The sequence below is a fragment of the Hevea brasiliensis genome, chromosome 7, assembly GCF_030052815.1.
Source record: "Hevea brasiliensis isolate MT/VB/25A 57/8 chromosome 7, ASM3005281v1, whole genome shotgun sequence".
Classification (NCBI taxonomy): Eukaryota; Viridiplantae; Streptophyta; class Magnoliopsida; order Malpighiales; family Euphorbiaceae; genus Hevea; species Hevea brasiliensis.
Genome location: NC_079499.1, coordinates 50,154,723 through 50,215,670, shown reverse-complemented (window position 1 = coordinate 50,215,670; position 60,948 = coordinate 50,154,723). Strand labels below are relative to the sequence as shown.

Sequence of the window (60,948 nt, the reverse complement as noted above, 5' to 3'; positions counted from 1 at the left end):
ATATTTTATGTATTATATTTTATTTACTTAATTGGACAAGTTGATCAAAAATTATCTTTGAAGACGAAATGACCAAAATGCCCTCCGTTTAGAGCTAAAATTGTCTGTACTAATCGAAAAAATTTTCTAAGCATTTTCTTGGCATTCTAATGCCATAGAAACCTCAATGACTCTTCTCTGGAGTCCCAAAAATTATTTTATAAATTTTCTCCCTGGTTTAGGGCTCCTAGTTGCGAGGATCGCAACTTCCCATTGGGTTACTCATCGTTAGGGCACTAGCTTATTTAACTTGGTTGTATTTTATTTCTAAAATTTTTTCTAAATTTTTCTTATTAATATTTGAGTTAATTATGGCTCCTCACTTTAGTTTAAATATTTTTCTAGACATTCTAGCTATCCAGACCGACACCGGTCACCAGAACAGTAGAATGTATGGAATTGCTACAGTGAGGGTATTACACGATCATTAATATCTCCTCCCCAATCACTGTCACTATATCCAACCAATCTGAAATTGTTAGAAGCAGAATAAAACAAACCATACTCCATTGTACCTTTCAAATAGTGCAAGATTCTTTTAGCAACTATCATGCGCATGGTAGTTGGTGCCTCCATATATCGACTGATGAGACCAACTCCATAAAGAATATCTAGCCTGGTACATGTTAAATACCTTAGATATCCAACAAACTTCCTATATAAGGTTGGATGCACCTTTTCACCATCATCATATCGAGACAACTTTGTTCCGCATTCAACAGGAGTAGAAACTGATTGGCAATTCTCCATGTTGAACTCCTTTAGAATCTTTTCTGCATAAGCCTTTTGAGAAATAAAAATGCCATTAGCAGATTGTTGTACTTCAATTCCAAGATAATATGACATGAGCCCAATATCAATCATATCAAATTCTTCAGCCATCTCCTTCTTGAATTCTTCAAACATCAATGGACTATTTCTAGTAAAGATCAAATCATCAACATACAACCAAACAATCAGCAAATTACCATTTTCCTTTACCTTAACATAAAGGCCATATTCATGAGGACACTTTGTGAACCCTTTCTTCTAAAAATAATCATCTATGTTTTAACCCATACAATGCCTTCTTCAACTTTAAAACTTTATTCTCTTGCCCTTTCACAACATAGCCAAATGGTTGCTCTACATACACTTCTTCTTCCAAGTGCCCATTCAGAAATGCTGATTTTATGTCCATTTGAAAAATTCTCCACTCTTGTTAAGCTGCTAATACCATGATCAATCGAATAGTTTCCAACCTAGCAACAGGTGTGAACACTTCATCATAATCAATGCCAGGCTTTTGATTGAATCCTCTTGCCACAAGATGAGCTTTGAACTTCTTCACCTCACCTTTATCATTCTTCTTTACTTTGTAAATCCATTTTACTCCAACAGGCTGCTTTCCTTCTGGAATATTTGTCAACTCCCATGTGCCATTTTTTTGAATTGCATTCATTTCTTCATCCATTACAATTCTCCATTGTTCTTCTTGCATTGCTTCCTCAAAATCTATGGGCTCTACATCTGTAAAAAGACAATAAAGAGCTGAATCATGAATTTCTTCAATTTTTGCATAAATATCTTACAGACCCTTCATCTTTCCAGGCCTTTCGGAGGAGCTTTGAGGAGTTAAATCATTACAAACTTGAACTGGAGTGCCTAGAGGTGTGAAAATCTGCTCATCAGCTCTGCTTTGATCTGAATGATTATCAAACAAAGGAAGAAAACTATAATCATTAGTTTAATTCTCCCATCTCCAGAAATCATCTTCATCAAACTTGACATCCCTGCTAATAATTGTCTTCTTGCTCCTTAGATTGTAAAGTTTGTAGCCTTTGGACTTTGAGTCACGCCCGGTAAACACAAGCTTCTCACTCTCATCATCCAATTTAGTTCTCATCTCATCTGCAACATGAGAATAAGCTATACTGCCAACCACTTTTAGGTGAGAAATAGTTGGCTTCCATCCACTCCATGCTTCTTATGGAGTAGCATTCTGTAGACTTTTTGAAGGGCTACAATTAGATAGATACACAGCACAAGCAGTAGCTTTAGCCCAGAATTCTTTAGGCATATGTTTGCTCTTCAACATAATTCGAGCCATGTCAAGAATTATTCTGTTTTTGCGCTCCACAACTCCATTCTGCTGAGATGACCTTGGAACTGTCAAGAAACAATGAATTCCATGGGATTCACAAAACTCATTAAACTAACTTGAAGTAAATTCTCCTCCTCGATCAGTTCTCAAGGCTTTAATGAAATAGCCACTTTCTTTCTCCACTAGTGCTTTGAATTTCTTGAATGATTCAAAGGCTTCTGATTTCTCCTTCAAAAAATACACCCATGTTTTGCGACTATAATCATCATTGAACAACAAGAAGTATCTGTTCTTGCCAAAAGAAGCTGGATTGATGGGACCACATATATCTGCATGTACTAACTGAAGTGGGTTTTATGCTCTTAAAAATAATTCTTTTGGAAAGCTATGCCTGAATTGCTTCCCATATATGCATCCTTGACAAAACTGATGTGGATGATCAATAAATGGAAGTCCACGCACCATCCTTGTAACACCCCAAACCTCCGAGCTCTGAATAGTACCATTTTTGGTCTGTGACCTGTACTATTCAAAGACACCTTGAGGACCAAAAATAAAATGAAAATTTATTGAGATAGACACAATAAAAATTCAAGTGACCCAAATATATAAGGACTCATCGGGTATATTGAAAAAGAGGGACTATGACCCGATGAGGGGCATTTTGGTCAATTCACCTCAAGAATTAATTTTTGACTAAAATGTCAATTAGATAAAATAAAAAATAATTTATTGAATTATGAAGAAATTATAAGAAAAATAAATATAAAGTGAAAAGAAAAATAAAAGAAATGAAAACCTAGAATTTAAATTCCATTGTTGACCTAATTAAAATTTAAAGGACTAATGGGCTTTGGACAACTCATTATATGAATTAAATAAAATCAAAATTTGGAGATAAGTATGAAAAGAAATAAACCCTCTTCCTCCCCCATTCAAGTGCAGCCCCACCCCCCTTCTCCCTCTCTCTTTCTCCCTTTCTTTTTCTTCCTTCTTCCTCCATTGACACTCGTTCTCCAAACTCAATGCCTTACTTTTCTTTCATGGGTTTTCCCATCTAACTTGTAGTAAACACCAAATTAAACCTTGATTGAGAGATTGAAACAAGAAGAACAAGAATTTGGGAGAAATTGGAAGTTGGGAAAAATCATCAAGAGGTAAGTTTTTTTTTATGCTTAATTAGTTATACTAGCTTTGAATTAAGTTAACTTATAATGAAATTTCATGAGAAATTGAAAGGAATCATGCGTGGAACCTAAACTAGAGTTTTGGCCAATTTGGGGAAAATTAGGGTTTTGATGTATTTTAGTTAAATTGATGATGAATTCAAGTTTAATTGAAGTAGTTTACATGATTGGGTTAGTGAGATTGCATGGGATTTGCATAAATTAAAAAATGAAATATTAGGGTTCATGAGAAATTAGAGCTTTTGTGTTGTATTATGCAATTGAGGGTTATAAAACCTAATTATGGTCATTTTAGGTTCCTTTAGCTTGAATTGACACAGGGTTAATTAATGGAAGTAATGAAATGGTAGGATTGGGGAAAAGTGCAAACTATGGATTTGAAAAATTGGGGGTTTTTGTGCTATGAGTGCTATGGATATATTAATGCTAAATTATGGTCATTTTGGGTGAGTTAAATGTGAATTGATGTTGGTTAGTGGGAGTAATTGAAGGAAGTAACAATTGAACCATAAGGCAGAAATTGTGCACACTGAGTCCAGTGTGTTTGGCAACTCATAAGTTGAGCTACATAACTCCAATTGGTGTGAAACCAATTGAAAATGAAACTTAAGACATAGGGCTAGAATTTTCATGAAGATACTCTACCCAGAAAATGATCATAAAATGCCCTAAATGAACCTTGAAACTGGAAGTGAAATTCTGGTCCTGACAGAGTTGGACCATGTGAACAGTAAACTTTGAATTGTCATAACTCATTCTAGAAAAATTCAATTTAGGTGATTCTTAAACCAATAGAAACCTAAAACATAGTAGAACATTTCATGTGAAGAACTTGAATCCTAATTATGAACTTAACCCTACCAAATTGCTAGCCAAAGTTAAGTCAATGAATCTGCTAGAACATGAACAGTCACGTGAACAGTAATTTTTGCATGGCCATAACTTTCTCTAAAAAACTCCGATTTAGGTAATTCTTAAACTGATGGAAACTTAAAACATAGTATAACATTTCATATGAAGAATATAAGGCCAAATTATGAACTTAACCCAACCAAATTCCTGAACAAATTTGAGTTAATGAATCTGCCAGAACCTAAGCCTGCAGAATTTGAACCACGCAAACAGTAAATTTTACATTGTCATAAATCTCTCTAGAAAACTCCAAATTAAGTGATTCTTAAACCAATGGAAACCTAAAATATAGTATAACATTTCATATGAAGAACTTAAGGTCAAATTATGGACTTAACTCGATCAAATTGCTGGGCAAAGTTAAGTCACCAAATCTGCTAGAATCTATCCATGTGAACAGTAAAATTTATTTGACTATAACTTAGGCTGAAAAACTCCAATTGAGGTGATTCAAAAAGGAAAATAAAGACAAGACCTGGTGGGACAAATTTCATGAAGAATATCTCACCAAATTATGATTGGAACTAGGTAAAAATTTGGTTCAAAGATTTGAACACCAAGTTGTCCAAAGTTCCAAACTCTTTGAAATTTGCCAATCTAACTTAGGGAGGTATTAGACATTTATGAAATGAGTTTTTGGTAATAGTTAAGATGAATTTTGAGACATTCTACTTGTGTATTTTTAGTAGAAAAAGAGATTGGGACAGACAAGGAGAAGTAAGTAAAGATAAAGGAGTTCATTGAAGGTTTGTGCACAACTAACCTTTTTTTTTTGTTTTTAAACTTGTAAATTGTTTGGAATGAGTTTATTTGAATAAGTTTACTTTGAATGAAATATAGTTTTTCTCTTGCATTTGAGAAATTTGGGTGTTACCACCTCTATATGGATTTTATGATAAATTGAATGTGTTTATTAGTTTGCAAATGTGATTGTTGAGTGGGAAACTTAGGAAAATTGTTTTGAAATCACAGTTAGCATGACAGTCCCTTTCGGATCTCCCCAGCAATAATAGCTACTTGGGGTTTGATATTTGATTATGATTATATCTCCCATTAATAACGGTTAGTGGGGTGAGACTAGATGAGTGCTCATTAGCTAGCTAGCCCTTCCCTCGTTAATAAAGGTTAGTGAGGTTGAGATTGCTTTGTTGGGGTATACAACACGGCATTGATCGTAAAATTTGGTGTCATGGCCTAAACTGTGTGTTGATGCTGGCAACACTTATGCTTTGTGAATTGTGAATTTTGAAGTATGATTTCTCATTCGAAATGTGATTTTAATAAATGATTCTTATGGACTGAGAAAGTTTTGTGATGCTATCATATTTATGCAACTATATGATTTCTTGTCTTTTGATAAGTTATGTTTTACCTTAAGTTTTAAAGTTATTAGTTGTGCACCACTAAGTGATATACTCAGCGATAGCTTATTTATGTTGTCGCAAGTAAGGGAAAGGAGAAGGCGACTGAGTGAGAGACTTGGAAGCAGCAGTTTGTATTGACTGTGGGTATATATAGTAGGTATACCCCTGTAATTTCCTTTTGATATATTTTATAACTATGTGTATGGATGTACGGACATTGAGCAGTTTGTATTAAAAAGCATTACATATTTACATATTTACATAATATTAAAAAGCATTTTGAGTTGTACATATTTACACTTCATTTTGAGACTTATGAAAAATGTAACTTTTATAATATTAAGTTTATTTCCTCAAATGAATGTTTACTTGAAATATAATAGAATTTATTATGCTTGTGAAATGGGTAGGAGCAAAATCTTTTACTTGGTTTACTATGATTTCAACAGGTTATATAATTGAGTTTTGCTAAAGTTTTAACTATCCCCATGCAGTTTCCGCAAAAGAATTGATAAGATGAAAAGCTATGTTTTATTTAAAATCTCTTGTAGCATATTTAATGGGTTATCTGTGGGTGTAGCTCGATAATTCATTAGGTATGCTACGAGAACATGTTATGCCTTATAAGGGATAAGAAGTGACAATCCTCTTCTTTGCCAGCAGCTTCAAACTATCAAAATTCAAGTGGCCCATTATCAAATGCCAAAGCTAAGAAGAATCTGACGTGCAGGCCTTCAAACACTTCACACAATCTGACTGGATCTGCAGAGAAAACATTCTGTTCTTGGCCATTCTCACTTTAGCAATTAGATTGCCTTTTTTGTCTCATATCATAAGTGCATGATTCTTCATATTTATCTCATATCCTTTCTTCAGAAGCTAACCCAAACTCAAAATATTTGACTTCAATGCTGGCACATAATACACCTGGGAAATGAACTGATGTGCCCCATTTTTTGTTTGAATAAGAATGTCACCTCTCCTTTCAATGGCTACTTTGGTATTATCACCAAAAGAAATGTTACTTTTCACAAATTCATTAAAAGTGACAAATAAATTCTTCTTCCCTATCATATGATTGTTTGCACCTGAATCCAAGAACCATGCGTTTTGATCTTTTTCTTCTCCTGCATTATATGTTAATAATAAAGCAGATTCTTTAGCTCCTTCATCCTTTGTACAATACGCCCTTTCATCTTTGATAGCTGTAGGTGCATTTGTACATTCGAAAGCATAATGACCCATCTTCTCACAATTGTAACACTACATATTAGCTTTTGATCCACCTCTTCTGTTCCAATTGCCTCTGCCATGTCCTCTTGTACCTTACTTTTGATCTGCGTTTTTAAAGTTTGATGAACCCTTATCAAACCTTCCTCTTCCATGACCACGATAATTACTATGACCTCGACCATGTCCTTGGCCTCATCCTCATCTTCTTCCTTCTTTGACAAATTCACTCCCATTATCTTTTTCTTTCAATGAGAGCTTTGACATAAGAGCTTGAGGTTGTGGCTCCTTCTCATTCATCCCTTCCTCACGAGCTTGCAAAGAACCCATGAGTTGATCAATCGTCATAGTCTCTATGTCTTTTGATTCCTCAATAGCAACAACAATATACTAAAATTTTTCATTGAGTGACCGCAAAATCTTTTCCACCACACGAGCATCTTCTAGCTTTTCCCCATATCTCCTCATTTGATTCACCATAGTCAACACTCTAGTGAAATAATCTAAAACTTATTCTAAAAGTTTCATCTTGAGAGATTCAAACTCACCTCTAAGGTCTAGAGTCGAACCTTTATCACCCTATCAACTCCTTTAAGAGAATTCTGCAAAATCTTCCATGCTTGCTTTGCGGTTGTTGCAATCGAAATCTTCTCGAACATGCCTTCATCCAAACACATATGAATCAACATTAATGCTTGCTTATCCTTCTTTCGAGCTTTTTGCAAAGTATCCTTTTCTGCTTGAGACAAGGCTCCTTCATCTTTAGGCTGCTCAAAACCTTTTTCAACAATCTCCCATGCATCCTGCGAACCCAGCAATGCTTTCATTCTAATACACCAATTCTCATAATTCTCTTTGGTGAGTTTTGGAAATTAGAAGGGGAACATGCTTGTGTTTATCATCTTTTCTCAAGAGAAGCTCTGATACCACTTTGTTGGGAGAAGAAAAATATCGTAAATTGGAAACTTCTCTATATTTTTTAAAAATCAAAACATGCAAGGCTATTTAAAATAGAAATATGACTTATCCTAATCTAGATACATTGAACTTGAACATCTAGATAAACTCAACACATAATAGCAATTAATTCAAGTTTATCTAGCAATTAATTCAAGTTTATCTTCCAACATATAGACATTACAATGGAATTCGGAAGCCTACTATCTTGGGAGTTAGGGAACACATTTTTGTTGGTTCTGTTTCATCACTGGCCTGGTTTATGTCAGCTCAGGAAACGAGTTTTGTCACCTTGGGACAGCGTGTTCTGGCAAACCCTTTGAAAGTTCGAATGCATTATGGCCATCCAGTTGTCTTTGATGGGTTTTAGTTCTTGACTTGTGGTGGCATCAATAAAGCTTCCAAGGTGATTAACATTAGTAAAGACACTTTTGCTGGCTTCAATTGCACTTTGCGAGGAGGCAATGTCACACACCATGAATACATACAAGTTGGTAAGGGAAGGGATGTTGGGTTAAATCAAATTTCCATGTTTGAAGCTAAGGTTGTTAGTGGAAATGGCGAGCAAGGTCTTAGTAGAGATGTCTATAGATTGGGTCATAGATTGGATTTCTTCAGGATGCTATCCTTCTTTTATACTACTGTGGGATTCCATTTCAACACAATGATGGTCATTCTGACAGTATATGCATTTCTATGGGGCCGACTCTATTTGGCTCTCAGTGGTGTTGAGGCTTCTACTATGGCCAGTAGCAGCAGTAACAATAAAGCACTTGGTGCTATTTTGAATCAGCAGTTCATCGTCCAACTTGGTCTTTTCACTGCTCTTCCAATGATAGTAGAGAACTCTCTTGAGCTTGGATTCCTTCAAGCTCTCTGGGATTTCTTAATGACGCAACTTTAGCTCTCATCTATTTTCTACACATTCTCTATGGGAACTAAAACTCACTTCTTTGGTCGAACTATCCTTCATGGAGGTGCGAAATATCGGGTAACTGGTCATGGTTTTGTTGTGCAACATAAGGGTTTTGCAGAGAATTATAGTCTCTATGCTCATAGCCATTTTGTGAAGGTAATTGAGCTTGGCTTGATACTTACAATTTATGCCTCACACAGCAGTATAGCCAAGGATGTTAGTAGTATGCCCTAGAGCATATTATTTAGTACGTATCTTGTACATATTTTATTAATAAAAGGCAATTTCACTTTTCCGCTTGCATAATGTATTTATGTGTAATAGAAAAGGTCCATTGATTTTTTATTAGAAATTCTATTCATAAGTTGTTAAGAATATGAGTGATAGTATTTCTAGCACAAAGTATCATAAATTAGTTCACAATCGAGGATACTTCACACAGGACATGACTTATCCAGAAAGATTGTATTCATGTTTGTTCCCAAGGTTTTTATATGAGATATAAATAAGATGGAATGGTGAGTCTCATGCCATATAACAAACATGATAGGCACTTATACATGATAAGTAGGCCGAACCAGTGACGCATATGACAAGCACATGGAGTTTACTCTTGTCAATGCATTGTCATATATCATATCAGTGCATATAATCTTTAAATCTGAGATAACACAATTATCTTGTATATAAGTGGTTTGAGTTTGATACTGCTTTCATACTTATACTGTGTATGGGTATATGGGCATGTGTTGGCTCCTACTAGTTATATATGGAGATAGGTGTTGATCAAGATGGAATCTGTTACCCTAAATAAATAGGGATAAAATCCTATGTTCATTTAATTATTCTTGATGTTTCAAGCTCCTAGCTAGGACAGACAGATTTACTCAGAAAAGAGTTTTTGACAACAAAATCTAATTAATCAAGAACTGGAATTAAAAGAGAACATAATATTCATAGCACATGGGGTTTGACATTAACCATGACTCCAGCTCAAATTGGGATTTTGTAACAGAGAGATTCTAGTGCATGGTAACATATGATTATAGGTTCATTTAAAGGTATTCCTTATTACTGATTGGGTGGCCATGGCACGCTATGCTAGGTGTCAACCATGGTCTATGAGATGCCTAAAATGATTTAGAGAAATCATTCATAGTATGAAAGAGTTCTGATGATATTAAGAGTTGATATCATATCTCATTGCCAATTAATGATGAGCCTAGTGAGTCACACACATACACAAGTTAATCACCAAGTTAAATGTGATTTAATTAATTAATTAAAGAGTTTAATTGATTAATTAAATAGGTTTGGTTTGCAATAAGATTGCAAAGTCCCTAGCATGGCTTGAAACCAAATATAGATTATTGAATGTATAGTATAAGTTAAATTTATATTTAAAGTATTTAAATAGGAATTTAATTGTGAGAAATTAATTAATGGAGATTATTTAATTGATTTATATTTGATATAAATTGATTAGAAGAGGAGAAATAATGATTTTGGATTGAGAACTCAAAATTACAACAAAAGGGTAATTTGGTCATTTCACATGGTGACATGTGGCACCATGAGATGGTGACACATGGCACCATGTAAGCTTACCATTTGTCTTCCTATCATGTAAGATGATCAAAGTCAAGATCAATTCTAGCTTTAATACTTGGCTTAAAGTGATTAAGTTAATTAAAAATAAAACACAATGTGGTGGTGACATGTGGCAAAGGGTTTAAGTGATTACTTGACGTAATTATAAAAGGAACAAGAAAAGAAGAAACAAATAACACTCTCTCTTGTCACAAGTGTGGCAGCACCTTTTCTCTCCCTCTCCTCTTCTTGCTATCTCATCAATTCAACGAGAATAACCCAAATTCCTTTAAATTAAAATTACTAGAAATTGTTTCTAGTGTCCTATACACACATATAACCTCTCTAAAGGGAAAAAAAAAAAAAAAAAAAAAAAAAAAAAAAAAAAAACTCAATTATAATTGGCTAGCAAGGCTTAAGAAGCTGATTTGGGGGCTGCCCATTGGTGATCTTGGTGTGGACAAGCTAGAGGGACAATACTTGGGGTCTTAGGTGCTTTCTAAAGGTGCCAATTGTATCCATAGTGCATCAAAGAGGTTAGTGCTCAAACTCCTCTTTTAAACTAGGGTTTAAATGAATTAATTTGTTAATTCACAATTTTGAATGGAAAACATAGATCCTAATACATATTAAAAGTGTTTTAATATGCAATTGAGCATTGAAATTAATTAGGCACACAAGAGATGTGGCATGATGCATGTAACCCTAGAAGAAAATTTTTGAAATTCAATGCTCTAATGAACTAATCACCATGCTTCCACTCCATCAATTGGTATCAGAGCCACTATATTTGCCATTAGGATTGAATATGAGATTTAATTGTGTGATTGGATCAAATTTGAATTGATCTAAAGCTGTTTGGGTGCCATATGTGTGGCGGCATGCATGTTGGATTCATCAATCGTGGCGACATCAATGGTACCTCAATGGTGCGCATGGTTATGGGCTCAATTATGTGATTGTTGTAAATTTTAAGATCCATAATCAGTCCTATAACTAATTAAATTGTTTAATTAGGAATTTTAATCACATAATTAATTTTTTAAAAATTATTTTCAAGGTATTAAATTTGGAAAGAGTTTCTAAATTTAAATTTGTTTGAATGAGATTCAAATCTGAATTTTTTTGTTGAATATGTGATATTCAATTTAATTTTCTAGTATGTATATTTTATTTAATTGTTAAATGGTAATATGCACGATGGATGATTATGGAAAATAAAAGACCAATGTGATTGGATTTATTTCTTTTATTTTTCTTTGGGTTGTAAAATAATTAATTTTATTTTAGTGGCATGTATTATAAGTGTTGTAATAATTTGGGTTGTAATTTCATTTATTTGAGAACTTTAAAGTCTATATTCTTGTAAATTCGCCTTGGTATGCTAAGGATTATAATGTAATTGGATTGCAAGAAGATCAAGGAGGTCAAGAGCATTGGTTGGACCAATGGGAGGAAATCAAGATCAATTGTTGATTATGTACTCCTTCAGCAACTCTTGTAAAATGAAAGAATGAAATACACCTAGAAATGCCCTGATTCAATTCTTAGTGGCTCAGAATTGAATCCCTTAGAAAGTCCATGATCATACCATATTAATTGTTTATCCATGTCTGCATGAGATGTATGGAAATGTATGCAAGTATATGATATATGCATGCTAATTAGATAATGTGCAAAGTGAGATCATAATAGTAATTAAACCGACCATTAAATCTTCCAAACAAATAATTAAGTTGGAAATGGTATAATTAAAGTAATTATATCATGGGCCCTCCATTGAGGCAATTATTTTAAGAAATTTTAAATACTTGCATGTGATGCATTTAATTTAAGAGATTTTCTTAAAGATAATTGTTAAGCATAAGATGTTGTAAATATGTAAATAGTTGATGGCCAATAATGGATGTGCCTAAGGACATTAAAATTATTTGCATGTTTACTGGCTTAATGGGATCAACTTAACTAATGCAAGATAAATCAATAATGGATGTGCTTGAGATTTTGAGCATTAGGGGCTAAATAAATGATTGAACCTCACATGAGATGTGATGGGCAAAGAGTTGCTCACTTATAGTTTATTGTAATTCCAATAATGGATGTGCCTAAGGATGATCAATAAGACTATAAGAATTCAATCACCCACTAGAAATTCATCCAACTAGGATTTCTATTTTCTACTTTGGAAGTGTAGGATTCGCCAAGTTAATGGGAGGACCAATTTGAATAAAAGAACATAATTATTTTGGTTAATTACTTGATACATTTACTAATTAATCTAGTTATTTTCCGCAGTTAATAAGCACACAACAACCATCACCATCCAATATCCTTGCGAGCATACTTGACCACAATAGGTTGACAGGACCTAATCTTTTTGATTGGCTAAGAAATTTAAAACTTGTCCTGAACCTAGAACGTATTGAATATGTTCTAGACTCAAAGGTTCCTGGTCACTTACCTCCAGAGGCCACTAAAGAGGTTTGGACAAGTGGAAGGAACATGATATGAGAGCCAAATGTTACATGCTTGCTTATATGAGTAGTGAGTTACAAAAGTAGCATGAAAATATGCAAAGTACAAGTGAGATCCTCCTTCACCTGTAAGAGTTGTATGGTGAACATAGCAGGAATGCTAGGTATGAGATATCTAGGTAGCTATTCCGAATGAGGATTTCTGAGGGACAGAATGTTGAGGATCAAGTCCACAAGATGATTTGGCTTATAAAGCAGCTGGAACATCTTGACTTTAATATGGATTTCCAACTGCAGACGGATTTGATCCTTCAGTCCCTACCTGAGTCATTTGGGAATTTTATGACAAATTTCCATATGACTAAGCAGGAATACACCTTGGCTCGCTTACTTAACATGCTGGTTATTGCCCAAAAGAATATGTCAGGCAATAAAGGAAATGAAGTAGCTTTGATTGCACCTCTTATACTGGAAAGTCCAACAAGAAGAAGGGCAATAAGAAAAAGAAACCTCAAGTTCCAAGACCTTCCAAGAAGATAGCCAAACAGAAAACAAAGACCAAAGCTGACAAAGGCAAGGGAAAGTGTTTCCACTGCCAGAAGGATGGGCACTAAAATAGGAACTACCCAGAGTATAGCAAGTAGTAGCAGCTTACAGTAACGAGATATTAGACTCCGGGTTGGCAATGGCTCAACTATTGAAACTTTAGCCATAGGATCTAAATCTTTATACATGTGTGGACATGTTTGTATTTAAATAAGGTTTTGCATGTACCTGATGCTTTTAAGAACATCATTTCTATATCTAGTTTGACTAGAGATAGTTATGAATTTTAGTTCATAAATGATGTTTGCAATATTTATTTTGGAAATAAAAATATTGGTTTGGGTTATATGCATGATAGATTTTATTATTTAGATAATAATGTTAAATACAAATCTAATACAAGCAATCTAAATGAATGTATTGCCTTGATGAAAATCAACTCAAGTTCAAACTATATTTGGCACTTAAGATTAGGTCATGTTGCAGAAGATAAGATTGCAAAGCTGGAGAAAATGGGGATTTTATCCTCATTGGGTTCTGAACCTACTCCAACTTGTGAATCCTACCTTCAAGACAAAATGACTAAATCACCTTTTGTTGGACAAGGGCTAAGAGCTGAAAGTATTTTAGAATTGATACATAGTGATGTATGTGGTCCATTTAAGAAAATGGCTAGAGGCATTTTTCTTTACTTTATTACCTTTACTGATTATAAATCAAGGTTTGGGTATTTGTATTTAGTGAAATACAAACATGAATCCTTTGAAAAGTTCAAAGAATTTAATTTTGAAGTAGAAAATCAAATAGGAAAAAGTATTAAAACTCTTCGATCAGATCGTGGAGGTGAATACTTAAGTACTGAATTTGATGAATACTTGAAATAGCATGGCATTGTTTCCCAGCTGACTCCTCCAGGAACGCCACAGCTGAATGGTGTATCTAAAAGGAGAAATCGTACCCTATTAGATATGGTACGCAGTATAATGAGCTATACTGATATGCCAATCTCCTTTTAGGGATTTGCATTAGAATTAGCTTTGCATATTCTGAATAGGATTCCATCAAAATTAGTTTCTTCCATACCTTATGAGATATGGCATGGAAGAAAACTGAGTCTTAAGCATGTTAAGATTTAGGGTTGTCTAGCTTATATTAAAAAGTTGAACACTGATAAATTGGAAACCAGATCAGGAAAAGGTCGATTTGTTGGATATCCAAAAGAAAGTTTTGAATATTATTTTTATTTGCCTACATCACAAAAGGTTGTGGTAAGCAAAGATGCCATATTTCTTGAACAATAGTTCATTAAAGAAGGTGGCAAAGGAAGGCAAGTAGAGTTAGAATTAGAGAATTTTGACCAACCAATAGATCAAATGGATATAGATCCATCTAGTCAACCTACACCTATTAATGAAACATCTACAGTAATTCCTTGCAGATCGACCAGGATATCTCACCCACCAGTGAGATATGGTTTTCTTAATGAAGATGAACAAGAGTTGTTTACTCATAAAGAAGTAGATCATGGAGATGATCGCCTTACCTATGAAGAAGCTATATCAGATATAGACTCTTCAAAATGGATTGAAACTATGAAATCCGAAATTGATTCCATGCATAAGAACCAAGTTTGGGAACTTGTTGACCCACCTGAAGGTATTGTATCTATATGGAATAAATGGGTTTTCAAAAAGAAAATTGGTTCTAATGGAAAGGTAGAGACCTATAAAACAAGGCTAGTAGCGAAAGGGTTTTGCCAAAGGCAAGGAATCGACTATGAGGAGACTTTCTTGCCTGTTGCCATGTTTAAATCAATTAGGATCCTATTAGCAATAGCTGCATACTATGATTATAAGATTTGACAGATGGATGTCAAAACAGTTTTTCTCAATGGATACATTGATGAAAATATTTTCATGGAACAACCTAGGGGTTTTGAATCCCAAGATGGTTCCAAGGTATGCAAGCTAAAGTGATCCATTTATGGGTTGAAACAAGCTTCGAGGAGTTGAAACATCCATTTTAATGAAGCCATTAAGTCATTTAGTTTTATAAAAAATGTGGATGAACCATGTGTATATAAGAAGGTTAGTGATAGTGCTATCACTTTCCTTGTCTTATATGTGAATGACATTCTGTTGATAGGTAATGACATAGGTATGTTGACAACTGTCAAGGTATGGTTGTCAAATACATTCTCCATGAAAGACTTAGGGGAGGCAACCTATATTATTGGAATTTGCATCTATAGAGATAGAGCGAAAAGAATAATTGGTTTATCTCAAACTTTATACTTGGAAAAGGTGTTAAAGAGATTTAACATGCTTGATTCTAAGAGAGAATTGTTACCAGTAAGACATGGTATCCACCTTTCTAAAGAAATGTCTCCAAAGACACCTGAAGAAAGAGATAAAATGGTCAGGATTCCATATGCTTTAGCTATTGGAAGTTTGATGTATGCAATGATGTGTACTAGGCAGAATATCGCATATGCTATTAGTTTGACTAGCAGTGTAACACCCCTATGTTCGGTAGTGCGTTCTACTGTTCTGGTGACCAGTGTTGTCCGGACAACTAAGATGCCTAGAACTACACTTCGTTATGAGTGAGGAGACATAGAATAATAAAATACAAGAAAAGAAAATACAAGAAAAACAAAGGAAAAATAATAGCAAAGAAATGTAACCAAGTTAAGCGAGCCGAGAACCCTAGCGATGGTGATCAGAGGAAGTCACGGCGTGGACCGTTGACTAATACTCGGATCATGGGAACCCTGAAAAATATTTTTAGGACTCAAATAAATATTTATTGAAGTATAAATATCATTAGAAATATCAAAGAAAAATTAAATAATTAGTACAAAGAAAAGTAAGAAATCGAAAAACGGACAAAACCCGGTGTTACCGAAAAATCAGGAATGCAACCCGAACAGGGGCATTGTGGTCATTTGACACCCCGAGTTGTCTTTTGACCTAAATGTCCATTAAAAATAAATAATATTACACTTAGAAAATATAATGAAAAATTAAATTTGGGGTACCTAATGTAAATAGCCAAAAGTGGAGAGTAAATGGAGTAATTAACACATTTAACATATAATATTAATTAAATAAAGTTAGTGGAGAGTTAGTGGGAATTATCTACACCTAATTGGACAGCCACATCACTCAACATCTTCATCTTCCTCAATTCATTCACTATTGCCGAAAATCCAAAAGCTTTCAAACCTCCCATGGCCGCCCCATTTGCATGACTTCTTACACCCATTTCAAGCTACACTTTCTTTACTTGTCTTCATTAAAGTTTATCCCCACATCACAAGGAAGAGTTTGATAGCAATTTCAAGAAGTTTTGGTGAAGATTTAAGAAGTCTCATCCATAGGTAAGTTTGAGTTTTTGATTGTTGCCTTGTTAAAGTTTGTAAGGATGTTATGGATGTTTGATTTATGAAGAAATTTTTGAGGTTTGATGTTGAATGGGAATGTGTACTTTTGGCAGCCATGGAAACACCTTGAAGGCAGTTTATTTATGCTTGTAAGTAGTGAATTAAATGATTGATTAAATGTATATTGTGTAGGAAATTGTTTGGGTGAGGTATACTTAGTATATGTAAATGTAAAATGAAATTTAAAGCTTGGAAATTAATGGAATGTAAATGTACCATTGTGGCAGTTTGTTAGCTCTTGAAGAATGCTGGAATTCATGCTTGGTTTATGGAATAATGATGTTAATTTGTGATAGGGGTTATGGCAGTTTGAGTGCATGTATGATGGTGTGAAGTTGGACATGTAAATGAGCATGAATTGATGATTGAATTGTTGTAAATTGAGTTGGACAAATTATGCACTTGTTGGTGCACATTGAATGTAATTGTATGCCAAAATGACCTATAATATGTTGTAAATTATGTTTAGGTTGTGGTACAACCAGAATTGGTTTGAATGTTAAGTTTGGTGAGTATTAAAAGTGATGCTTGATGTGTATGCAAGAATTGCAATAAGGCAGTTTGAGTTTTAGGCCTATAACTTTAATTGTGTGGCTCCAATTGGTATGAGACCAATTGGATGTGAAACTAGGCACAAAATGTGCCAACTTTCATGAAGAAAACTTGCCAAAGTTCTGCTTCCAATATAGCTTGAAAAATGACCAAATCCTAATTAAGTGCAATTGAGGCCTAAAAATTGACCATTTGGGCAGCAGTTAGTGTTTAGGCTATAACTCACTCAAAACAGGTCCAATTGACCTGAAATTTTGACCATGAATAGTTAAGACCCATATCTACAAGTCTTATGAAGACACCAAAGCCCAGAAATGACCATAAGCAAGTCAAACAGCTTGCACAAGTTCGGGTCCAAAAACTGGCCAAACCAAAATTGACCTAAAATGACCTAAAATGACCAATTTTAGTGCAATTGGACCAGCAATAGTAAAATGACCATAACTTGGTCTACATAACTCGGAATGACCTGAAATTTTGCCCCGCATGCAATAAGACATAGATCTACAAGTTTGTAGTTTTGACCGAAACCCGAAAACCGAGGAAACTAGGTCGTCCGGCTAGGTTAAACTAGTATCCCGGAATCCAGCAAATTGCAAGAAAATGCAGTATACACGGAAATGAACTTGGTAACATGTACCAACCCTAAAATACTATCGAATGTGACATATTAATAACATTAAAACCTAATTTACCTAGAATGCATCGAGGGTCGACATATTAGGTTGACTAAGCAAATATTAGAATTTAGTGAATTAATTATCAAGCATTATCGTTAGAGACAGTTTAAATGAGTACTGAAATACTTCAAATTGTGTTTCTCAGTTAGCAAAGACTCAGGGAAAAGGAAGAAAACACTAAGTCAAGACCAGGAGACAGTTATCAGAGGTTTGTGCACAACAGTTATTTCTTTTGAATTTTTCAATTGAAATAAATTATGACTATTTGTATATTATTATTTTCAATTATGAAAATATGTTTGAATGGATACTTATTGCTTGAAAAGCATTGTAAATAGTTTGAAACTGTGGAAAAATTGATTTAGTGTGATTTGTGAAAATTTGAAGTTAATTATGAATTGTGTTGCCATTTTGTGAATGAATTTATGACTTTAGAAATTTATTGGATTCTCACGAGTCATTTGAATAAACTATTTGGAATTGATTTTGTGTTCACACTTAGCATGACAGTATCATATCATTCCTTCTCCATTTATGGGGTTGTGATCATTTATTTTCCTTCTCCATTTATGGAGTCGTGATCGTTTATTTTTCTTCCTCTCTGGTTTACCAGTTGAGGTGATCGGATGAGTACTCATTATATAGCTAGCTCCCTTCCTCATTGATTTCGATTAGTGGGGTCGTGATTGCTTTGTCGTAGTGTACAACGCGGCATTGATTGGAAATTTGAGTCATGGCTTAAGTTGTGTATGAATTGGCAACACTGTGTTCGTAAATTATTTGACTAAATTGTGTTATTATGAGCTTTGATAATTTGTGAAATGGAGTTTAAATTCTTATTGACATTCACTGTCTTTTGAATTTAACTACGTTTTGATTACTGAGATTTATTGTGATATTGTGTTAAATTCCTTATGACATTCATTGTCTTGAATTTAACTATGGTTTTACGTATCTATCATTTATATGATTTATGAACTGTGATTTAAAGTTGTATTTGGTTAATGTTGTGCACCACTGAGACATTGTCTCAGCGATAGCTTTTCATTGCTGTCGCAGGTAGACAGACGGACAGGGTAACAGACTAGTCTGCTAGTACATCCAGCGAGAGATTATCGGGTATAATGAGTATACCACATTTTGTATTTTGTACTATAATGTATATACAATGTATGTATATATTGTTTTTGGTTTTGAGCAGTTGTAAATTAAAATTATACATTGAAGTTGTAAAGTAAATTATGAGTTATTTTGACTTGTAAAAATTGTATTATATTTCTTGTATCTCAGTCTTTAAAAAATTACTGTGGATTTGAGTTGAGAAATATGTTGAAGTTGAGATTTGGAAATATATTAAAGTGCTTTTTACAGGTTTTCTGAAGAACTGTTTTATTCAAAATACAAATGGCACTCTGCCAAAATTTTTACAGAAATTCCAAATAATTTAAATGTGTTAGTTCTATCACTTCAGTTCAAAAAGGTTTTTAACACCTGTAAATAGTGCTCACCACTGTAAAAGAAGTAAGAAAAGTTTTAAAATCCCTTGTAGTGTATTTAATGGGTTATCAGTAGACGAAGTTGGTAATTCATTAGGTATACTACGGGATCATGTTATGCCTTACAGAGGGGTAGGGTGTGACAAGCAGGTTTCAATCCAATCCAGGTTTGGAACACTGGATAGCTGTCAAGAATATCCTTAAGTACTTGAGAAGAACTAAGGATTTATTCTTGATTTATGGTGGTGGTGATTTGCAATTGGATGGTTATACTGATTCTGATTTTCAATCAGATATCGATGATAGAAAGTCTACCTCTGAGTTTGTGTTCATTTATAGTGGAGGTGCAGTTAGTTGGAAGAGTTCCAAACAGAGTACGACTTCTAATTCCACTACAGAGGCTGAGTATATTGCTACATTAGATACTGCAAAAGAGGTTATCAGAACTTACAGCAGTTCCTTCCATTGAGTCAGCAGTTCCTCTCTACTGTGATAACAATGGAGCAGTCATACAAGCTAAGGAACCCCGGTCTCACCAGAAATCCAAACACATAGAAAGGCGCTACCACATTATCAAAGAGATAGTTGGGCGAGGCAATGTAGCCATTCAGAAAATAGCATCAGCTGAAAATCTAGCTGATCCATTCACAAAGTCTATGTCACAAGCTCAGTTAGACCGACATCTTGAGAAGATGGGTCTAAAATTTTGTAATGAATGGCTCTAGTGCTAGTGGGAGATTATTAGTAGTATGCCCTAAAGCATATCATTTAGTATGTATCTTATACATATTTCATTAATAAAAGGCAATTTCACTTTTTTGTTTACATAATGTATTTATGTGTAATAGAAAATGTCCATTGATATTTTGTTAGAAATTCTATTCTTAAGTTGTTAAGAATATGAGTGATAATATTTCTAGCACAAAGTATCATAAATTGGTTCACAATCGAGGATACTTCATATAGGACATGACTTATCCAGAAAGATTATAGTCATGTTTGTTCCCAAGGTATTTATATGAGATATAAATAAGATGGAATTGTGAGTCTCATGCCATATAACAAATATGATAGGCACTTATACATGATAAGTAGGCCAAACCAGTAACGCATATGACAAGCACATGGAGTTTACTCTTGTCAATACATTGTCATATATTATATCAGTGCATATAATCTTTAGACCTAAGATAACACAGTTATCTTGTATATAGGTGGTTTGAGTTTGATACTGCTTTTATACTTGTACTGTGTATGGGTATATGGGCATGTGTTGGCTCCTACTATTTATATATGGAGATAGGTGTTGATCAAGATGGAATCTGTTACCCTAAGTAAATAGGGATAAAATCCTATGTTCATTTAATTGTTCTTGATGTTTCAAGTTCCTAGCCAAGACAGACAGATTTAGTCAGAAAAGAGTTTCTGACAAGAAAATCTAATTAATCAAGAACTGAAATTAAAAGAGAACATAATGTTCATAGCAAATGGGGTTTGACATTAATCATGACTCCAGCTCGAATTGGGATTTTGTAATAGAGAGATTCTAGTGTATGGTAACATATGATTATAGGTTCATTTAAGGTATTCCTTGTTACTGATTGGATGGCTATGGAACGCTATGCTAGGTGTCAACCATGGTCTATGGATACCTAAAATGATTTAGAGAAATCATTAATGATAAGAAAGAGTTCTGATGATATTAAGAGTTGATATCATATCCCATTGCCAATTAGTGATGAGCCTTGTGAGTCACACACATACACAAGATAATTATCAAGTTAAATGTGATTTAATTAATTAATTAAAGAGTTTAATTGATTAATTAAATAGGTTTGGTTTGCAATAAGATTGCAAAGTCCCTAGCATGGCTTGAAACCAAATCTAGGTTATTGGATGTATAGTATAAGTTAAATTTATATTTAAAGTGTTTAAATATGAATTTAATTGTGAGAAATTAATTAATGGAGATTAATTAATTGATTTATATTTGATATAAATTTATTAGAAGAGGAGAAATAATGATTTTGGATTGAGAACTCAAAATTACAACATAAGGGTAATTTAGTCATTTCACATGGTGACATGTGGTACTATGAGATGGTAACACATGGAACCATGTAAGCTTGTAATTTATTTGTCTTCCTATTATGTAAGATTATCAAAGTCAAGATCAAGTCTAGCTTTGACACTTGGCTTAATGTGATTAAATCAATTAAAAATAAGATGCAATGTGGTGGTAACATGTAGTAAAGGGTTTAAGTGATTACTTGACCTAATTATAAAAGGGAAAAGAAAAGAAGAACCAAATAACACTCTCTCTTGTCACAAGTGTGGCGACACCTTTTTCTCCCTCTCCTCTTCTTGCTTTCTCATCAATTCAAAGAGAATAACCTAAATTCCTTTGATGTCCTATACATACATACAACCTCTTTAAAAGCAAAAACTCAATTATAATTTGTTGAAAAGGCTTGAGAAGCTGATTTGGGGGTTGGCCATTGATGATCTTGGTGTGGACAAGCTAGAGGGACAATACTTTGGGTCCTAGGTGCTTCCTAAAGATGCCAATTGCATCCATAGTGAATCAAAGAGGTTAGTACTCAAACTCCTCTTTTAAACTAGGGTTTAAATGAAATAATTTGTTAATTCATAATCTTGAATGGCAAACATAGATCCTAATACATATTAAAAGTGTTTTAATATGCAATTGAGCATTAAAATTAATTAGGCACATAAGAAATGTGGCATGATGCATGTAACCCTATAAGAAAATTTTTGAAATTCAATAATCTAATGAACTAATCACCATGCTTTCGCTCCATCAAAGGACACATTCATTTACATAGCCATGACCATCTCTAGTTGGTTCTTGGTTGTGTCATGGATTTTGGCTCCATTTGTTTTCAATCCATCTGGCTTTGATTGGTTGAAGACGGTGTATGATTTTGATGATTTTATGAACTGGATTTAGTACAAAAGTGGTGTGTTTGCAGAAGCCGAACAGAGTTGGGAAAGATGGTGGTATGAGGAGCAGGATCATTTGAGGACAAGGAAAGGCACTGGAGATGGTTTTGGACCCCCGTTTCTTCTTTTTCCAATATGGCATTGTTTACCAATTGGGCATTGCTGATAACAGTACCAGCATTGCTGTTTACTTGTTGTCTTGGATTTATGTTGTTGCTTTTGCAATTTCTTGGGTGATAGCATATCCTAGGGACAAGTGTGCTGCAAGAGAACATATTTACTACCGTCTGGTCTAGTTTCTTGTCATTACGCTTGGAATAGTTGTGATAGTAGCCTTGTGTGAGTTCACATCTTTCAGATTTATGGATATATTCACCAGTTTGCTGGCCTTTATCCCCACTGGTTGGGGCATTTTATTAATCGCCCATGTACTTCGCCCCTTTCTGCAGCCCACTCCACTTAGGGAGTCAGTGGCTTCCTTGGTTCGTCTCTATGATATAATGTTTGTGGTGATAGTTATGGCCCCTGTGGCATTTCTTTCATTGATGCCTGGGTCCCAATCAATGCAGACAAGGAACCTATTCAACGAGGCATTTAGTGGGGGCCTCAGAATCTTCCAGATTGTCACAGGAAAAAAAAATCTAAGGTTGATGTGTGATTTGAGGTAATCCAAAGTTTCAAACTTACAATATTTTGTCTGAAGAGGAATTTCTTAGTTGTTTAATCATGTGTTGTTTCTGACTGTCTGCTTGTTCTCAAGTTTACCTAAAGAGAGTTGATAATGCTAACATTTGAGAGGGTGTCTGCAGTTGTCTAATTATAATTGGAGCGATTTAGTAAAGTCGTTGACTATTTGGTCATTGCATAAATTCTGTGTGATTTAATTACATGATTAATTTGTAAGTCTTCTAATCCACCTGGTATTTTATATGATATTCAACTCTCACTCCCTATTTTGCTGTTAAGTGAAGATTTAATAATGTTAAAGTGAATTCCATGATTTCTGAGTTGTTTTGACCACCAGTTGCATCCTTAGTTTCTACCCTTAGTGGATTTTGCAATTGTTTGAAACTTTAGTGCTAATATGCTTATGGGAAATCATTGTATCAGCTGCAGTGCACCTTATTAATTTTCATTACTTGTGCTTTGAGTGGAAATAGTTTGGCATGCTGGTTCATAAATATCCCTTAATTTCTAGGTTTTTCATCTTTTAGGTGATGTTACCTGCCTGAGGACAAAACTTGGCGTCTAGCTTTGGTTGTTAATAAGGGCATGCGTAGTAAAAGTTCAATAAGCCATCACTAATTAATTATTTCCTTAAAACATAAACTTATATAGGTATCCTAAATCTTACTTATAGAGTTAAATTTTCATGTACTGATGTGGGGAAGTTGGAATTGGATCCCGAAACTTCTTTGAATTTGACACCATCAAGATGTTCAAGTTCGATCTGCACCGCAATGCCATTTTTAGTTTTCACCTTTCTATTTGTTATTTATCATAAGAAGAGAAAGGACTGCGAGTTGGTGATATGAGTGGAGAATAGACATGACATTGGGTGATGGTACCTTGTAATTTTATCATAGAACAATATGATTTAATCTTGAAATTTGGTTTTATACTATGGCGTGATATGGGAAGGGGGCCTAAACCTAAGCAAAAGCATCAAGTAGTTTCTTTATATAGACGCATATTTAGTCTAGTTTAACTGAGTGATGAGTGAGCTATTTGGATACTATTTATCACCGTATAGCTGATTTATTTATAACAGAGCCATGTTGTATTTTGCAGCTTTGACAACAGGATGCTGTGTATAATGCCAGATTTTCTTTCAATTCTTCTGTGCGAGTCTGACATGGGTAGCTATGGATGCAATCTAAAATCCTGTGCGAGGGAGTGTATATTCTATTTGGTTCTTCATTCCGGGATTGCTGCTGTAATTAGTGAGATCTCATGCTTCCACTGATGTTTATTTGGGGGCTTTTTTGGTTATACATGCTTTAACGTCCCACATTTCTGAAAGAAGAACGGCTCTTCACGTATAGTGTCTATAAAATAAGGTTAGTGTTATTCCTTTAACAGATGCACAGTTGCTTCTTCTTCTTCTTCTTCTTCTTCTTCTTCTTCTTCTTCTTCCTCTTTTTTTTTTTTTTTTTTTTTTTCCTCTCTAACTCGTAGTTTGCTTAGATGTGCAGCCGTTGGTTAATTTATACATACCCTTTCTATTTTTCCTGCCCCTTGTCTTCTTTTTTTCTTGAATGCTACTTTCTTGTTCTTTGATTCTGTTGGTCTGGGTTTTTGTGGTACCTATGAGCCCATAAGTCTTGCACCTGTAGGTCCAAATTTGTTGGGCTCATCTGTGTTGAAACTATATTGGATATTTGGTTTTGGATGTATGCATGTACTGAAGAAATGGCTAATACCAATTGCATGACTGTCATAATCAAGTGAGAGTTTTATTATTATTATTATTATTATTATTATTATTATTATTATTATTATTATTATTTACCAAATTAATATATTGGTTGGGTATTATTGAGTGTTTATTATATTGGATAATACACCTAATCAGTCTTGGATGACACAGCGATTGCCCTCAAGTTCTATGTGCTTGACTGGAATTTGATGAAATAATATACCTGATATTATCATGTTTTAGTAAAATGGTTTTTTTCCATCTAATTTCATGCATTATGTTGTCCATGAAATTTATGTGAACTTAAATTTGATTATTATTTTTAATATTTAATTCTATCCTATATTCTATTAAAGTTTATTATAAATTATCTGAATCTATCTCAATTTTAGTTATTAAAATTCTATTTCTAATGATATCAAACTCGTGTAGATTTACATATTTTAATTGAAAATTTGCATAAAATACTATTTTATTAGTAATTTATGTTTTAAAATTTTAATAATTCTATGAAATATTTAAAATTATATTTATTTAAAATATAATAAATAAAAATTTATAAATATTATTATAAAAAATATATTTTATATTTAATTATTTATTTATATAATTGAGTTTGAAAAACGGGTATTCAAATCAAAATCCTATATGAATATTAATTTTTAAACTTTAAATTTGTCTTAAATTTAATTATATATAATTTAATTTCGTTTCAATAGAATTCAATTGAATAAAATCATTCCTATGCTACTTAGTTGGATTCACAGTTTTGAGGGTTGACCTGCCACCACAGACTGTAGATAGCAAACTAATAATAACCAACGATGTGCTTGCTGATAAATCAGCATGTATGATAATTTTGCCTACAGGTGGGAGAATCAAGGTTCAATTTGGTTACTAACATATTTACAAGAGAAAATTATTATTTAATTTTTATATTTTAATAAACTTAAATATTTTTTAAAAAATATATTTTTTAGTCTTTATACTTTTGTTTTGTTCTACTCTTTAGTGCCTTTAGTCATTAAACAGACTTTATTCCTCCCTTCGAGTTGGTCTTTTTTAATGTTGTCTTACAGTTTCAAAGTTTGGATTCAAATATCTTGTTGCATTTATTAATCTCGTGTTACTTAGTTGCATTTAATGAATAGTCATTTTAAATTATTTATTTTTTTAATCTTTTGTGACAGTTTAAATTTTCTATGTGCATATTGCGAAGAATGGATGATATAATGGTGTTCTTCATCGATCATCATGTATTGATATGTCGTTTGAAAATGGAGTTGCCAGAAGAGAAAGCCAATGAAGGAAATTTGCACCAAAGTTGAAACAATTCACTAATAGGTACAAGGTTAGCAATTTTAAAAAAAATTTAATCCTAAATTTCATGTAACATATAAACCTTTTATACAATTGCAAAACACTTAGTTTTGGTCCTAATCAATTGCTAACATGCCTAATTGGCTATTAGAAAATAAAATTCTCAAACTTAAAAAGTTAGGATTTTGAAGAAAAACTCACTCAATAGGCACAAAATCACATTCTAACCACTTAATTCGAGTAGTCAAACTACAAAGTGTTGGCTCTCTAGCATGTCCACACAAGCCCCTGATCAAAGCCCTTTGATTCAAGCAAAACTCCTTGATATCCCTTCCAAGTGGGGCGGTCAAGAAGAAAAAGAATTATTCTTGAGTTTTCTTTGGTTTTCTTTCTTTGGAAGTGAAGAGAAACAATTTCTCTTTGATCAATTCAAGTGTATTAACACTTAATACTCTTGAATCATGCAAAGAAGAAAATAAAGAACTTAGTTATGGAGGGGGGAAAGATGATTTTTTTTTTTTTGTCTTCTTCTCTTTTTCTTTTATTTAATTTCCTTAATTAATGTTAAGCTTCCAAGTGTCATATGCTCATTTAATAATTGAATAAGTTTTCAATCTTTCATTGGTTCATATGACACTTTCTTAATCTTAATTAAGAAACTAATCTTGATTAATTAGTATTCTAAATACTAATTAAACTAATTAATTAACAATTAATTAATTAGATTTTTCCTTCCATTTTTGACCAAGTTAAAGTGGTCAAATTGTCAAAATTTGACAAATCAAACTTGTGTAAAATTTTGACCAAGTCCAAAATCTTTTTCTTCCTTTATGCTTAGTCCTTCAAGTTTATATCTAAACACTTTAAATATTAACTTTAAAACTTCCATATATAAATTGAGTTTCAAATTATGCTAGGGACTTTGTAATCTAATTACAAACTAAATTTATTAATTTAATTAATTAATTAAACTATTTAATTAATTAATCAAATTAATTTTGCTTTAATCAAGTTGCTCTTGTAGTAACCAAAATTTTTTTTAATAATTTTTAATATTATTTTATTAATATTATTATAATTTATTTAAATATACTATTATTATATTAAAATTTTGGTGTCAGAGAAATTTCATTATTTTTATATTTTATTTATGTTTGGGTTATTAAATTTGGAGTGTGTTTGACATAGAATTTATGGTAAAATTATTTTAGTATTGACAATTTTAGTGGTAAATTTCTTAAGAAGTAATAAATGAATTTAAGTGAATATAGTTTACCACATTACATTCACTATTGTTATTACTATTATTTTACTATTATCAATTTGGATTTTTAAGATTTAGTTTATTATTAATTAAATTGTGTTGGTAATTAAATTTACTATTATTACTGTCATTATGATTAAACTAAATTGTATTTAAGTTATTTATTAAGTAAACAAATGAAAAGAATTAATTAATTAAATGTTTCATTATTATTGTTATTATATTCTTAGTTTAAGTTTAAAATATTAGATATAAAAATTAATTGTATTATTTTACTACTTTAGTGGGGAGATTTTTTTTTAATAATAATAAAAACAAAATGATAGTTCACCAATCTGGAATTGCGTCCAGATTAAGGAAATAACAAAAAAAAAAAAAAACTAAAATAACTTTTTTGGACCAATCGGCAAGAAGGGACCAAAATTGGTCCTCTTCTTCGCATGCTGGCCGAACAGAGACTTTCCCCTTTTCATTTTTCGGCGAGCTTATCACCATGGCCGGCAAGCGTTCTTCGAGCCCAACATCTCCAGTGAAACCCAACAGTTCTAGTGAAGGCTGTCACACCCTCCTTTGTGATCCAAGCGGCACTTAATGCAAGAGGAAACCTCTATTGTTTCCGACGACGCTAGGAAGAACCCAAGGCTTTAATAGCCATTTTCAACATTTCTCTGGCCATGCGAACAACCCAGACTAGTGCCTCTCAACAATGGAAACGAGAGAAACCCGTGCGACGGGGAGAGGATCATCCAAGGCCATTTCCGGCCATCTCCGACAACGGGAAGACAGGGGACGCCTGCAGCGAGATTCTGGCAGCACTAGGTTCCTCGTCCGACCAAGACTCGCCGGTTTTAATGGAGTTTCCGGCAAGAAACGAAGAGAGAGAAAGAGGAGAGAGAAAGTGACGGCATTGGCTTTCTGGCCACTTTTCCGGTGATCCGACCGTCGAATCAGAAATCCGAGATGACCGATGGATTCGGGACGACGAGATCTTTGAGATAGGACCAATCTCACTCCGATCGGACACAATTTGAAAAATGTGATAATCGGACGATCCAGATCGCTTAGTGAGATTTTCGAACTTTTTTTATTTCCAAAATTTAAAAATAATTTTATAATAATTATTAACACAATTTGGACTTAATTTTGGTGTAATCGGATCGAGGATAGCTTTCAGTTAGATTCGGCTGCCCGTCTCAGAACGTATTCGATATTACAGTTAATCCTAGCATTTTTAGACGTTCTAAACACGTTCCAGGTATCAAAATTGGTATAGGTAAACCCGAACTACAAGTTTCTCATTTTTTGCTAATACCGATTTAGAATAAAATTCATAAAATATTCGTGGATGATCAAAAAATTTTAATTCTTTTTGCAATAGCCTTATAATATTATTAAGGACCGCGGGGAAAAATTTTAGAATTTTTAGAGCTCGTTTAGGTAATTTTTGCAAAAAGGCTAGTTATAGGGGCTAAATTGTAATTTTTTGAATTGTGATTGTTGACTGTTTGGGTGGGCCCAGGAGGAGCCTTGTGATGTGATTGTGTTGTGATTATGTGATTGGCAGATATAGAAGTGTATTTTGAAGCTTTTTGCAGGTTGGGTAAGTCCTAGGTATAGGGAAAACTCTGTCGGATTTTCGACATGAATTAGGATGTCTGTTGCCTCTTTATTCATTTTGACTTAGTACTAATAAATTTATAATTTAATTATTAGGTGATTGATGTTAGCTATTTTCCTCCATCCAGCAGCCACAATAGTCCTTGGTGTACTGTGAGTAAAATATTAATTTTAATTGTAATTTTGATATTATTATATGTTCAAGCATAACCATGCATCACTTATATGTATATATTTATGTAGTTAAATACTAAGCACATTTTATGTTGCATTTATAATTGTTAAAGTGCCATGAATGTTGTTGTGGTAATTTAGAGCAGTGTGCGTGAGTTGGCGTGCGTGTGGTATGGTGTTGGCTATGGACAGGACGGGTAGACACGGCTTGAGATCTTCGCTGGGACCCGGTCCTTTGGGGTAGACACGGCTTGAGTTCTTCGCTGGGACCCCGATTTGGTTTATTAAGCGAAAGTCCGGCTTTAGTTCTTCGCTGGCACATGTTGGATTAAGAGGGCTGTATAGGGGATCAGCTCCCATATATGTATTGTTTGACATTATCAGGTGTGTGAGTGCTCCAAATTATCTTTTTTGCTGTTATGAATATGAAAATTATGACGATGTTGCATTTCACTCCACAGGGTGCATTAGCTTTAGATAGCTATAAAAATTATTGTTAAAATTGATATTTTACTCTCTGAGTCGAACGCTCACTCCTGTTCACCATATTTTTCCATACTACAGGAGATGACATTTTTTTAGAATAACCTGTTCCTTTCCTCGCAGGTTATGGAAAAAATTACTTAACTGTATTATTATTGTCTAAATTTATAATTTAGAACTCCGCATGTACTAGTAGTAGCATTAATCCTATCAGGGACTGTATGAATTTAAGTTTTTGTATTAATAAATGAAAATTTTTTATGAGTTTTAAATAGTTTGTAAATGATGTAACAGGGTTGAGCTGGGCTCCCCTAATTTTAGTTTCTGCTAATTACTGGGCTAAGTTAGCCCAAAATAAAATTATAACAGTTTAATTTAAATTATTTTATATGCATATTGGGCCTAGTTATGGGTTGAGGAATAGTTAGGCTTACTACGGGCCTCGGGGGCTTTAGGCTGGTCCAGGTCCTAGTGCCGGTCCGGCCTATAGGTTGGGTTGTGACAGCTCTTATGTGCGTGACTTACTAGGTTCATTACTAATTAGCAATGAGAATAATATTAACTTCTTAATATTATTGGAACCATTCCAAACTCAAATAAAATTTTCTTTTCATTTAAGTTCTCATAAGTCATAGTTGAAATCTAGCATAATGTATTATGATTATCTAATTAGTTCTGAATTAATTTCCCAATTCATGAACATTGATCATACGTATCGTGCACTAAAATCTCTCTGTTGCAAAATCTCAATTTTAGCTAGAGTCATGGGTCATGTCAAACTCTTATGCTTAGAATCATATGTTCTTCTTTTAATTATAATTCTTGATTAATAAGACTTTTCTGTTAGAAACTCTTTTCTGACTAAGTCTATCTGACGTAGTCATGAACTTGAATTCATCAAAAATAATTAAATGGACTTAGGGTAACGGATCCCGTATTGACTAATACTTATCTCCATATATAACTGGTTGGAGTCAACACATGCCCATATATCCATACGTAGTACAAGTATGAAAACAGTATCAAATTTAAACCATCTATATACAAGATAATTGTGTTATTTCAGATCAAGAGATTATATACACTATTGTGATCTAGATGACCTTATATTGACAAGAGCAAACTCCATGTACAAGTCATCTTGAGTCACTGATTCGGCCTACTTATCTTATAAGTATCCACTATATTTGTTTATGGCATGAAATTTACCATTCCATCTCATTAGTATATTATACTAATCATGGACACAAATATAAAATGACAATCAATCCGGATAAATTATGTCTAATGAGGTATCATTGATTGTGAACCAAATTTATAATATCTTATACTAAAATATTTTGTCACTCATATTCTTAACAACTTAAGAATAAAACATCAACAAGTCATTAAAGGAAATTTCTCTATAACATTTAAACCATTCAAATATAAGAGAAATTAATAATTGCCATAAAATGAGAATTAATATTTACAATACACAACACAAAGGCATTGCTCTAGGGCGAACTACTAATTAACAACCAGCACAAAAACAAGTGGTGAAAAAATCGATGTTCTTTCTTGTATGTATGTTGAGCTTAGAGCTTTTTTAAAATCTGTAGAAGGACCTGTAACTCTTAATCTATTGGTGAGTGAATTAAATGTCAAATTCGGCGTATTCTTGGTATAAATAAGCATTGTGATGCAACTTATTCAAATCTTAATGAATTTTTCATGTTTCATTTTCTTGTTTTATTTAGGGAAAAGATGGAAGGATTCCTTGCTCGTTTGCTTATCTACAAATTGAAAATTGATTCTCAAGAAAAGGACTTCAGCCATCTCTACAGTCTGATATCATCAAATGCAAACTCAGGTGTACATACATGTAAATCCTCAAGTAGTAACTTGATATGTATGTTTGTAGAAGAGCTTTGATGTTTAATTTGTTTTCTTGCTTCCATCAATCAAATACGATAAAAAATTTTGTCAATTATTTGCACGATGAAATTTCCAGAGCTTTTTTTTTTTAAAAAAAAATTAGATTTGTAGCAACGGGACAACGAAAAATAAAAATAAATTAGAGAACAGATAATCTATGTTGGTTATTGCAGAACAGTGAAATAAAAACACTATTTCCTTTTTCAATTTATGTTATTGGGTCAATTTTAATTGAGGGTAGTTAAGTATGTGCAAACTCTCATATTTGGTGGAAGAACTTTTATAACAAGTTTAAAATATTGGTTTTTTTTTTTGTACCTAATTAAAAAAAATTATTATTTTTTAGGCCTATTAGATAATATTATATTTATTACTAATACTTCAAATTTAAATACATGACATCTTACTCTTAAATGTTGCATATGTTATTGTCCCTAAATTTAAATGTTATCCCTTTGTCATTACAATAATAATTGGCACATCCCACGGAGGATAGTATTAAAATCTTGATGCCCTATGGAATGATAATCAAATTGACCTGAGGCAGCCCTTTTTTTTTTTTTTTTTTCTGAGCAGGTATTTAGGAATCAAATATATGTCATGCCTGAGAATTGATAGAGGGAAAGCCACTTCTCCTAGTGTGACCAAATAATTATTATTAAAAAAAAGGTTTATTAAAAAAAATATTATTAAGACTTGTGTTAATTACTTCACCATATGGGTTATGACGTAAACCCATTTGTACATAAAATAACAAGATATGAAGAGATTTGCATATAAAGTAACGAGTGGTTGAGCTAACTTCTATTGGTTCTTCATAGCCAAAAGATGTCAAAGAATCTTTAGGCTACATGAATTACTTTTGTTTCGGAATTATTCAGATTAAAAGCAAGTCCACATAGAGAATGATTAATGTGCTTTATTGCTTTGACAAATTAACTTCCCACCTGGAGGGCAAGTTTCTGTGCTTATATAAGGACTTAAATGATCACAGAAAGAACTACAGAGGGAGAGAGAGAGAGAGAGAGAGAGAGAGAAAGAGAGATGAGGAGCCTTAAAGGAGAAGTGGTGCTCAACTTCTCAGCAGACAAGGCCAGGAATAAGTACCGAAATCAACCCAGTAATAAGTAGCGAAATCAACCCAGAAATGCTAGCCCTTGCCCAATACGTAGAAGGAGATGGCAGCCCTGGAAGTCTCAGGTTTTCAAGCTTGGGCCTGGTGATCTCTCTCTCTCTCTCTCTCTCTCTCTCTAACTATACTTACATTCCCCAACCCTACACTTTATCAAACTTGACATTTAAAATCTCATGTAGACAAATGATTTTTCACTCTTTTTTGCGGTTGCAAGAGCAATCTTCACCTGAAGAAAGAATCCTGCATATACGTGATTTTAGTTAATTCAAATGTAAATATGCAATATGTCGATTAAATAATTAGTGGGTTGTATACCCAGAGGTAATTTCTTTCTTAAATAATATGATAATCTTACATCCTGCATACTAGTTTTAATTAATGACTTGGAGTTTAAATATGACCCATCCACCCTTTTACTACCATATTTAGCTAAGAAAAACTATCTTAAAAAAATGAGTAGGGCCTAATTCACCCCAAAAGCTAGCTCAATAAGGGAAGAGTGCCAAGACTTTATAAGGAGCATATTACGCTCAGCTCATCCCAAACCAATATAGAATATTAACAATCTAGCTTATGATTGACTCAAGATACATTATATATGATAAGACACCTACATATTCGTGTTTTAAGTACATGATGAACTAGGTTTAGGCAAGTTTTTCTCTTTAGCTATAGTTTTTGTTTCGGTTTACCATTGCTTTTGAAAAATTTAATGTTACTTGCACATGAAATAGATTATTATATAACTTGAAATTATTATTTGTTATGTTTGATGTAGCCATACGTAACTATGTAAAGGAATCAATCGAGAAGATAAAGAAGGTAGAGAAGGGAAGGTCAGTAACATATAGCGTGATAGATGGTGATCTTAAGAAGAAGTATGATCCGTACAGGTTACCTTCTCATTCATTCCCGTTGAAGGTAAAGAAAGCGAGCAAGGCCAAGTTTGAGCCACTGACTCTGGCAACCCCTCTGCCGGAGAAAGCAAGGGATGCTGCCCTCGGCTTCCCCAAGTCCTTCTACAACTTTAAGCTTCATATTTAAAATAGGATGTAACTAAGAGGTCATCCATCTTAATACCCGTTTAACATCAAAGTTCTGATGGGATCGTCGGTTGCTATTAATTAGCTCTATATTTACATAGATTGATGGTATATATATAATGTTGCGTCTGTTTTTCTCTTTAATATCTAACAGCTGAATAAAGCTTGTATGAAAATTGTCTAATATTTTGCAATTTATCAAATAAGGGAAAGCAAAGTTTAAATCCTACAATCTGTAAGTATTTAGATATGTGAAGTTTGGAACTAAAAAGAGCCCTTAAAAAAAAGGTAAAAAAAAAAACATTATATATATGTCAATGTTAGTAACTAATATGTTTTGCCTGACTTTGTTTAATAGCTAGAGACATGTCATTCATTACAAACTCAGTTTGAGTTTTCACATTCTTAATCTCCTACTTTAAAAAGAAAGATGTTAGCAACCAATTAAGTCATTTTTTTGACAATCAACTAACTATTAGATTCTACCATATTAAAATATATATATATATATATATATATATTAGATTCTACAAAGCAACTAACCATAATATTGATCAGTGGTAAGGGGTAAATAAACCTAGCTCGCTTGGCTCATTTGCTTAGTAATGCGAGTGTGAAATTCATTTTAAAGTCTTAAATTTATTAATATTTAATTTATGAAATAGCTATTATAAACTCGATTTTATATAAAAATGATTGAACACTATTATTAATACTATATAAACTATAATCTATAATTGTTATAATTTAATAGAAAAAATGTTACTATAATATATTGGACCTGTCAATAAATGAGATAATTATTAATAAAAATACTTTTAATAATTTAATTAAGGCCAAATACATAAATTCACTCTTAAACATTACTAAAAAAAGTCTAGTGGCACTTTCAACTTTGAAAATGTCCCATTACATAATTTAACTTTCATATTTTGACATAAATAAATCAAGTTAATTGCTAAAAAAACCTTAAATTTATCAATTTTTGCAATTAAGCTTGAAGTTTGCATAATTGCTAATAAACCCTCACGTTTGATTGATGTTTTAAATTGATTCGATCGTCAATAAACCATTAGTATACTTAACGGGAATTCCACATTAGCTGCCACATCATTACTAAAGAAGCTACATCAAAAATTTCAAATCAGGTTTAATTGCCAAAAAAATCATGAAGTTTGCTAATTTTTACAATTAAACCCTGAAGTTTGCATAATTGTTAATTAAACCATCACGTTTGATTAATGTCTCAAATTGACTTGGCCGTTAATAAACCATTAATATGTGGTGCTTGGCAGGTAATTGTCATAGCTTTTGTTTTGACTATTTTATTTGGGAGCTGTATTTTATAAGTTTATTGATAGTTGATATTAATAAGTAACTAATTTAGGAGAATGACAGTTCTTTCTTTCAGTGGTTTGATCCACCTTGCAATGATCAGGAGAAAAAGCTACTTAAACATTTACTTTAGCAAAGAAATGCTCTTAAGTAGAAAGTTATAGAGTTGGAGAAGATTTACAATAAAATTACTAAAAAATAGATGCAGCTAAGTAAAAATTATAATCAAAATGATAGACTGATTAATGATATGCAAAGTAGAGTTAAAGTGTTGACAAAGACCAAAAAAAAAAAATTTAAAGGATTAAATAGTTTATTTGAAGAAAAAGTTGACTGTGCAGAGGAGGAAGAATTTAATTTAGTTTTATTTTGCTATGTTTCTAAGGTTTTATTATGTTATTATGTATATATATAGTAACAATGAACAAGTTTTGTTAATATTAGCTTGAACGTGTGGGTTGATTGGAATAGGATAGAGTAATTATAACTGCAGAATAAAATTTGGCTTATAATTTATGGTTTGTTGAAGTATACTAATAATTTATTGACGGTTGGATCAGTTTGAAACATTAATAGAACATGAGAGTTTAATTAGTAATTATATAAATTTCAAAGTTTAATTGCAAAAATTGACAAATTTTATGATTTTTTTTAGCAATTAACACAAATTTGGGGTTTTTGATATGGCTTTTTCAATGATGATATGGCAGTTGACGTAGAGCTCTGTTAAGTATACTAACGGTTTTTTGACGGTTAGGGTCACTTGAGATATCAATCAAATGTGAGGGTTTAATTGACAATTATGTAAATTTCAAGGTTTAATTGCAAAAATTGTAAAACTTCTGGGCTTTTTTGACAATTAATCCTAAATAAATTCCTACCATCTTTCAATCAAAAAGCGTGTGAAATAAGCACGATGATATATTAAAGTGGTGCAGACACGGATCAGTTGCCCAATAAGGATAAATTTTAATAACTTTCTTTGAACTTATATAGTTATAACACTATAGTCCTTTAACTTTAAAATGTAACATAAAATTTTCTAAACTTTCAAATTTTGCGCAATAAAATCCCTATGACTTTCAATTACTAATTTTTTAGTTAGAAACCAATGTCAATAGCTCTCGCATAGCGCTTAGTCAATATTTCTCTCTCATATCTTATGCAAAGCGTAAAATTATTCTTTTTACACGTGAAAAATTATTCTGTCTACAAAGAGAAAAAGGATTTAATTTACACATGGCTTGAGAAAGAAAAGAGAAATATTGACTAAGCTCTATACTAGAACTGTCCAGATCAGTGTTTAATTGAAAAACTGATAATTGGATATTAGAAAGATTTTACTGTGCACAATTTAAAAGTTGATGGGATTTTATATTACATTTTTAAGCTGAGAGACTGTAATATTACAACTAGATAAGTTCAGGGACAGTTGTCAAAATTTATTTGCCCAATAATGACCTTACACGTAGCTTTTTTTTTTTTTTTATCTTTAATGTTATCCTCTTGTTCAATGGCGTTTTTTTTATTGTCTTTCTCATTCTAATTCACAATCTCTACTAAATTTTCTTCTCTATCTTCGTCCTTATGTTCTTTGTGTATGGTTTCAAGGTAAATTTTGATTTGTTCCCTAAACTCTAAAATTTCTAAAAATGGAAGAAAATCAAGATTATTTAAATTTAGGAAGAAGAATTAATGAGACTTGTGTAGTTGCTATACTTTCAAAATCATGGCTTTGTAGTTGCTATAACTTCTCTTGCTCAAGGCTCTTGTGGAAAACATCAACACAATACTTCTTATATGTCTCATTAAAAAAGCTCTGCTTTTACCAACTAATCATATACCTCTTAACTTCTATTGTTGCATAGACGACCAATCCATTATTGATCACTTTAAGCTCCTACTTGTCCATGAAAAAAAAAACCCTTAATCCAACAGCATAATTACACAGATATATGTATAAAAAAAGAGTCATATGTATCTAAAGAGAAATGAAAAAAAGACGTACTCGAAAGCACAAGATTCAACAATTGAGTTCATGGTGGAGAAGGGATCAGGAGGAGTTAATCTCTCTACTTGGCATGGTGGTAATTGACATCTAAAATAGTGGAGTATTGCTTGGAAACCTTGGCCTCCTCGTACGATTTGTAGAGCTAGGCCTTGATCTCAAGGATGGAAGAGACATCCGCTCCTTCTATAGCAAAATCGAGGATTCAGTGACTCAACCCTTACCCTCTTCTTCTTTCATTTCCTTTTGTTACAATTCTTTGTTATGGAGTTTTGGACAATCAATGATCTCTACGGCAAATTCTCCCTCAAATTAAGGGCTATTTAGTTCTTCTTGCAATCTTTGTTTTCAAGGGTTTTGATTTCTGGTTCTATAATATTGATTCTTACTTAAACATTGGAAGGTGGATGTGGATTGAGCCTTTGGGTGGTATCAAGTAGGCGTTTGCAATTTTGATTCTAGTTTGGAGTCTGTCTAAGAACCATAATTGAACCAAAATTTTAGTATAATTTCAATTCGATTCTTCTTTGTTTCGATTCTGATTGGACATGATTCTTGATTTTTCAGTTCTGATTTAGTTTGGTATGATTCTGATTCTATTCTGGAAATAACTTTATGCAATTATTTTCACAAAAATATCATACTTTAATTAACATTTAAGTTTTGAAGTGTATTTATAATATATATCATATCATATAATATATATGTTAGCTATTTTTAAATTATATAATTTTCAACGATAATATACGTATACAATATAGAATTAAACATATTACATAATATAGTAAAACTCCTAGATCATGCTTAAAAAAAAAAAAATTTGATGTCATTATTATTTTTTTAGCTCTCGCTCCATATCATGTTTAATCACACATATTCCTAATTAGGATTACAGGATTACATTAATGTCAAAAAATGAAAGTTAAAATGTGTAATAGGATATTTTAAAAGTTGAGAGTGTCACTAGACTTTTTTTTGGCAAAGTTCAAAAATAAATTTATATATTTGGCCAATTAAATTCAATTATTCAAACTCACAAATTTAATAAAAGAACTAAATATGAACTTAACTTGTGAATTTAATAAATGAGCTAAATTCAATCACAAATTTAATAAATGATTCAAATATGAATTGAATTCAAATCTAATAAAATTTAAACAAATCAAACTCCAATATCTCTATTAAAATTGAATTTAAGCTCAATAAAAATTAGGAGTGGCAATTCGAATTGATGGGTCGTGTTCGTGTCGTGTCAATACACGACACGAATACGATTAAGGTTAACACAAACATGACACGATTAACAAATCATGTCAAAAATTTAAATACGAACACAACCCATCTATTATACGGGTTACACGACACGACACGATTAATATTAAATTGTATTAGGTGTATTCAACATGACACGACCTATTTAACACGAAATAACCTATTTAACACGGTTTAACACGACTTAATCCATTTAACATGCTATATAAGTGGGTTCATGAGTCATAGTGGGTTAAATGGGTTAGTGGATCATGGGTCAACACGTGATACGAATATTAAATCGTATCATAAATGTGTCAAGTCAGATTAGCGTGTTAACCCGTGACACAACACGATTAATAACTGTATCATAAATTGATTGACACGAATAAGAATAAGTTTAACCCAAACCCTATATTTTCGTGTCATGTTCGCTGATTGTGTGTAAAATTACCACCCCTAATAAAAATCTAAGCCCCGCCTGAATTCTAATGCTCTTCCTATACTTCCTTTTTGAGCAGCTATATACATTAAAACGTTTTATCCAATAGGACATTGGAGACTAATAATACGTTGCAAAGACTAGCACTTAGAACCTATTTTCATCGTAATAATAATAATAATAATAATAATAACTTTTAATAATAAAAGAAGAACCATATCATAGTCTTTTCTGTTGAGTCATGTAAAAAAATGAAAATGAAGATATGTATTAATTTTTTTTGCTAAAATATAATAAATAATTCAATTAGATTTTTTTGCTCCCAAAAATATAAAAAGTGAAGATTTTAAATTCATATATATATATATATATTAAATTAAGTTAATAGTAAAGAAAAAAAGTATTATTTTTTTATTATTATAATCCATCTATAACTATTTTATCCATGAAACTTTTTAAACTAATTATTTTTAAAAGATAATTTCCGCTACACAAGACTTTTTAAAGGCAAGGGCACAGAAGTAGAGGCAAAGGAAGATTTGCTCAATTCCCCACTTTCTCAACATCAATACATCATTGGTCAATTATTCATTTAACGGGTATATTATAACATCTAACATTTAACCAATCATGGATTCTATAATTGGCAGTGAGCAACCAATCATGAATTCTATAATTGGCAGTGAGCAAAGTCCTTTTGCAAAAAGAAGACTCATATCAAATAATATTTTGATTAGTCATGAGCTTTTGCATTTTCTCAATATTCGAAAGAAAGAGAAGAATTATGGGATGCCTGTGAAATTATATATTAACAAAGCGTATGAGTGTGTTGAATAGAATTATCAACAACATATGCTTTCTATCTTTGGCTTCGATGTTTGGTAGATTAAATAGATAATGAAATGCGCCACAACAGCTTATATACTTTGCAAATCAATGGCCACAAATCCAGGTGCATCAGACCGCCAAGAGGACTGAAATAGGGAGACCCTATTTTCCCTACCTTTTATTAATTTGTGCTGAAGGATTATCCTACAAAATTAAGAATTCTCATTTGCAGGGCTTGTCCATTTCTAGACAAAGCCCCCTCTATTACTCACTTATTGTTTGCAAATGATTTAGTTATCTTTTCCAAAGCTTCAGAAGAACATGCTCGGCTCATCAATTCAACTCTCAATAGTTATTCAAAAGCAAGTGAACAAAATATCAACTATAGCAAGTCGGCTATTGTCTTCAGTAAAAATATCCCTCAAGGTATAAGACAAAACATATTTTCTATCTTAAATATTGCTAATGTTAATAGTCAAGACAGGTTTCTCGGCCTTTCGTCAGCTATACCTCGATTTAAGCATAAGACTTTTGCAATTATTAAAGATCAAATAATGAGAAAAACCATAGGTTGGAAAGAGCAAATGTTATCAAAAGGAGGAAAAGAGATTCTCATCAAAGCTATTGCCTCAGCTATACCCACTTATGCTGTGTCCTACTTCAAAATCCTCGCTTTGCTGTGTAAGAAAATCAACAACTTACTTTCAAAGTTTTGGTGAGGCCAAAAGCATAATGAAGAAAGAATGAATTGGGCTAGTTGGAGTACGATGTACAGTTCGAAATTTCAAGGTGGTCTTGAATTTAGGGAATTGAAAGCCTTTAATATAACATTGTTGGCTAAGCAAGGATGGAGAATAATAAATAAACCTAATTCGATTTTGGCTTGAGTCCTAATGGGCAATCATTTCCCAGCATCTTCCTTCATGCAGGCTAGTAGAGGTAGCAAACCATTTTGGGATTGGCAACGCATTTTATGTGGAAGACAAGTATTAGAGAGAAGGGTCAGATGGCACATAGGAAAGGGAGATTTGATCCTTTGTAAGATGGACAAATGGATATACCACAATCCTTTCTAGGGTGTCCACCAGTCAAATCCAATCATAATCCATCCATAGCCTAGGTCACTCAACTTATAGACCACTCCACTAATAATTGGAACATCCATGTATTAAAGGATAATTTTGAAGAGCAAAGTGTCCAATATCCTGGCTCTCCCAATTTCTCTTTTTCGGAAAAAGAACATGTTAGTTTGGCACTATGATTGGTATGGGGTTTACTCGGTAAAATCTGGATATTATTTAGCTCGGAAATCTAACATGAACAGAAGGAAAACTTTAGAGATGGACCAAGTACAAATCCGCAAAATGACAATGCCTCTTTCTGGAAGAATATATGGAAATTCCTTATTCCAAGCAAGCTCTCCATTTTTTTTATGGAGTATTCTCTCTGAGAACTTGCCAACTAAAGATCCTATCCTACATTGTCTTCCTCATATAGATCAATACTGTGCCTTTTATGGTGATGTTGAGTCTACCTATGGTGTTTTGTTTGGGTCCCAAAGCTGCAGCTATATGGATACATTCACCCTCACGTCTTCAGTCCACTGCCATACAGGGTTCATCCTTGATTGATTATTAGCTGCAAATCTTAAGAGACGTGTCTTCCCTAAGCCAAGGAAATGAGTTACTAGTGCAACAATTTTCATTCTTTGGCGGATTTAGATATGATGAAATGAATTCACTTTCAACAATCAATGAACAGTTATCAAGAGGTCCCCCTCAATCCCTAAAGATATTTCGATGATTATACTAAATCAAGGTAAGAGGAGATGATTCCCCATCATTAGCCAATAGACCATCAACTTCAATGGGAAGCACCGCAGGAAGGGGTTATAAAAATCAACTTTGATGCAGGATTAGACATGAAAGCCAACCAAGGTTCTGCATCAGCCACATGTCAAGATCAATTTCTAATGCTTTGGGTTGTACAGCCAAGATGGTAAAGGAATTTGCTCTCCCTTGATTCCTGAGGCCTTAGCCTGTAAAGAGGTAGCCAAATCCACAAGCTTCTATGCCATCATTCTTGAAGGTGACGGACTTGAGTGCTGTAATTCAAGCTCTAAAAGGGGAACAATTCCCACTAAAGGTTCGAGGAATCATTTCAGACATACAGACCGTAGCTGGTTTTTTTAATCCACTTAAACATATGCTTATGCTTGCGTCAATAGATCTTGTAACAAAGCTGCTCACGTCTCTAACATGTTACGTAATGTCTCCTTTAAATGTAACCCCATGATTCAACTCAATTACCTACTTTCTATGTTACCTACTTGGAATTCATTTCTTCCTTTTTTTTTTTTAAAAAAAAAAAAAAAAAAAAAAAAAACAATAAAGTCTGATAAACAAAAACGAAAATAATGGAAAGAAAATAAAAGTAGACAGTGATGAAGAGAGAAACTAAATTTTTTCTATTATGCTTTAATACTCAGAAGATAATATTACATGAAAGATTTTTATAATAATAAAATTTCAATTATAGTCCTCAATATTCAAAAAAAAAAACTAACAAATTTTATAATTTTAAATATATTCCTTTCACTTTCCTTCCAATTTAATGAAAAAATAGAGAGAAATCTAGAATTTATTTTCCCTTAAAAATTTTCTTCTCTCCCTGTTTTCTTATCAATTAATTATAGAATAAATAAAAAATAAGATTATTTTCTTTTCGAGTTTTGTTCTCTCTTTAATGTTCCCACCATCTGTTATTTACAGTGTCTAAACATCATTGTGACACAAGCTCTTTGGGGTAAACTCAACCAATTCCGACAAAAAATATGACTGCTATTATCTTATAATAATATTGCATATAAATAATCCTTTTCTGAAAAATAAGACGCCAACAGCTGTAATCAATGGGTATTGACGTATGTTCTGACAAGATTAAAATAATACTCAAAAACAAAAAAAAAAAAAAAAAGCTGCTAATACTCACCATGAAAAAATAGAAGCTATTTCAAAATTAAAACTCAAAACATGTTATGACCATTCTGTACAATAATCTACTTCAGTATCCAGCTATTATTAGTATATCATTATCGAAAATGAACAACTGCAAAACAAAAGACCTATTTAAAGCATTATAACATTTAAGTTACAACCCAAAATAACTCCACTATGCTAATTGCTTTTCAATAATGTATATGGACAAGAAACCCCGAGTACCCATTTTAATCAGCTACCGTGAAAAAAAAAAAAGAAAGAAAGAAAGAACAACTCTAAATCCAGTAGTCACCGTGGTAACATCAACACCCTAGAATAAAAAAGCGAGTAGACTTCTTAAACTGGCACGGTCCAGCCTAATTTGTCAAAAACTCTGATAAAAAAGGCCTTCCATGACCCACTCTATATCAGCCCCATCGTGGCTTTGCGACCCCACTGTACTTTCCTCCCTCTCCTCCCCCTGCTTTCAGCTTCTTTTTAATTTCATTTTAGTCATTAATTCGAAACTGCTCACATTCTATTGACCCAAGTCTAGTGAAGGTTGTAATCAGAACATTTACCATCTTTCTTAGTGTTACTTTAAATTCACTGGAGGCACTCCTGTCGGCGTTATCAATGTCAGCTACTCCATCTTTTACTGCAACAGAACCCACTGTAGCACCATCCATATATGCTCTACATGCTACCAGAATATCACATGCACGCATGTGAAAATGACCAATGACATAATCTTCAAAATACTGCAAGCAAACTTGGTTAATTAACTCATTGTCTTTGGAAGTCAGAAACAAAATTTCCAGTCATGTAAATGTCTAAATTTGGTAGTGTAAACAGTTACGCATGCAAGCGCAGAATCATATTGAATAGCCTTTTTTCCCTTTTTTTTTTGAGGGAGGGGTGTTGAGTGCTAAAAATTTATGAGTAAAACCATCTAACAATTTCCAAATTAGACAAGCTCAGATTTCTTAATTACTCTGATCAGCCACAATAAGAAGCCTGGAGTCCAAGATCAATGTTTAGAAAGCAAAACTTCACATCAACATTAGATTTATATGCCAGGGTCAAAGAAGGCCTGGAGCAAGAACGCACCCAATTTTGGTCAAGTTCTGCTCAGTGAAACGATCCAAAGAGAAAAGAAAAGAACTTTTGGACACCTTAATGAATCAAATCTCTAAGCAATAATTCTTAAAGGAGGAGGATAAGAAAATTCAAAAACCAGGGAAAGAAAGGAGAGGGGAGGGAGGCAGAACCTGAGAGCAAGAAGAGCAATAAACTAATAGATTTTAGTCAGGTTGTACCTTGGGCGGCCTTCGAAGTGTGTACATCATTGTCTTCAAAGATAAGATAAACACATCCTCATTGTACTTCCTGGATCTTCTATCCCCCTCCACACCAACATAAGATGATTCATATCCAGGCTCATTAAAGAAGGGCTTTGCATTAAGAATGAGAGCTTGAATAGAAACCAAAACTTGAAGCATGGTTGACGTCCCTGGGATCCACATCTCATTCTGTTTCCCACTCCATGTTCCCAAAAGGCTGAGGCAGACTTTCCCACATTCATACAAATTCGGATTCAATCGAAGCCCACCTGAATAGTAGTAGACCATCTAACAGTAGAAATTCACAATTAAACACAAAGAAGGATAATTCATAATATTGAAAGGAGAAGACTACAACAAAATACGTACCGGAGGTGTATCAGGATAGTTAGGGGGGAAGAGACAGTCAAAGACAAAAAGGCCATCATGATAAGGAGTACCAGCAGGTCCTATAATGACAGCCCTCAAAAGTTCCATCCTTGCTTCATAAACTCTAACAGATATTGTATCTATTGAATTTAGAGAGAGAACGAGGCTTAGAGTCATCTAACCAACTAATGCAGTGTAACAACCCGCAAAAAAAGAAGTTTTCAACTAATGGATAGAATAATTATCAAGAAATAGAGATGCTAAGATATGACTAATTTCAAGAGTGTTCACTGATGATTGCACTAAACCCCAATGTGTCCATTAAAAATATGTTCCATGAAAATAACAATTGGCATAGAGTATCAATTGGAGCACTATTACCTATAGCAGCCCGTTAACCAATTGTGCCTGCTCATCTGACAGTGAGAAATTGCTTTTATAGGACAACTCCTTTTGTCTCTCTCTCTTCCTCTGTTGTTCTTCTGTTCCTCTATTTCTCCAATTCTAGCTCTCGTCTGGCTTTCTTCTACATTTCAATAGCTTCACTAAATCCAAAGCTTCATCTCTTTTCAGTTCTTGTTGATTCTCATCCATTAGACTTAAACCCTACAAAACCCTCTTCATCTCCTCCTACTCCTCCATCAAGCCCCTTTACCCCAACCCGTCACATTTGTATCTCACCAAAACAGCCAACCCCTTCTCTGATGCTCTCCCTCACTTCCAACCTCCAAATCATTACCCAATGCTAGCTCTCTCTGATTTCCAACCTTCAAATCATTCAACTTAATTCCTGTTGTTGAGGCCTTGTCCTTGTTGATCAGCAAGATTAAGGCCTATTGTTTTAGGCCCTGCCCTAACCGATCGTCAAGCTTAAGGTATATGCCATTGTGCCGCTGCTGTCACATGCAACAAGTTATTGTTGCTATTCATTGTCGCTTCTTGCCTTAAGTCATTCGTGAGAGAGCTCCTAGGTGAACCGTAGAGAATTTGATATGCGCTGGGGTTTTTTGATTATGGTTTGTGATGCATCTGGGCTTTGTGCCAATCAGTGCATCATATAGAATTTTGGATTGATCGTGCATTGTGCATTCTGTAGGGTTTGGCTCAAAAAACATGCCCTTTGTTTTTATTTGTACTGTGGAGTTGTTCTTTAATTGTGCATCTTGCATTTTGTTGGTTTAACGAAAAGAAATCTGGATGTGTTGAGTTTATACTTTAGAGATAGGGAAGAACAAGAGAGATAGACAGCAACAGAGAGAGAGAGAGTGAGAGAGAGAGAGAGAGAGAGAGAGGTGGAAGGGAAAGACCAGAGAAGGGAGGAGAAGAAAAATAAGGGAAAACTCTTAAACTCAGATGTGGGACCATTAGTCAATTTTAACAATTTGAAAATAATTTCCACCCACCACATTAGCACGTCAAACCGGGAAACAGGTAGCAACCAATAGCCACGGTCCAATTGACATTATCCCACAATTAGGATCTTCTCACAGAACACATTTTTTTCCCCAATGAGCACAATGGAGGTTAACGCAAACATCAGTGAGCAAAATTGAAATCAGCCCACTAAGATATAAAAAACTTCTGAGTCAAACAAAAAGTACTCCCAAACTTGTCATTATAAGTAAAATTTGAACTCACCTGGTAAGTCCTTCTCCAAAATTTTCCATTCCTCTTGAATTCTCTTCGCCCAACTCTTGGGCTGCTAACAAAAAAAGGGAATGAGTTTAAGTTCATTAGGCATACAAGTTTTAGTAACAAAATATAGGTTGACAGAGAGATTCATCTATAATTCACTTACCTGCTGCCCTGAGAAGCCCATACGGCTATAGTGATGATCTGAGAAATCTTCCACAGTATCAAATTGTTTAAAGTTCTTAAATTTTCGAATGATACCATTTTCTTCATTGTCTATGACTTCCCCATTAGAACTCGATTCTGCAGTAACTGCAGAACTACTTGTAGCTTCTGCTGGACTTCTATTTCCAGAACAACTGGAAGTAATTAATGTCCTTTTTGTTTCAGCAATACCTGATGCAGCATCCTTCCCCTTGCTTTCAAAAAGATCTGCAATAGTTGAATTGCTTGTACCTGATGTGACAATTCCAGAAGGAGCAGGATCCTTCAGCCAAGGAAGTGATGCCTCTATTCCAGGTGGAAGATCCACATTATCAAATTGAGATTGGATAGCCAAATAATCATCTTCATACAAGTAGTCATCATTGGCATCATAATCAGAATTATCATCAACATAATCACCACCATCATCACAAATTTCATCATCATGATATGATAAGTCAGAATTGGAACTGTTGATATTGTTTATATTAATTGATCCAGAATTGGAACTCTTTAGATGATCAACACTATCAACAGATCCTGCTACGCTAGTAGAAATCCCAGGATTACATGATGAAGCATCCTGAAAAATGAACAAAAATACATACCAAACAGTGTTGATATTTAGAACAAAAAAAAAAAGCTACCCTGAGACAGCCTATAATTAATTATAAATTCCAATGATATACCTTAATGTGATGTGGCCATGTATCATCATAACCTACTTTTGATTTTCCCTTGGAACATGCGTCAGCTTTTTCATGACCAATCAAAACTTCAGAGGGCTCTAGAACACTTTCAACATCCATTACATCACATAGAACCTAAACAAGAAGATTGCATCCTTAACTTGGGAAATCACATATGCTAACAGAAAACCCTTGTAAAGCATTTCAATATAGAAGTGGTAATATATCAAAATGCAATCCATGGACACCCAATTGTGGGAACATGTTAATGAGAGTGAGAAGGAGTTCCAGTACCATAATAAAGAGTCCAATTAACACAACCAGTTAAGATACGTGAAACTATGATTTGTCAACCAGTTTTTACACAACAGAATCAAACCTCCATTTTGTATGTCAAAAACAAAATCTTTCTATTCAATTGTGACATTTGGAAAGTTAAAAAAACAATAGGCTTTCAGGGGAGAAAGAAAAGGCTGATTTTCATAAATAGCTAAAAATTGAAGCTACTGTTGGAGTATTATTAAAATTCCCAGGTAATTGCATTCAAATACACAGGTGAAAGCTAATACTTGAATTCCATGTATCATTCTTACAAAGGATTGCATGAGTAGAAGTTTATGGAGCTGGATAAAAATACAAGAATTGAATGAGTCATAATAAGCTTGGAAAATAGCAACATGTCTGCCACAACTTTCATAATGTAAGGAAAAAATTCGGGCAAGTTGTACAGTTCCAAGTAATCAATGCTACTTCCAAATTCTAGCCCAACCATAACTGTGCATTCAAATTTATATAGTATCATTTCCTATATTTTGCCAAAAATCTATCCTCAATGCCAATTTGTTTTCCTAAATTAGTTCATCCAATTTTGAAGTTTAAGTAATAAGAATTAGCTATTACCCGTATAAATCCAAAACTTTCAGATAAACATCACCCAGAGAATCGTCTAGCACACAACAAACATAATATATATAATGACACAAATTAAACAGTTACCAATTGAACAAAGTGCATTTTCAATTTTGTCAGAAATGATACTAACAAGGACAGGAAAGAATAGCAAACAAACAGCCAAATTTGTAACATAAAATCCATTTGGCAACAGAGAAACCCGATGAGAAAAGCAAACCAGAACAAAACAAGCACCTTCTTTCCACCTACTAATTTTCTAACTTATGCACAAGTCCTGGGTCTGAATTCACCTTTTCCACTTAACCAAACAACAGTAACTCAACTTTCTTGCAACCAATTCTCTCGCAAAAAAATTTCATCTACGATCAAGACTCAGAGGTCAAATCACGATCAATCAAAATTCGGCGCTTATAATCCATCAAAAATCAAAAACTAAGACGAAATTACACCAATTTCGCAAGAAAAAAAAAATCCAATTCAATTTAAAACTTCAACCCTAAACTTGCCATAATTAGAAATATGATCAAAAAACGAAAAAATCTACCTCGTCGTGCTTGAGTTTCTTGGAGATCGAGACTTGATCATCCATGTCGACATCCATGAAAGCAATCCAATTCGATTTTCACACTACTGAAAGCCACTCAGAAATTTACATTGTACGATCTATTACTGTTGAATTTTGCTGCAAATTCATGCAAATAACGAACCAGAAAAATAAGCCAAAAAGCATAAAATAAAAGCGATCGATACCTGATAACTGAAAAGTCACCAATTTTTACTTTTGTGAGCTTTTCACAGAGAGAGAGAGAGAGAGAGAGAGAGAGAGAGGGCTCTATAGAGAGTGTAGTTGAGCGATATAGTGAACGGAAGAGATTTTCACTCGAGCCTTATTATTAGGTATATTCGCTATCGTACGCAGGAAGGTAACGATAAGCAATGATCTGGTGTTGTCAATCGTTGTGGAAAATAATAATGTCTCCTTTTCCGAATCGTTCGATGTGAAATTTTGTGATGAATTTGGATTGTAAGTCCCTGAGTTGCAGATAGATTGGCTTATGATGGGGTTTTTTGTACTTGATTGCTACTGTTGAATTAGTGGCCCTTTCGGGATAGACGGGATAGAGTGGCTTTATCGAAGGTACTTCGTTAGCCGTCGAAATCAAGAGATTTTTATCAACAATTCAAAATATTTTTTCAAATAACTAAATTAAGAAAATGAATTTTCAATTTTCATCATACTAAGAAATCATTTACCCTTTTTTTCAAGTCATTAAAAATCATTTACTATATATCTAAACGTGCAATTCTCAATTTAATTATACGAATGAGTTTGTGACATCTGCTTATAACTAGCATAATACTCACGTTATATATGATTAATTTATAATTTTTATTTTTTAATTTAATTTTTAATTATATTTTAAATAAAATAAATTATTATTATTAAATTAATTTTAAATTAAAATTTATCTCTTATTTAATTTAATTTAAATAAATTTTTATCTATCATAATAATAAATTTTTAATTAATTTATATTATAATTAATTAAAATACCTATTTAATTTTTTTATACATTTATTAAGAGTAATTTTCATGATTATTTTATTTCAAATATAATTAAAGTATTTTATTTAAAAATAATTTAAATTTCATAAAATTTTTATATTTTATCTCATAATTTATGTAAATCGATATTTATTTTTTATAAATTATAGAAAATATATTAAATTAATAAGAAAATAATATTATTTTAAAAAGGTATAAATATAATATTTTTTGTTATTAATATAATAAAAAATTATCAAATTGTCAATAATAAATTGAATTATTTAATTTCAATAGTAATAAAAATACATAATATTATTATAAATTAAAAATAACGTTCTATTATATTATTTTTAAAATTATTACATCTAAATGTAAATTTTTTTTATTAATCTCAATTTTTTCTATAAAATAATTATTTAATAAAAATAGTTATCACTTTACATAAATTTGTAATATAAAATAAATACATTTCATAAAAGTTATAATTTTAAAATGTCATAATTTTCTATCATTAAAATAAATAATATAAATACATACTATTTTTTAAAAGGCAGATTTTATTATTATAATATTATAACTTTAATTGTTCTTAATTATTTTTATTTGTAGCTAAATTTTCAATATTATTATATTTACAATTTATCTTTAAAATTCTACTTCTATATAAAAATATAGTTAAGAGATAATTTATGCACTAACATATAGATATTTAATTAAAATTTAAAAATAATTTTGATAAAAATTAATTACAATAAAATATGGATAGTCAAAATATTAATTATAATTTTATTCGATATATAATTATAATGAAATAAGATATTTAAAATTTAAAAAATATTAAATAAGAAAATTTTAAAAATTAATAATTAAATAAATAAATTTTGATAATGATAACTAATAACTTTGAAATAAATAATAAAATATAAAAAATATTTGAGCACATTTATGTTAAATAAAAATACTTGGTGAAATAATAATGCTTAATGTGTATCAAAAATCTCATATGATACTATATATTAACAAATAAATGAAAATCATTTAAATAAAAAAATAATTTATAACTAAATATTTTTGAATTGAAAAATGGTAAAAAAACATTTAAATTTAATTTTTTAAAAGTAAAATGTTTATTATTTACTTGACTGTTTCAATTAAATGACCATAAGTTAGCAATAATGATAATAATAATAATAATAATAATAATAATAAGCATTAATTAATTTTAAAAAAATAAAAAAATATTAAATTACTAACATAAAAAAATATATATTAATTATAAATAAGTCTAATCTCTATATTTTATTTTTATAACTTTTATGTATACGCTTTTGTCTCTCAAATTTTTTAATAAAGATTTTATAATAAAAAATATAATAATGCAATAAAAATATTTGTTAAAGATATGAAATAATTTAAGATTGAATTATATGATAGTTGATTATTAATTTTTTTTTTAAACTAATTACCATCAATGATCTATTATTATTATTATTATTATTATTATTATTATTATTATTATTATTATTATAGAGAGTAACATTTGGTAAATAATATTTTTACAAAAATGAATTTATAAAACAATAATATAAATAATTTTTAAATATTATATTTAATCATAAAATATCTTAATTTTTAAAAATCAAAATAAAAATAATAATAATTTAAATCATAAATATTAAAGTAATATTGTAAGTAATAATAATAATTATAAAAAAATAATAATTAGTATTTATAAAATAATATAAATAATTTGTAAATATTATATTTAATTACTAAATGTTTTAATTTTTTAAAAAATAGTAATTTGAATCATAAATAATAAAGTAATATTATAAATAATAATGATAATTAAAAGAGAAATAAAAAAATTAAATAATAATTAATATAAAGGAAAGTATTTATGATTAATTATGAAATCATAGGTTAATAGTCAATATTTCTTAAATTAATGGTCATCAATTACTTTTATTATTATTATTATTATTACCATTATAATTATCACTAAATGTAACATATGATAAATAATATTTTATATAAATGAATTTATAAAAAAATAATATAAATAATTTTTAAGTATTATATTTAATCATAAAAGGTCTTGATTTTTTAAAAATCAGATTTTAAAGAAAATAAAATTTTAACTAATAAATGTTAAAGTAGTATTATCAAAAATAATAATAATTAAAAGAAGAATTAAAAATTAAATAATAATTAGTATTTACAGAATAACATAAATAATTTATAAATATTGTATTTAACTACAAAAATATCTTAATTTTTAAAAATTTAAATTTAAAAAACTAATAATTTAAATCATAAATTTTAATGTAATATTTTAAATAATAATGATAATTAAAAGATAAATAAAAAATTAAATAGTAATTAGTATAAAAGAGAATATTTACAGAAAGTGACACGTGACAAATTTTTTAAGGAAAGTGTTACACGTCATTTTCCTGTGAATACATTTCTACTTTATATATATATATAAAGGAATTGTATTTAGAAAATTAAATTATATAATAATTGTATATTACAATTTTCAGAAAATATAGAAAAATAGTCATCAATAAATTTAATTAAAAATTACCAATAGTTATAAATATAATAGATTTAAATCTTACATCCTCTTGAATTTATTTTATAAAAATATAAACCACTTCTTTATCAGAAAGTGAAAATACAACATATATAAAATTAGTGTATATTTTTATTAAGTAAAATTAGTAAATTAGTTCAATTAATTTTTAATTTTTCTTTTTTCTAATTAAATTGAACCTTTCAAGTATTTATAATAATAACAATAGTAATAACAACAATAATAATAGCTATTTATTATAGTATTAAAGTCTAATAATTAAATAATTTATAACTTATATATGTACAATTAAGAAATTAATAACTTAATCATAATTTAAAGAAATTATATAATTAATTCATAAAAAATAAAACTTCAAGGGGCAGGTGTGCATATAAATATATATATATATATATATATATATATATATAATTTTTCTAAATAATAATAAAACAATATAATATGATTAATATTAATATTAGTTATTTATTAATTATACTATAAAGAATATCAAAAAAAATAATAAAAATTAAATATTAACATAAATTTCTTATTTTTCATTACTATGAAAATAAAATTTTATTTCATTTTTTTATAATTTATTTTATATATATAACATTAAATATATAATTAAAAATATATTTTTATTAAATATGTGTTAAAGTAAAATAAAATCAAAGTAAATTAAAATTTATTAAATATATAAAAAAGAGAGAGAGCAAATTATTTAACTCAATATGATAAGAGGACAAAATATTTAACTCCATGTGATAATTTTTATAGTATAATTCTAAATTATTTTATTAATTTTAAGATGTATAATTCTTAAATTTTTATAATTAAATGAAATAATAAAAAAAATTTAAGAATCTTTAAATGAGATATTTATAAATTTTTAAAATATATCTGCTATTTTTAATTAGTTAGTAATAAAAAGTATGGTAATAATGCTAATAGTAAAGATATTTAAAAGAAAAATATTACATGTCATTTCTCTGTAAATATATTCTTACTTTATATATATATATATTAAAGAGGATTGTATTTAGAAAATTAAATTATATAATAATTATTTATTACAACTTTCAGGAAATATAGCAAAATAGTAGTCAATAAATTTAATTAAAAATTATTAGTTAGTTTTATATATGATAAAATTTAAAATATTACCTTCTCTTGAATTTGTTTTATAAAAATATGGAATAATTCTTTATCAGAAAGTGAAAATACAACGCATATAAAATTAGTATATATTTCTTTTAGGTAAAATTAATAAATTAGTTCAATTAATTCTTAATTTTTCCTTTATCTAATTAAATTGAACTTTTTAGGTATTTATAATAATAATAATAACAACAACAATAATAATAACTATTTATTATAGTATTAAAGTGTAATAATCAAATAATTTGTAACTTATATATGTATAATTTAAAAAATTATATAATTAATTAATAAAAAATAAAACTTCAAGTGGGGCAGGTATATATATATATATATATAATTTTTCTAAATAATAATAAAACAATATAATATGATTAATACTAATATTAGTTATTTATTAATTATACTACAAATAATATAAAAAATAATAAAAATTGAATATTAACATAAATTTTTTTATTTTTCATTACTTTGAAAATAAAATTTCATTTCATTTCATATTATATATATATATATATATATATATATATATATATATATATAACATTCAATATATAATTAAAAATATATTTTTATTAAATATGTGTTAAAACAAAATAATATCAAGATGAATTAAAATTTATTAAATATATAAAAAAGAGAGAGATGACAAATTATTTAACTCTATGTAATAAGAGGACAAAATATTTAACTCTATATGATAATTTTTATAGTATAATTAGATATTATTTTATTAATTTTAAAATATATAATTCTTAAATTTTTATAATTAAATGAAACAATAAAAAATTTAAGAATCCATAAATGGAAAATTTATAAATTTTTGAAATATATTTACTATTTTTAATTAGTTAGCCATAAAAATTATGATAATAATAGTAAAATAAAGATATTTAAAAGGAAATTAGAATTAAATAAAAAATGAAATTAAATACTTAATATAAAAAATAATAATTACTTACATTAATTATTATAATTGTAAAATATAATAATTTTTATATAATAAATACCACGTGCCAGCACTAAAATTTAGAATTTCACATGGTAATAGTAAAAGAAAACTTCTTTATATATATATATATATATATAATTGGTATATGTGGCAATGTAGTAAATTCAATTTAATATTGTCATTTGACATAAATATATTAGTTTTAAAATCTTATGTGATAGTTCAAGAGAAAATTTGACTGCTTTAAATGTTGGCACATAGCATAAATATGAATATTTTTAAATCTTACGTGACAGCACCAGAGGAAAACCTGTTTGCTTTATATATATATATATATTTGTTTTATAAAAATATAGACCAATTCTTTATCAGAAAGTGAAAATGCAACACATATAAAATCAGTATATGTTTTCATTTGGTAAAATTAATAAATTAGTTCAATTAATTCTTAATTTTTTTTCTCTAATTAAATTGAACCTTTTAGGTATTTATAATAATAATAATAATAATAATAATAATTATTATTATTATTATTATATTTATTTATTATAGTATTAAAGTGTAATAATTAAATAATTTGTAACTTATATATGCATAATTAAGAAATTAACAAGTTAATCATAATTTAAAAAAATTGTACAATTAATTAATAAAAAATAAAACTTCAAGTGGGGTAGGTGTGCATATATATATATGTGTGTGTATGTATGTATATAATTTTTCTAAATAATAATAAAATAATATAATATGATTAATACTTATATTAGTTATTTATTAATTATACTATAAAAAATATAAAAAAAATAATGAAAATTGAATATTAACATAAATTTCTTATTTTTCATTACTATGAAATTTTTTTTTCATTTTTTCATAATTTATATATATATATATATATATATATATATATATATATATATATATATATATATATTCAATATATAATTAAAAATATGTTTTTATTAAATATGTGTTAAAACAAAATAAAATCAATATAAATCAAAATTTATTAAATATATAAAAATAAGAGAGAGGTTAACTCCATGTGATAAGAGGATAAAATATTTAATTCCATGTGATAATTTTTATAATATAATTCTAAATTATTTTATTAATTTTAAGATGTATAATTCTTAAATTTTTATAATTAAATGAAATAATAAAAAATTTAAGAATCCTTGAATGAAAAATTTATAAATTTTTAAAATATATATGCTATTTTTAATTAGTTAGCCATAAAAATTATGGTAATAATGGTAATAATAAAGATATTTAAAAGAAAATTAGAATTAAATAAAAAATAAAATTAAATACTTAATTTAAAAAACAATATTTACTTACATTAATTATTATAATTGTAAAATATAATAATTTTTATATAATAAATACCACGTGCTAATACTAAAATTTAGAATGCTACATGATAATAATAAGATAAATTCTTCTTGCTTTATATATAGAGAGAGATATAAATATATAATAATATAATTAGTATATGTGGCATTACAATAAATTCAATTTAATATTGTCATTTGGCATAAATATATTGGTTGTAGAATTTTATATGGCAGTTTAGGAAAAAACTTGACTGCTTTAAATATTGTCACGTGGCATAAATATGAAAGTTTTAAAATCCTACATGGCAGCACTAAGAAAAAACATGTCTACTTTATATATATATATATATATATATATATATATATATATATATATATATGTTAAACAAGCGTAGTAATTCATAGTAATTTTTTTTAGATTTTTAATTTATTAGATAAGAATAAAATATTATAAATTATTCATATTACTCGCATGTTACATAAATTATATAGTTTAATATTTATTTTTATATTTTTAAAATTACATTAAAATTTTTTAATATTAAAATTTTTAATTAATTATATTAAATGTAAAGTAAATTTTATTAAAATTTTGAATATTAGTATCATTAGCCATTACTACATGAAGAAGGATATGAAGGAAAATGGATAAATGTGTTTTTTATTTAACACCAATAATTATTAAAATAAAATTATTAAGTGAAATATTATCTAATATTAATAATAAAATTTATAATTAAAAAAGATAAATTAAAATGAATTTTTAATTCAAAATTAAAATGAATTTTTAATTCAATTAGGCCTTATTTAATAAAATTAATTTTACTATTTAAATAAAAATTTAAATATTTATATCATTTAGAGTGGAAAAAGAGAGTTCATACAGCCGACCCCAATAACTTTTTAAGATAAAGACTTAGTTGAGTATAATTAAGTTAAATTTATATTTTTAAATATATTATTTTTTTAATTATATCAACTGCTAATTAATGGTAGATCCAATTGTGAAATTTTAAGTTTAATGTATATATATATATACACGTGTGTGTGTGACTTGTTTGTAATTTTGTCCATTGTATTATAGGTATATCAAATTAAAAAAAATTATAAATTTAATAATTATTTTTTAATGCTAGAATTAAATTTACAAGTTATTTATAAATTAAAACAATAAGTTTCCTTTATGGTATTATTAAAATTCATTTCTATTTTCTTCTGATTTAACTAATTATGTTAAAAAAAACATAATTCAAAATCAAAAATCGAGAGGAGAGTGCAATTTTATAGAGAAAAAAAAAAAATTAAAACCATGATTACATATATCTACCTATTCTCTATATGCCTTCTCTTCTAAGTTTCAATCCTCTCCAATTTCTATAATTGAATTAGAATTTTTATCTAATATTTTAAATTTAAATATTTTATATAATGAATAATTAAGAGAAGATATTTTTGAATAGTTAGATAATGAACTATCTAATTATTTTTGTTCAATAATTTTTTATTTTTTAAATTTGAAATATTTTTTATAATTACTAATTAAAAGAAAATAAGAAGTTAGTTAAAATGAAATTTTAAATATTTTGTACCATTTAAATTTTAAATATTTTATATTTTTAAATAAAATCAGTTTAAACAGATTGTATTCTTTACCAAGTAGTATATATGTAAACAGATGTTAATAACAACTGTACTAAGAAAATGACAAAATTTTAAGTTATATTTTTTAACACAATTTGAATATTGTATATAACTAATAATTAAAACAATATGTTTTTTACAATTAGATAAACGAACTATCTAATCATTTTATCGAATCATTTAAAGTTCAATAAACGTTTTTTATTTTTTAAATTTGAAAATTTTTTTATAACTAATAATTAAAAAAAGATAAGAAGTTAGTTACAAATAAAATTTAAATATTTTATATTATTTAAATTTTAAGTATTTTATATTTTTAAATAAAATCAACTTAAATAGGTGATATTTTTGTCAAGTGGCATATATGTCATTAAACTTTAATGCAATTGTATAAAGAAAATGACAAATAACAAAATTTTAAGCTACTTTCTTAAACACATGGCATGATTTTTGTATGCTTATTTGTGTACGTTAACTTTATATATATATATATATATATATATATAGGAGTTCATGATGGGTTCTGAATCTGAATCCGAATCCGCTATAGATGTATCAGACCTACTTTGCAGAAGCTGTATATAGGGGTTAATGATGGGTTCTGAATCTGAATCCACTATAGATGTATCAGACCTACTTTGCAGAAGCTGTTTTATTATTGCAAAGTATTCTTCTTCAGTTTTTGGAGCTGTAAGCTGAGCTAAAACATGTGATTTATGGGTTAGGAAGTTAAAGTTTGAAAGTCCTGGTAAAAGGTTTTAGGTTTTGAGCCAATATTGAATAGCTGGTTTAAAATTTTTTTTTTGGGACATTAAAAAAGTCCCATCATTTTACCTTGAATCTTCTGGAAAAGATATTGATGCCATCCTATTAGTGGTATTCGAGGAACCAAATAAGGACCCAAGGTAGGAAAATTTTGTATAGAAAAGGAAAAGAGGGGAGAACCTTTTTTCTTTTTTAGAGGGTTTGAAATGTTGTTTGAATGAGGTAAAACTTTCTTGTATTTCTGTGGTGAGGAGGTCTAGAAGAGTTCCAAAATAATTCCACCATTGAACAAACCAGGAAGGGATTTTTGTAATATCAATTTTGGTTTTGAAATAAAACAACCAAGAGTGGCTATTCTTATGGTTTTGTTTGAGAAAGGTATTAAACCAGGCTTGTTTGAGAAGGATACGTAGTGGTTTATTTTGGTTTTAAAACTGGCTGGAAAGGTTTTGACCCCATTCTGCAGGGTAATGATGGGTCTGAATCTGAATCCACTATAGATGTATCAAACCTACTTTGCAGAAGCTGTTTCATGATTGCAATATATTCTTCTTCAGTTTTTGTTACTGTAAGCTGAGCTGAAACATGTGACTTCTGGGTCAGGAAGTTAGAGTTTGAAAGTCCTGGTAAAAGGTTTTGGGTTTTGAGCCAAGATTGAATAGCTGGTTTTAAAAATTTTTTTTGGGACATTGAAAAAGTCCCATCATTTTACATTGAATCTTTTGGGAAGGATATTGATGCCATCTTATTAGTGGTATTCGAGGAACCAAAAAAGGACCCAAGGTAGGAAAATTTTGTATAGAAAAGAAAAAGAGGTGAGAACTTTTTTTTTTTTCGGAGAGTTTGAAACGTTGTTTGAATAAGGTGAAACTTTCTTGTATTTCTGTGGTGAGGAGGTCTGGAAGAGCTCCAAAATAATTTCATCATTGAACAAACCGGGAAGGGATTTTTGTAATATCAATTTTGGTTTTGAAATAAAACAACCAAGAGTGGCTATTCTTATGGTTTTGTATGAGAAAGGTATTATTAAACTAGGCTTGCTGATAATCCCAATAGTTGAAGGATGTGCAGCGGTTTATTTTGGTTTTAAAACTGGTTGGAAATGTTTTAACCCCATTCTGCAGGGTGAAGGATTTTTTGTGTATGGCAAGTTGAATATGTTGGGTCAACATGATTTTTGTCAAGGAAAAAGTATTTGAATTTGGCTGACTTTGTGACTTCAAGGATTGCCATGTAATAAGGTTGGAGTTTTGTTAAATCCCATGGCTTAAAATATTAACCTTGATGTAAAATTTTTAAAATTTCTACGGAAGGATTTTTGTCATAAAATTAATCCTCTACAGTCAATATATTTTGAAAATGCAGTTTTAGGAAAAATTCAAAAGTCTTTTTCAAATTTTTTGTTTAGGACAAAACAATTTGAGAATTATTTGAAAAACTTTTTTGAAAAAGGATTTTTTAAGAAGAACTTTCTCCTTTCTCTAGAGTTTTGAAAATGGGTTTAAGAATCATACCTTGTTGGGTTTGTAAAGTCTAAACTTGTGAAATGTTTTATAATGCCAAAAGTAGTTTTGGAGATTTGGATAGCGACTCTGTTCATTCTTGGATTTGTAACTGTTTTTTTTAGTGACTTGTTTGTAAGGGCTTTTTCTTTTTCATTTACGATATCAATCAATAATTTGATAAGTTGGCTTGAAGAAGTTGATTTTATAGGGTTTGGATTTTTTGAGTTTTGAACTGTAGCTTTTTCTTTGTCTTTCCGAACCATCAGGCTCTATTTTGAAGAAACTCTCGAGTTAGAAAGAATGAAGGAATTTGTATCTCCCTTAATAAATTCAATTCAAAATCAAAAAATAATAATGATTGCTTGCCATCTTGCAAAAATTTGTTTAAAGGCAATGTTTTAAATATCTTTTTGTAAAACTTTTTTTTACTGATTTACTGTGACATCCTCATTTTAGATAGTCTGTACATTCTACTGTTCCGGCGATTAATGTATGTCTGGATAGCCAGAATGTTTGAAACTATATTTAAACTAGAGTGATGAGTCATAAATAACTTAAATAATGATAAAAAAATTAAAAAAAAATTTAAGAAAAGAAATGCAATAATGTTAAATGAGCCGAAGTTACGGCAATGAGTAACCTTAACGGAAAGTGGCTATGAAGATAATTAGCAACCCTAGACCCATGGGGAACCCTGTAAAATAATTTTTGGGACTCTGGTGAAGAGTTATTGAGGCTTAGATGATAATAGAATGCTAGATGATAATAGAATGCCAAAAAAATACTAAAAAAATTTTATAAATCGGTACAGACAATTTTAACTCGGTAAATAAAGTGAAGGGCATTTTGGTCATTTCACCTTCAAAGATGATTTTTGACTAACTTGTCTATTTAAATAAGTGAGGTTTATGTCATAAAATATGAATAAATATTGATAAAAATTTAATTAAAAATGAGTAGGGAAGAGAGGAAAAGAAATAAAAATAAATGAAATTTAAATCCTAATTATGACATAATAATGATGTCATTAAAAATGACTAACCAATTAACATAAGACAACCACTTACAAAAAGCATAAAAGGAACTAAATGAAACAAAAATTCACTCATCTTCTTCCATTTATCCCAAGTTAGCCGAAATATATCCCAAACCTTCTTCTTCCTCCATTGTTGAGCTCTTCTAGCTCATAAAACCTTAAATTATCACCATATTTTCCTTAAGTCCCAACGCTAAAAATTATCCTAGAGCCTTGTAAGGTGATTGGCTATCAAGAAAGTGAAGGAAAATTAAAGTTTGGCTAAGAGAAAATTCTGCCCTCCTAAGGTTAGCGCTAAATTCTTACTTCTTCCTCTTCTAATGATGAAAATAAAGTGAATTACACTAGAATTACATGATAAATGATGAAATTGATGGATATATGTTAGACTAAGAATCCGGCCAGCTTGTGTAGGAGTAGGATTTGAAGTGTTTTATTGCAAATAAAATTGATAACTTGCTTGAGTATGATGATAAGTATGGTTAGTATGTTTAATTGGTATGTGTTGTTTGAATCTTGAAATTGGAGCTAGGGTTTTGAGGAGAAAATTGGGGATTTGTTAAATTGTTGCTAAATTGATGTTGTTGAGATCAATTGTGGGCTATTTGAAGTGCATAGAATGT

The 60,948-nt window shown here is 30.4% G+C and overlaps 1 protein-coding gene, 1 long non-coding RNA gene and 2 pseudogenes across 5 annotated transcripts; 3 read left to right on the top strand and 1 right to left on the bottom strand.

Annotated features, from left to right (window-relative positions):
* The first annotated feature begins 8,301 nt into the window (after nt 1–8,301).
* LOC110644237 (callose synthase 12-like) lies at nt 8,302–24,401 on the top strand (annotated as a pseudogene).
* Nucleotides 24,402–27,784: 3,383 nt separating this feature from the next.
* Nucleotides 27,785–31,681, top strand: LOC110644242 (uncharacterized). Its single transcript, XR_009150060.1, has 2 exons — nt 27,785–29,613; nt 31,452–31,681. It is a non-coding gene; the product is annotated as an uncharacterized LOC110644242 (long non-coding RNA).
* Nucleotides 31,682–32,673: 992 nt separating this feature from the next.
* On the top strand, nt 32,674–33,996 carry LOC110644240 (uncharacterized; annotated as a pseudogene).
* Nucleotides 33,997–42,664: 8,668 nt separating this feature from the next.
* On the bottom strand, nt 42,665–48,689 carry LOC110644238 (putative ubiquitin-conjugating enzyme E2 38). Of its 4 annotated transcripts, none has more exons than XM_021796933.2 (8): nt 48,549–48,689; nt 48,343–48,428; nt 46,887–47,021; nt 46,160–46,780; nt 46,000–46,063; nt 44,362–44,501; nt 43,969–44,280; nt 42,665–43,410 (listed from the first exon to the last, which is right to left on the bottom strand). In XM_021796933.2, the coding sequence occupies exons 2-8, from the start codon at nt 48,397–48,399 to the stop codon at nt 43,159–43,161; spliced, it is 1,581 nt and encodes a 526-aa protein (XP_021652625.2). In that variant the 5' UTR covers nt 48,400–48,428; nt 48,549–48,689; the 3' UTR covers nt 42,665–43,158. The 4 variants fall into 4 exon arrangements, with proteins under 4 accessions (XP_021652625.2, XP_021652627.2, XP_058006076.1 ...); XM_021796935.2 differs by having other exon boundaries at nt 46,000–46,060; XM_058150093.1 differs by having other exon boundaries at nt 48,343–48,480; nt 48,549–48,644.
* Nucleotides 48,690–60,948: the final 12,259 nt, after the last annotated feature.

Bases quoted from the DNA above. Each gene is read 5' to 3' on its own strand.
- LOC110644238 (XM_021796933.2), bottom strand. From the start codon at position 48,399: ATGGATGTCGACATGGATGATCAAGTCTCGATCTCCAAGAAACTCAAG. The intron at 46,064-46,159 runs GTAAGTGAATTA...TTTTTTTGTTAG, and splicing joins TGGGCTTCTCAGGGCAGCAG to CAGCCCAAGAGTTGGGCGAA. The intron at 44,281-44,361 runs GTACGTATTTTG...TTCTACTGTTAG, and splicing joins ACTATCCTGATACACCTCCG to ATGGTCTACTACTATTCAGG.